Source organism: Erithacus rubecula (assembly GCF_903797595.1).
Source record: "Erithacus rubecula genome assembly, chromosome: 18".
Lineage (NCBI taxonomy): Eukaryota > Metazoa > Chordata > Aves > Passeriformes > Muscicapidae > Erithacus > Erithacus rubecula.
In genome coordinates this window covers 4,867,533-4,939,621 of record NC_136670.1, presented here as the reverse complement: position 1 = coordinate 4,939,621, position 72,089 = coordinate 4,867,533, and the positions used below count along the sequence as shown (strand labels likewise).

The window sequence follows — 72,089 nt, the reverse complement described above, 5'->3', positions numbered from 1 at the left end:
GAAAATGCTATGTATTACCAGACATATTTATTGGGCTTGATTAGGTATGACACATACATTTGCAATATGTTTCCTTCAGTCAGGTCATCCCTGGATGGACTAGGAAATAGCATTTAACACACATGAAATAGAGCAGATTCCTTTCCTGAACGATGACTACTTGATTCCCAAAGCTTGCCAACTTGTAAAGTAGCCCAGAAGGGCTATATATGAATTAAACCATCCTTCAGTAGCTACTGCACCATCTTATGCAGACCTTCTCTTTCAGGTAGCAAAATAGATTGTGACAACTGGAGAAAAGGACACCCATTTCACACATATTCAAATGGGGGAGGAAATTTCGTGATCAATGGGAGCACAAACCAACATCTCTATTCAAGCCAGCTAATACCAACTGCTTGCTGAAAGAAATCCCCATATTTCCCCTTTTTAAATGAGATGAAAAAAATACATGGGATTCTAAAAGATTTAGCACTCCCAGACTGGTAAACTGAATTGGAATTACAACACCCCCAAACTTGAATTTGTTCCTGAGAACTGGGAAACCCAGACAGCAAAACACCCAACCTGAACTGAGGTAAGAGCAAAGGTGGATTATCATAGAACTGCTCTTGCTAAAATGAAATTTGCTATAGTTAACCAGAAAGTGTTGGGATAAAAAAATATAGAACAATTTGGGCAAAGAAAAACTAGAGCCACCTGTTTAAAGTTAGCCTTTAACCTATTCCCTCTGCCTTCCCTTTTGCTTTCCCTCTCTCTTTCAAATTTTCCCAGTATCTCCTCTTTCCATAGAAGCAAATCTTCCCCAGGGAAAGTCAATTCTGGAGGCAATTTTCCAAAAACCATTTGGCAGAATTGGCCAGTGCTTCAACTGCAAACATGAAAAGGCATTTATTCCACTAACTCAAATGTAGTTTGGAAGAGACATTACTGAACTTGTTTTAGGAATATACTTTGACTGCATCAGTTTTATTGCTTCTTGTATAAATGTCAAACTCAATTTGCCTTAAAGCAGAAGAAAAGTACATGGTAATGTATATATTACATTAAAAAAAAAACCAAAACAACAAACTGGGGGAAAAAAGTGTTGTCTCCATGGTAAATTCAAGGCTATTCCATGTTAATTGTGCTCATCAGACACACACAGTATTTCACCAGTGGTGAGAAGAAGGAGTAGGTGTGATCCTGGTATTGAAGACAGTGTGTGTATTGAAGACAGTATTGTTGTAAGCTGGCCAGCTAATAAAGGATCCTTCATTTCTATTAATTCTTATATTTTGGTTGCCTAATTTTGTGACCTAAAAGTTTCTTGTTCATCCCTTAAAAGGGCTGTTTCTTGTTGTGTAAAGAACTTGTGCTAACCTGTCCTTTGTGCACCATCAGCAGCATTTAGGCTTGCACTGTTAGCACATCAGCTAACACACATCACATTTGAGATCCAGGACACCCAGCAGCAAAGGATTTTTTTCTTGGAAAGGGGGAAGAAAAGAGCAAGTCTTCCAAATTCCTATTTCAATCAGCACTCATTGCCAAATTTTCTAGCGAGAAGCGAATTGGCTATTTCAAAACACTTTGTCTCAGCAAAACTGTAGTTGGAATTTCTTGGGGGCTAAGGAAAAAAACACATCTTTAATCCAAGAGTTGTCCCCCTGCTGAATTTCAAAGACTTGCTGCAGACAGTGTGGGATACAGAGCTTCCAGGGGAAAAAAGAGTGGACTTTTTTCTATAGTAAACAAAAAATATTAAACCACCTAAATAATCTACTTTCTGCCCTTTTATTGTACCACCTAATTTGCAATCATTTTAGGTATTAGAATGAACTACATATTAGGTGCTGCCATTCTTAAAATATTAACAGGAAACACATTGGATTTTTGCAATGTTTTCACTTGCATTTTAAGGTCTGATCCTGCAAAACCGTAACTTCACACAAGGAGCTGCAGTGGCATCAGAGGCACTTCTTATCTGCATAAACTTAATGTCTTGCACAATTATTGGCAGGATCAGGACATAAGGCTGAAAATGCAATTACTTTGTGAGTTACAAAAAAGAAAATGCTCTTTGGAATGGTAGGTGAGATTCTCTGCTGGAGTAAATGATAAAGGATCCATTGAATGCAATGGAGTTATCCTGATTCACACCCGCTGTTATGGCCCATTAATTTTAGTGTATGAAAATGAATCTCTGCTCTAAATATACCAATTAGTAATAAGCTTTGAGAAGGGAGAAAAAGAATCAATTTAAATTAATTTTGTGTAATGCACATTTTCTGATGCTATTTTAGTTAAATTATTATTATGCATAATAATGGCAGGGCAGTAGGTGCTGTCACCTTAGGAATTTGCAGCTGTGATGGGTAGTATAAAAGTTAGTGATAGGGAAATTTCAGAAAAGCCCACCAATTGAATACAATTGTTATCATTATGATTTAGGTTAGGGTAGTGTGAACACATAAAAAGACATTGTACCAGCTCAAAACAGAGCAGAAAGGAAGGAGGGAAACTGAGGCAACAGAGCTTCCATGAATGACTGAGCTTGGAGTCAACCTCCTGCCTCCTGCCTGATGGCCAGGTGTGCTATTCAGCACACCAGGCTGATCCTCAGGAAGGTTGGTTTTTTTATTTTTTGAAGGGCATGTGCAAAAGTGAATATGTACTTTGGCACCCAGCCAGTTTCAGCATTCAAATTCCCTGGAGATAGGCTTGTGATGTGAGCAGGATCCTGTGTGAACACCCAGCTCTGCAGGCATTGAAACACCAGTTGGTGCATGGGGTGATTTGCATGCTCATTTTGCTTCTATTCAGCACTCATCCCACATGCATTTGTGCACAGAAGATCATACTCCTGCGCTGGAAAGTTAAGTGTTGTCTCTGTGCATTACCATTCAGAGTTGGTTTTTCATGAACAATAAAAGCCTTTTGGGATAAGTGGCTCTCAAAAGAGGATTCAAGACTGGTTTCCTCATATTCCAAGCAATCCTGCCATACTAATGAATAGTAGTCATAGCTGGATTACTCACTGTTACTCATAAGGGTTGAAATTAGAGGGGAAAAAAGTTTTGGTTCATGCAGTGGATTATTGAGGGGTGAAACTGATGTCTGAAAGTAACAGCTGGTTTAGAAAGTGATTTAAACCCCAGAGGACAAACACAGCAGTAACTATTAAACTTTATCACTGCTAGCTGCAGATGGGTAGAAGTGGGGAGGAAGTGCTGAGGGGATGAACACTCCCAGGTTGTCCTGTTCCTGCTGACTTTCCTCTGCCCATGCAAGCCAGCCCTGGGCACAGACCCACCATTTCACCCTGGTGCAGCTGAACAAGGAGCACAGGTTGGAGTTTGCCCCATCCCTGTGGTTATGACAGCCAAACCCCAGTGCCCACCACAGCAGTTCAGTAAATTACAAGCTCTAGGTGCTCAGATATTGAGGGGTGCTTTTGTAAGTAAGGCAATAAAAGCAAATCATAGGAGTGTATCAGCTCAGCATTCTCATGGAGCTTTTCCAGGCGCCTCTTTGGAAACCTGCTCTCATATATATCTGTGAGTGTATTCACTTTGCAGAGTTAAATCCATTTAGCACTTCCTGGGATGACATTAAAGTCATATTACAGCAACCAAGAGTTCATGGTCCAAAGCACAGTGATCTCCTTTGCCCAACCTGCTCAGACCCTCCAGGTATGGACCCTAAGATGTGGAAAACTTTTACTCCATCTGACCTTCAGCAGCTGTGAGATCAACAGCAGCAGTTCACAGAGGCAAGTCATCCTCAGGACAAAAGCTCCCTTCCTTCTCTCTCACCAGCTCCTGTTACTAGTTTCACCTTGTTCTGCAGTTATGAAGTTGTTTCTCAATGGCAGAGAAAAAAAAAAAAAAAAAACCCTCAACATTTCTTCCTCTAAGAAACCTATTGACAGGCAGATCCTGTGGATTCCTCCTAGTACAGCTATCTTTGAACTGAGGACTTCTTAGTGAAGTTGGAAAGTTTCCTGGGGTTTTACTGTTTTTTTCCTAAATTGATTGTGGAATTTTTAAACAAGGTTCATGCCTCTGATCTTTTTCTCAGCAGCTGCAGAATCTGTTTCTCCCCCCACAACTTGTTCCACAGAAACCAGGTATTGGAAAAATTAAAGGGGGAAGGACAGCAGCACCATTTGCAGAGCCAACTCAATTGAAGCAAGGATCATCCCTATTGCTTTGTGATCAAATATCTAAAAGAGCTTTGATGAAGTTTTGGGCTTATAATATTTGTAAATTAAGGATAACTGCAAAAGTTGAGTCTAGATTTTGATTTGAATATTGGATACTTCTACAGATCATTAATCTCCACTGTTTAGTTCAGGTCTCTGCTGTGCAATACAGATTTCTTGTTATTTCTTGTGCACAGACTTTATTTTTCCAAGCTTTCAACAAGAAAATGTCATTTGTAGCTTTCCCCTTTTCTTCAGTGTATTTTCCATGTGTTGTTCTACATGTTTTCATTCTAAGGATGCTGACCTCACTTGCACAACACTGTCTGATTTCAGTGAAGTATGACTGGGCCTGCCCTGGAATTTTTAATGTTGCTCTGTCTATAGTTACACACAGTGAAATTGTGTTGCTGTGAGTCTAAACTCTTTCCCAGGCTGGATAACACAGTCAAGTGTGGTCATAAGAATGAGAGAAACCTGTAGGGATTAAACAACTCCCAGAGGCAGAACGGGACATTTTTTTGAGTTATATTAAAGAAAGAGGGGTAAAATCATGCACAGGCATGCAATTTAATTTTGGGATGTGCTATATGGCATTTCTTGCTGAAAAAACTGACTGAAAAAGACCAGATGAAAAGTTTTTCTTAAGAAACCTCCATCTTTCTCAAAATCAGCAAAGTGATGACAATCTATGCAAAAGGGTAGCTGATGCAGAGTTTTAAACTCAGCTTGGCTGTCTTAGGACAGGCTGATAAAGCAAGGATCAGCATCCAAGTACTTAGGGAGCTTTTTACTCCAATCTTTTTGAGGGACGTCTGCACCAACCCAATCCCATTTATTTTACACTCAACCTTTCCAAATAATGTTGGAACCAGAAAGTTATTTATGTGACCTGCTTAATTGAAAGAGCATTTGCTGTCAGTGATCAAATAAACTGTTATTGATCTTCAGCATTGGAGGCTACTCACACGGAGCATTCTGGTACGTATTTTTCATTAAGTCACTTTTCAGGAAAAAAAAAAAAAAGATCAGAACGCAAGTGCAGCAAAAAAATATTCCTGTAGGGTACTGAGAGAAAAAAAAAAATCAAAGAGGTTTGAGAGTGACTCCAGAGAAAAGAAACTGCAAAGCACAAAATAGCAGCAGCACCAATGATCGCACAGAAATGTAAAGGCTCCAATGCACACAACATTCAATTCCAAAATTCCAATTCTTAGTTAAAAAAAACCTGTTTGAAGTCACAGGAGAATATCTTGCCCCTTTATTTGTGGAAAAACAAAAAAAGAAAAAAGAGATGAGTCACAGAACTGCAGGATGGGTAAGGCTGGAAGGGAGCACAGTGGGTCTTGAGGTCCAAAGTCTCTGCTCAAGCAGGGTCATCCCAGACTGTAAAAATCCAGGCTTTGTGTTCATGCCTTGGTGCTTTTACTTAGCAGTACAGATGTAGGATGTACCAGCCCTGAAATTCCAGCACTTGGAGCTTTTCCACCTTTCTGAATCTGGAAGTAGAGACTAAGGCACAAGTGGTGTTTTTTTACAGGAACCCTTCTGATCCAAAGGTGTTGTATAGCTGAAGAAATCCCTAAATGGTTAATTACTAGATGGCAAAAAGTTATCATTCCACACAGTGGAATAAAGTTTAAGATATGTTTCATTTGTGACTAGTTCTGTAACAAAGCTATTGCTTACATCATGTCTGAAAGAGAGGGAAATACTTGTCCTACTTTTACAGCTGAGACCAGAGGCTTCTGTTGTATTTTGTTTTACTTCTTACAACTTCTTCTGATTGTGTTTGGGAAAAAAAAAACCACTTAGAACTATGAAGGCATCAAAGTCAAAATTATCTTTCTCTCAAACTATGAAGGTATTCACAGCACTGGAGAGATGCTGGGCTAATTATTTCACCCGTCTTAGGCTGAATATTCACCAGGATGTAGATAAGATGTAATTTTGGTGGGGTGGGGTGTTCTATTTTTAAGCAAGCTTATTCAAACTTCATTTTTCAGCAGGATTTTTTCAGTCTGTCAGATCAACATACTTTGTATTCTTCTTGCTATGATATTAAAAAAAAGACTAAATCATAACTACACTCTCAACTACAACCATTTTACTGATAGAATTACACAGCTCTAAAATACAAGGCTTATAATGAAAACACTAACACAGTCTTGACTCTGCTCTAATATCACTGAACTTCCTTTGGGGGTGAAGCTTTGCCTCAGGAACCTTAATTATCTGATGTGGTCAATTACTTCAAGATAATGATGATTTTATCAGGTATTACTGCTCAAATATTTTACGATAGACAGGCTATTTAATTGCATTCCTGACCTACCAAAATGCTTACAGATGACTCAATTAAACACTAAGAAGGGCTAGGGGGAAGGGAGAGAGGGACAGCACTTAAAATCTTTGTTTATGGTTCATTTGGAGAATTTTGTTCTTCTTGAAAATCCATCCATCCACCCATCCATCCATCCATCCATCCATCCATCCATCCATCCATCCATCCATCCATCCACCCATCCATCCATCCATCCATCCATCCATCCATCCATCCATCCATCCATCCATCCATCCATCCATCCATGTTGCCTAGGCATTGCCTGGACATTAAGTTTGGATAAACAAGCTCAATATTAATGTACAAATAGCAAAGCATGTCCAGCCTCTTTACTGCTGAGAGATAAGGACTGAATCCTGAAAAATCCATATGGTGGATTGCAAAAGTCGTTTTAACCTCCCCAAGTACCCCAGAGCATGGTGAAATAAATTTTCCACTTTCAGGTAAAACAGACTTTTTAAGACAGTAAGAAAATGTCTTTATTGCAGCAGTCTCTGGGGACAGTTTCACTCCTGCAGATCCCTCAGCTGCCCAAGTGCAATTCACCCTGGAGTTGGCTGCTCCATTTTTCTCTCCCTCAGCCTTGGCATTCCTGGTGCTGGGCTGGCATTTGCCTGGGAGGTTGAGGTCACCCTGAGGACTGCTTTAATTGGCATCTCTGCTCCAGTGGCCCTAATGGGCTGTTTCCCAGGCACAGAGCTGCCCTGCCTTAGGAATGCTTTGGCTGCACAGCCTCTGCTTTGGGTCCAGCCTGCCCTGGATGCTCCTGGGGTGGCCAGACCTGAGCAGAGCAGGCAGCTCCTCCCAGTGCCCCCAGACAGGCAAAGAGGGGGATATTTCTCCTGCCAAGCAATCAATTTGCTGCTGGTGAAATAGGAACTCTGAGCAAGATTTTGAGGGTAGATTATTTTTCCCTGCTGCTTACAATAATGTTACTGTAAGATTTTCAGCAACTGTGTCAAGGACTCAGCCAAGATCCCTGAGAACAATGGCCAGGCTGCCCTTCCTTTCATGGCTGCTGGAATTCTGCTGCATTTCTCCACAAAGGTCCATTTTTCTTTCCATTCTGGAAATAATGTGTATTGTTGCACTATTGTTGGAAAAACTGGCAGCAAATTCTCCTGGGCAAGGAATGTGGTTATCCACTATTGCGTGAGGCTAACAGGAGGAGAGATGACATTTTATGGGGTTTTACTCAGAAAACTTTTCATGAGACTATTATTACCATTTTATGGGATTTCTCAACAGAATTTTCATGGGCAGTATTTTGATCACTTTCTGCTGTGTTTTCAGCCTCACTAATATTCTTTTCAGTCACATTCCAAAGCACAGCATCCACAAATATTCCCAAATATATCCTAAATTGCCCAGGAAGGAAACAATTTTTCTATTTGAAATTAGAAAAATAAAAAGATTCTGAAATGTCAAATTTTAGCAAACCCAACTTCTGCAGGAATTGGTTTGGATAAGTGAAAACAGTTCAGCTTGACTTTTAAAAATATTACTATCATTAGTTCTCATATCAAGATGAAAAGTCATATTGAAACTACTGTAATTCTTTCATTATGAAAAAGAATGGCAACAGTGAAAGAAGCAGAAAGAGGCAGCAAAAAAATCTTAAGCACCGTGTAATCCACCATAATTTTGTTCAGTATTATATAAGTAATTGCCATTTTTAGTGAGTTAAATGGAGCCTGTTGACATCCTTCTCCATATTCCCTGCACAAACCCAGACCCCTCACCAGTTTCTGTAAAACCAACCTCCCCCAGAACTTATTCCAAATACTGCAAATCAAATTTTTATGCCTGCAATGCTTGAGCTCCTTTTTACAGTACATACATATTTCAGACTTACCACTTAATACAATTATAGTTCATTTAGCCAGCAATTACAGTAATAGGAAGACTGGCAACCACTGTCATTCAGACTGGAAAATCAATGTTGCACAGAGGTACTTTTATTCATTCTATGGAGTGCCTCCTTCCTTAGATGCACATACTCTGGAATCACAAGGAAAGTTTCAGATCACTCTGGTTTTTATTTTTTTTTTTTAATTTATCCCTGTACTATCAGGTTTCCAGACAGAAATATAGTGAATGACATCCCAAGGCCCTCTATAACCTGATTTATTCCATGATTCTGTGAATTATTGGTTCTGTTCTTCCAGCAGATCCATTTTCTATTGCATTTCACCTGACAGAGGACCTTTGACAACCCATTTCTTAGCAGCAGCTCAAAATATGGTTGTCCAATGGCAGTGAAATAGATTCTTTGGAGTTTTTCTTAAACCTTTAATACAATGTTTGCTTTTAGTCCAGATTCCATAAACTTATGTCCAGGAAGGCATTTAAATAGGTGTTTCAGTTAATCCTTAATTTAACAGAGTTCTGAAGAATCCATGTAAACATATGGCTACAGTTAAGCATATGTGCACTAGACAGGAATGAAGTGCTGAATTACAGATGTAGTGCTTCCAAGAGAAAGCTAAGACTATAACCATGTCTCCTGAGTTTTAAATCCTCTCTCAGTCACTTAACCATGCTGCAGCAAGCCTACTTTGGACTGATGGCTTAAATAGCTGTTCTATTTGCATTTCATTATGTGAAAAATTAAGACTTGCAGAGGGCAAAAAGGATCTGTAATTTTACCTGGAATATTCAGTCCCAAGAAGGGTGGCTAGCAATGGAAGGTTTATCTTCATTGTTCAAAAAAGAAAACCCTTAAATCACTGCCACTACTGCAAGAAGTTGTTTCAGCAAGGAGAATAATGATATTTTTGCAGGTTGCCAAACTTTTGCTGTGGAAGAACCTCTTGGCAGCAGATCCACTTGATTGGATGAGCATTACTGAATTTCCTCGTTGGTCTGTTTGTCTCTGCATGGAGCCATCTTTTGATGGTGTTACATTATAGCCCCTTGTTCTTATGATAAATTATTTTAATCCATCATCAGAGCACACTCTTGCTCTAATGATGGATTAGTGCTATGCATCATCAGGGCAAGGAGCATTGATAATGTACCATACAAACCCCCACTGACAGTGCAAAAATCTGCCAAAAGAATTAGTGTGCACTGCACCAAACTGAGACCAGAGATAAAGATACCATTACATCCCACAGTAAAAATTCCATAACTGGGGTAAAGATGTCCAAAGATGTAGGAGTGTTGTGTGGGTTCAGTGTTCCTGCAGGGTGTCAGAGCAATTCACCCTGGTGTACAAGAATATGGAGAGCCTTGGATTCATGTAGGGGTGTATAGGAGTATAGAATCATAGAAACACAGGGTGGTTTGGGTTGGAGGCACCTTAAAGATCATCTGTTGGCAATTAGTTGTCATGGGTAGGGACACCTTCCACATTCCCAGATTGCTCCAACCTGGCCTTGGGCACTGCCAGGGATCCAGGGGCAGCCCCATCTTCTCTGGGCACCCTGTGCCAGGGGCTCCCCACCCTCACAGGGAAGGTTTCCTTTCTAATATCTGATCTAACCCTACTCACTTTCAGTTTAAAGCTTGTTCTGTCTCTACATGAGCTCATCCAAAGTCCTTCCTCCACTTCTCTCAGAGCATCTTTAGGTACTGAAAGTGCCATAAAGTCTCCCCAGAGCTTACTCTTCTTCAGGGTGAATTTCCCCAGCTCTCTCACCCTCTCCTGATAGGATAGGTGCTCCAGCTCATGGACCATCTTCATGGCTTCCTCTGGACTTGCTTCAACACCCTGCTCACATCCAGGGCTCCAGATAGCCTGAAACTTTGCTGCCTGCCTCACAAATCCTTGATCCTGAGCCCCTTTCTTGTAAAGCCATACCTTGTGCAAGGATGATTAACATCAAGAAAACATTGAACATCAAAGAATCCACACCAGAAATTGAGCAGACTATCACTCAGCTTCAGGTAAATCCATAATACAGAACATTAAACAGTATTGGCATCATCAGAGGCTAGGCTCAACTCATCCTGTAATTTCAGCAATAAAAGTGAATGAGACTATTGGCATCTGGGCTCTCCAGGGACTGCTCTGCACTGCACATCCAAAAGTGTCTGTAAGTGCCTGAAGATTGTTCTCAAACAGACAATTTCCCATGCTTTGAAAGTCAAACTACAGATCCCAAGAATAGGAGTGGAATTTGTGACCCCTACATATGAGGTTGGTCCTTTTGGATGCAGCCATCTGCTTCTTTCTGTCTAAACTGTCACATTTGCTCTTCATTCCAGCTCAGCTATGTCAATTTTGTCTACCCAGTTTTTCTAAGAAAGTGGAAGAAACTCTATAAACAGGCAGTGATGGGAGAAATCTTCTGTGCTTTGCCAGATTTGGAGACAGGATTACTGTTTTAGAAGGTTTTAGAAGGACTTTTGGCATGGAAAGGCATGTCCTGATGAACAGTACCACTAAACAAGTAGTTCTGCATTAAAGGTAATGATTTGCTGTGGTTTTGGAAGAAGAAAGGCTTTTTTCTCATTAATTACCTTTGGCACATGGATTAGCCTACCCATGGAGGTTACTGAAACAGGGAAGGGTGGGGATATGTGTGGTAAGAGCAGCTGTTGGGGCAAAACCCCTGTCCCCAAGCTGCTTGTCCCAAGCAGATATTGAGAATTTGGGACCACTGATTGCATTGAGAATTTTTCATCAGCTTTGCTGAACATTTCCTCAACTTACTGAATCATCACTGTGTGTTTATCCCATGTCACTTTTGGGCTGTGCAGACAATGATCCCAGGCAACTACCAGGATTGCAATTAATTATTCATGCAGTGCACTAATGGATAGTTGGTCTAGGAACTAAACTTCCTGATGCACATAATAATAACAACTTTTTTTTTTTCTTTTTTTTTTTTTTTTTTTTTTTTTTTTTTTTTTTTTAATGCATCCTCTGTAGAACAAGTCTGAGCACACTCCTGTCTGGCATTTCATCTGTAGTTAGTTCCTCAGTGCTGCCTTTGACCTGACACCTGGAGAGGATCCAGAGGGAGCTTTGACCAGAAGGGGAGTATGACATGAAGCCCTCTTGACTTCTGATTGGAACCCCTGTGCCAGCCATCCCAGGAATATGCTCCAACAGCTGTGATTTATTGCTGTGTTATCATGCCTGTCTGCCTCATTACAGACTTTGAATTTTATCAGGCAGCTTGTCCTCCAGTGTCTGGTAACCAATTACTGTGGTCTGCAAGGAAGCCTGAGGTACTTTGCCAAACACTACTAATAAACTGGGAAACAGCCTGAGCACAGCTTCAGGTTGCCTTAAGGAAATTCCAGGGAGCACTTTCCACTTTATTGTCTAGTTCACAGTATGAACTGGGAATTATCCTGAGGAGTCATTCTTTACACAGAGCTAAACTCCCCTTTAAAGATTGTGCCACACTGGATTACTGCACATGGACTTGCCTTCATCCAAAGGCTGCTGAGCTCAATGGGAGTCTTTCAAATGACAACAGTGAGAGCAGGACTCAGCCCACAGTCTAAAACCAGATACTTCAGAAGAAAATGGGGAAAAAAACAAACAAAAATAAATCCTTTATTCCTTTTTTTGATACTTTAGCTAAAGCTGGAAGGAAATATCAGAATGGCCAAGTGTCTGACTACAAGGGCAATATGAACCTTTTGCTGCACACTTGTGAAAAAAAAAAATAAAAATCTTAATGGGTAAAATAATCAATACTGCTTTTTTACAAGTCCTCTGCAACAAAGTGGATGTCATGTGAATCTGTAACATGTGCTTTGCTACACATATTTTAATATTTTCCTTTGAGGCTGGATTGCCCTAGTGATGCTAGAAGAAATGAGGTGACCATCCTGCAGAAGTGATCACCAGCCACCTATTCACTAACAGAAAAACTCTCTTAATCCTGCTTATTTCTCCATCACTCCAAAGGACTTCACCTGTGGTCTGGCAGCTTCAGATGTTGGTGTAAAAGGTGAGCAGAGTGGGAGCCCTGCTCTCTGAGAAGGCTGCTGGGAACTGCAGAATTCACATCCCCATGGACACACACACACACACACACAGAGTTTCTCCCTCTCTCTAATTTTTACTGCAGGGCAGTTTTTTAAAAAGTTTTTTTTTTTTTTTTTCCAGGTTGTAAAAGACCAATTCCATAAAGGAATGGCTTAGTGCTACAATGACATGATTTGTGGCTTCCAGGCTCCAAAGCTGTAATTTATTCAGACAATTAGCAGCAGCCCTGTACTCTTGACAAATTCTTCACTTGTGTGCAGCTACTACACAACAAGGTGCTTTTAAGAACTGTGCCTTATGGATTAAAAGACTCCCCCCTCCCTTTTCCTCCTTATTTGACAAGTTATTTTCACAGTCAATGGAAATTAATACAGCAGGTTAGAGAGGTGATATACAATAATCCAGCCAGCCAAGAAAGCATTGTCTGAAAAGAGCAAGTAGAGAGCCTACAGGAATGTTCAATACACAAAAGGGAACACTCCAGCACTTGCCTTTTGGTGAAGTTATTTCACTCTTTGCCTCACAAAATCCTCCAGTTACTGTACCAGATGTCACTGTGCTGCTGTTAATAAGTGTAAATGGCATTTAAGTGTGGGTTAGCTGTCCAAAAACACACATTGAGCACCTGCCCCAGCACTCAGGTGGCTTTGCCTGGCCCATAAAGCAGCCAGAGCATCAGCAGTGCCTGTGTAGAGCCCCCCACACTGCAAGGCTGAGACCCACAGAGGGGCAATATAAATCCACCCAGAGCCTCTCTCACACACAGGCTGCAAACCAGAGTTATAAAACCCAGCCCCAGCTCTAAATCCTGCCCTCCTCCAGCACTGCTGAAGGCCAGCCTGGCTGGGTGCAGGGGCTGGGTCAAGATCCCAGTCCTGTTCTAGCTGGGACCTTGTCATTTTTTCCTCCTTTTTTAAATCTCCTATATATATATATATATATATATATATTTTTTTTTTTTTTTCCCTGGGGATCTGTTAAAGCTACCACATTACTGGCAGGATGAGCAGTCTCTCCTCCAGCTCATTCTGATCCCAACACCTTCTCCAAAATGAGGACAAAACCAATCAAATCATGGTGGGCAGAAATTCTTTCTCTTCATTGCAGGGGAAAATCCTGAGATGATACTTGCACCAGTTTTTGGGTTATATTCTCTCACTCAGCTCACTCCAAAAGAGTTAAAAGATGTGCAGTGAGACCTCTGCAGAGGGCTCTTCCCAGCCTTCCTTGTGCTGTGGCACAGATGGGAAATGACATTAATGATCTATACTACCAATTTCACATTATGTTATATAAATGCCAACAACTTGGGGAAAAAAATGGGGGTTTGGCCAGACTGAAATTTGTTAGCATGAAATTTTGAGCAAAGTGCAAGATGATAACAGATTTTTTTCACTGACTGGGCAGAGAAAAGGAGGTTTAACAGGCCAAGTATTCATAATAACTGATTCATCTGCAGCTCAGTTGCTGGTGTGAATGGGTATCTTGGAAATACTTGGAAGGTCACAGGGATGTCCATAAAATCTGCAAGACTTGGCCCACTCTTGCTTTTGCTGTGAGTTGCAGAGCATTCAGTTCAGTAACAGCAGAGCTTCACTCCACAGCACAGGAAAATTCAAAGTATTTGGCCTCATGTGGCAAAACAAAGTGTTTGTTCAGTGGAACTAACCTAAGCAAATTCCTCTTAATTAATAAGTAGATGTATTTTCTTTCAACAAAAGCGAGATTGCTATTGAAATATAATGAAGATCTTTTTAAAGATCTTGTCTTGTTTAGGAATGGATTTTTTTTCACTACGCTTAAAAGGAAAAAGATACAATAGAGCAATGATTGAGTCAATAGATCTGTTAATTGTGAATTATTTGTAATGGTGAATAAAAATGCATTTTGGCAAATTGCATCAGTAAGTTAAAAGAATGAAAAAGGTAAAAGGAGAGACCTGTGGGGAGAAAAGCACATTGATTTGGTGCTTGCCCTGGCTTTAGGTCCTCCCAGGGATGTGTCTGTTCCTGGGCCTGGCTCTTGTGTAACTGTGTGTGGTTACACTGATTTTAGGGGAGTTGTGCTGACTGATACTGCTGCTGATACACCTGAGATGTTAACGAGGCTCACAAAGGAAAACCAAACCATTTTCCTTGCAAGGTTCATTTGTAAAGCCACCAGGATACAGGATTTCAAAGTGTTTGCTATTTATTTAGCAGCCCACTTAAACCAGCTCCTTTTTTCTTTTCTCTTTTATTTTCTGAAAGAACAAGTTTCCTCTCTCCTGTTCCATTGTCTCCTTTCTCAGCTACCACCTTGTTTTGTGTTAATTTCCCTAAACAGAGACATAAACACCATATCAGATTTTCTCTTTCTTGGCTGGGAGTCAGACGTGCTGTGCTGTGAGTGCTGCTGGAGTTGCAGAACCTGTCTCTGCCACAGGAGCTGCACTTTGCATTTAGAAAATGAGGCAGGAAAGACCTTCCTTTTAAATTTTTTTTTACCCCTTCATTAATCTTATACCTTAACCAGGATAAAAAAAAAAAAAAAATAAAAGGTAAAACTATTAAAGAAACCAAACCAAAGGGAAGGGAGGGATGGAATGAGCACTTCTCATTTCTTCTAGCTTGAAATATGTCTTTTATTCTCTCAGGTGAAAAAGCCACCAAAGACCAGGAATGTATGTTAGAGAGAAAAATCTTAGAAGACAGTAGTGAAAAAAGTCTTGAGAAGATCTATCCATTATCAGCCCAGCTTTCTGGTGGGACTGCCAAGAAGTGGAGTACAGTTTTTTCTTTTCAGGCACTGGCAGGACCCTCTGGGCAGCTTTTCCAGAAAATCAGGAAAGGGGATCTTATTCAGGAGTGTTTTTGGCATGCATTATTAAAGCAGAGAACATTCAATCCACCTCTGCTTACCCCTGCTCAGAGCCCCCCAAAAGGCAGGAGAGCCCCTACAGTGAGGACTGTTTATTTTCTGCTCAGCTGGAAAGCAAAGGTCCTATTACCATTACAGGGAGCTACAAGTATTCATCAAAGAAAGAAATGACCCATAAAGGCAGTTAAGTTAGTTTTATTCCTGCTGCATAAGTCAACTTCTTTTCTATATATAAAATGATGGGGCTAGAAAAGGATATTCATCAGGCAGTCCAATGATTTGATTGGCTGCACTCTCCCAAGTATTTTATAATTTGCAGTTATAAATAAAGATGTTTTTAATAATCAATTGGTATTTAAATAACATACAATAACTGTCTTATTAAATCCCACTTTTTAAAATGAATAAGCAGTTAGACATTAAAGACATGGGTACCAAACAGCCACAGGATTTCAGACCATTTTCTTTTTTATATACAAGCCATAAATATCACTATGGAATTAGCTGGTTAGCCAAGGCCCTGGATGAAGCCAGCAGAAGACCCCACTCTCTGATGTTGCCTTTAAGTGATCATATATTTTCTGGTACCATGATTTTTTAAACAATAACCACATGTTATTTTCTTTGGCCACCTCTTGCAGTTCAAAAGGGGCAGCCTCAGACTCCAGAGTTGAAGTTAAGTGATGTGTCCTCAAACCAGAGCCCCAAAAGCAAGGAGCATCTAATAGCAGCTTTGAGATGCTTGGTCTCAGCTGGGTCTGCAGCATTTCCAGCAGTGAAGTTCAGGCATTGCCTCAGGAAGGGGGAAAAAATTTCCTGTTCATTCAAAGAAGTCCTGCATACACAAAAGTGATTGGCTTTGTCTTTATTTGAAGAGGACACACATAAATACAAACACACTCTTTTCCTTTGATGTTGTTTTTATTTTTGATCTTAGAAAGAAAAATTGTGTGCCAATCTGTGTCCAGTCCTGGTGTTCTGCTGAGGATTTGTCTGAGCTGGGGCAGGGCAAGGCAAACCTACCCTGGTGTAGAGGATGGTTTGATCTGGGGGCACCTGGCCCTGGGTCTGCAGCACTTGAGTCCATCAGCACTGGTTTTCTCTCTCTGATACAGGGATGTCACCCACAGGGCTTTATTCCTGAAATACCCTGTTTTCCCCTGGATCCCTGCTGGAGACACACACCATCCTGCCCAGGATGTGGTGGGCTGCATGGGACACTCTTGGGATCCAGCTGCCAGCATCATGCTGGTGAAGTAACCTCTGTGTTCAGGTTGTCTCAGCCACCCCAACTCATAAACATCATCTACCTCCAGCCCCCCACACCCCTTCATGTGCACAGGAACAGGCTGAGGTGGGGTCTGGCATGGGCTCTGCAGGTGCAAACTGGGGGAAGAATCCAGCATGTCTGAGAGGAACCAGTTTGTAGTTTGACCTCTTCTTGGTTAGAGAAAAGCACAGAGTCAGTGTTGGGAATCAGAACATTACCCCACTCCCAAACTTCACTGCCTCTCCCTGCATCCAGCAGAGGATGGTGCAGGTCTTTCAGCACCTAAAGCCTCCATTTCAAGCTGGAGCTGAAGCTGGTTGGGAAGAGAGGCACTTTCTGCTGCTTGTGGAGGGGCAGGTGTGGCTGTGGTGGCTCTGGGGGCAGATCCCAGATGGGTCATCCCAGGAATGTTCCTGCCTTGCTCCCCTATCCTGCAGCCAGCCCTCACACCTTCTGCTCCAGCAGCTCACCTGGCCCTAGCCCTCTTCTTTCCTTTCTTTTAGTTTTGTTTTGGTTTGGTTTTTTTGGGTTTTATTTTTCTTTTCCTATTAAGCCCCTGCCTGAGCTGAGTCTAACTCCTTGGCACAGAGCCCCTCTGGAATTTATCACCACTGCTCACCAGGGCTCTGGTGTCCATGCTGGACCATGCTCTGCTCTGCCATCTCCCATGTCACCTGTGTCCCCAGCAGCCCAGCCCAGCAAACCTGCCCAGCTCCCAGCCACCTCCTCCTCCCTCTGGAGGACACAACCAGATCACACAGAAAGTTTACTGGCATTCTTGCTCCAATAACTTTTCCCATCACACTTTTTTTCCCCAGTTATTATTTTTTCAGCCCCCTCCCATCCCTTCCCCCCCCCCCCTTATTTTATTTTAGGCGCCTCTGAGAGTTCAACTGTCGCCTGAGGCTTCAAACTAATTTTCTCTTCAGAAATGATTGCAGAAAGCCGCATGCATAATAAATCCCGTTATTGCTCTTGTTATTAAAATAGGTTGTTAGGGATGTGGACTTGGAGGCCTTTTTGTCTGATGACAGCAGTTCTTCTTAGCTTGGTGCTTATGGCTTATTGACTAAGGCTGCCAGGTTCAAAAAAAAAAAAAAAAAAAAAAAGAAAGAATAAGAAACGAAATCAAAAAGAGAAGGAGCTGCAGCTGCTGTTTAATAGTGAGAAAGTTGGGATGATTGGAGGTGGTTCTTTTAATCATGTCCATGGGCCCTGTTTGAAAGACAGAATTTCCAGCAGCTCCAAGGCTGTACTGAGGGCCTACAGAGAGTGTCTGTGGTGAGCTCTTTTCTGGAGCAATGGTTAATTAATATTTCTTTGACATGATTTATTTGAATGATTAATTAATATCCTGTGACAGTCAGGACTGTAAACCCTCACCATGCTGGGCAACTAGCAGTGAGAATCAGAGCCTCCAATGAAGAGTCTGGAGGGATGAACAGTCTGTGGGACTTCAAGGGAAAATGAGAAGGACTGTTCTTCTTTTTCAGGTGAGGAGCTGACAAGCAAGACAGCAAAGTGACATGATGAAGGGCACCCAAAATCTCAGTGTCAGGGCTCACTGAAGAAACACTTGTAAGTTCCTGTGTGGTATATTGACCACCAGCTTGTGTTTCCTCACCTTGCTCCAAGAAACCACACATTTACCCAGCAAACCAGAGCAGAGCCCCTTTAAAAAAGAAATCTAGTCAAAGCAGCAAAACTCCTGTGAAAATAGATTCTAAAAACAATAAAATATTTTCAAGCAAGTTTGATAAAGGAAAGCACACTGCCCAATCATTAAATGGAAATATTTTCTGGCCACCACATGAAAATATGCTGCATAAATCACTGTTGCCCTGTGAAACAAAAACCTAATCAGAGATGAGGCTGTGCACTTAGCAAGTTTCTTACACATGGCAAGTGTGAGACAGGGTGTGTTCCCATCCAGGGAAACCAAACATGTCACATCCATAGGGGAGCCTGAGCCAGAACTGGCAGGATCTCATAGGGAAACCTCTTGCTGGAGGCACAGGCGAATGTACATCTTGAACAGGAGCATTTCCAGGCACTTCCAGACCTGGAGAACACAGTGCTTTGGTCTGAGACCTGCAAAACAGTGCATTGCCTGGGCTGTGTGCTCTGCAGCAGCCACTGGCATGGGGTGGACAGAGGGGACATATCCAACATCCTCCCTACTACTGAGTGCCCTGCTCCCAAAGGAGGACACTGCTTCACTGCCAGTACTGACTCTGGCATCTCCCCTTTAATCTAATATAGATGATGTTATGCAGCGTTTCACAATTAATTCAAATTTTATCATCAGAGATATGTGGGTGGTTTGAATATTTTTTTCGTGCTCAGGGTCAGGATAGCTTCTATGCAGTAGCACCCCCAAAACTGTGATACCATTCAGGAACTCCAGGCCTTGCTCCCAGTTTCAAGCACTGGGGGATATCCATTCAGTCAGGGCTCAACATCTGCAGCAGATAATTCCCCAGTCAGCACAGAGAGCAAGCTCAGGCACATGATGGGTACCAGCTCACGTGTCAGATTTATCCTTGGAATACCCAGATCAGGTCCTTTGGCTCTGAGATGTCACACTGCAAGCTCAGAGGAATGGGGATGTACCAACTCACTTCTGGTGCCAATGGGCAAAGATTTTGCTGGGGACTTCAGTAGAGCTGGGACTTGGCCTGTGCTTTTCAAGAACCATGCCATTGTTTAGGTTATGCTAAAAATAGGTGCCATCAACTAATGAGACAAGTGGATGTAACAACACAGACGATGGAAAAAAAGCTAAATTTAGGAAATGCTTTCTCCCAGAGGAGAAATATGGTCACTCAAACACTGTCAAGACTAGCTAAATTCAAAGACTCCTGTAGAAAATATAGAGTCCATTAGAGAAAATACAGCCCCAGTTGCATATTTAACAGGTTGAAAGCCCAAATTTGCAATTCTAGATCAATTAATTTAAGGTATCCATTTGAGTGTGGAAGCTGGCAGCAGATGTGAGTAAATGAAGTTGGACATTAATACTTGAAGCGCCCAAATTGAAAACAACGTGCTTGGCTTCAGTGAGGAGAAAGAAAATCATGCAGAGTTTCCTCGCCCATGTTCCATTTCTAGGTGGATTTTAAAGAATGCAATTCATGTCCCAGCAATACAGAAGCAATTACAGAAATGGAAAATGACCAAGTCATTCTCAGGTATTCACAGAAAATTGGCATCTCCTGAATATTGAATTGTACTGGGTTCCAGCTTTCTATAAATACAGAAGATCAATAATTATCAGGGAAATGCTTTGCTAACGTCTCAAAGCTGGCAGGACTGAAATAAGAAATGCCATTTACGTGCTGCAGCCTGAAAGAGAGAAATAGTCTTTCCTGTTCTCTTGATGAATACTCCACTTGGCCTCGTGATGAGGAATAATTATGGGCTGCTCCATTTGCACACTCAGAAAAGGAGAGAATGAACAAATGTTGGCTACAGCTGACTTGCTCTCTGTGAGGATCATGACAGAGTTCCCAGCCTTTAGGGCCTGCAGGGCTGCTCCACCACACACCTCCATGGGAGATGGTGTGCTAAGAGCAGCTGCTCCTGAGAACTGCTTGGAGAGTCTCTGAATAACAGAAATGTTTGTTGCTAACCATCCAAAGGTCTCGGGGCACTTTTCAATGCAGATAACATCACTAACCTTATTACATAGGGAAAGAACACACTGAAGCTTTTAGGAACAGGGTAGGATGTGAATTAGTGTTGATGCCTCTGGACTCTGAGCTCCAAACTCCTGCCTGTTTCCTTTCTTTGCTTCTTTCCTGCACCTTTCCCTCCTGGGAATAGTGCAAAGGCAGCTGTGTGCTCCAAGGACTGCAAGTTCCCCCTGCCCAAACTCCAGCATTTTAGAGTTTTTTTCACAGCAGCAGACTTTAGAGTTTGGGAGAATAAAGGCAGAGGGGAATAAATAAGATAGAAAACATATCATCATCATTACAAACATAAAAAGCTACAAATCTGTCACACTGCAGAAACTCTCACTTCATTGTTACTGTGATTTATTGGGGAGCTAATTTTAAACAAGTTTTCTTTTCCAAAACCACAACACAAAAACAAACTGAATAAGCAAGCCAGAGGACAGAAGCTAGTTGCTACCGGACAATTTAAGCAATAATCTCATTTGCTTTGTAGTATAAAAAGCAATAAAGGGCTGTTTACTGAGTGAATAAACACTGAATGAATCACAAAAAGCTCTTTATTGCGATTATACTCCAAGGCAGAGGAGATTATTGTTATTACACAAGAAGGCACAATGTGAAAATTTAACTCAATGCGCCAGATTTTCAGCCCGTTTCAGTGCTACAATTGTGTTCGGGGAGTACATTGTGTCTAATCTTAGCAGGCTGTTTTGACAATTCTGCATGCAAATCAGGTGGTGGGGTACAAATGCATTTAATTAACTATTTACAGCCAATTTATGCAAGCCTGGTGGCTGGACACGTGTTTTGCACAAGCAATGGCATGTGAACTGGTTGGGGAATCAGTTGCCCTGTGTGATGCTCTCAGCCCTGCTCAGGACCCATGGATGTTCTGCATGAGGAGCCTCCCACACCTTCAGCCCCAGGTGCACCATGCACCCTCCCCACGGGGCCACCCTGCACAGCTCCCATGTAAAACTGCTTTTGAGGAGTGGGCAAGGGGAGTACAAGCTGTAAGAGCTACACTGATGCACAGAACATATTCCCCTTCTTTTCCCATTCTGTATTTTTCATATATTTTCTTTATTTTTTTTTTCCTAGTCAGTAGTTTTGACTTGTAGTCCTGATAATGTGGCTGTGGTGAAAAAAAGTCAAGTTAATCCATACAGACTTTTTTTACCACCCTAATTTTCCCTACTACAGTCTCAGATCAGTAAAAATGGGAAGAATTCTGAAAATCTGAGCTGTGGGACAAGCCCTGGTGCAGTTGAGGTGTGCAGGGCCCAGGAGCCACCAGCCTTTGTGTGTGTGCCAGGTGTGTGTTCACAGCTCTGCCTTGTACACAGGCACTTTGCTCAGTCTCTTGATGTGTCCCCAAGTCTTCTGGGGCACTAATCTCCTCTCAGCTGACACAATGGACATAATTTCCTGCATATAATTACCTTTGGGTGATGGGGTTTGCTAATTCTGCACTGAGGTCCTTTGTGTCCTCATCTTCCAGAAGGATTTGGTGAGATGTGATCTTTCAGTGCTGCCTTGTCTTCCAGTGAATCCTGCAGCCTTGGCAAAGGCACTGGCATCTGCACTGGGCAGTGGCAGGAGAAGATGCTCCCAGCTACAGAAGGTGCTCTCAATTAGAGAAGTTTTCCTGCTGGGATTTTTCCAGATTGAAAACTTGTGTAGCTCATGCACAGAGCTGGATTATTAACAGTTGGTCACCAGCTACTTGTTGAGGGTGAAAAGTGAGTTAAACCCAATGATATGACAACTTAAAGCTTTATTCTCCTTTTACATGTCGTTGGGAATCATCTCCAGTGTGGCTTGGCTGGCTTGAGAACCAGTTAGATACATGAATTGGCCTTTTTTCCTCTTGGTTTCCACTTTTAAGGTGCTCTGGTGTTTATGACTGACTGTGACCACTTATGGGCATGGAAGAAAACCCAAGGAATGCAGGAGCCTTTCTGTTATGTATTCATTAAAATAAAAGAGAAAAAGTCCATAGCAAAAATAATATAGTTTGTTAGAGAGGAGACACAGTTAAAACATCAGGCTGGAACTCCCTTTCAAAATATGCTTTAAAAGGTTATTATGGATTTTTTGTCTGTTTTTAATTGCTCTTGGTTTTTGTTTCCCCCTCCTCTCTACCTCCAATTTGGAATGCTTCAGCCACACAAGGAGGGAATAGAAATAACATAATGTGATACTGGCAATCAGTCTCATCAGACAATAATAATCAAATCCAACTACTTGGATGCAGCAAAAAAAGCTTCATGATTTTTTTCAAGAATTGTGGGTCTGCTCTGATCTGATTTCTGAGCTATCGAGTAGAAAGGAACGAGCTAAACTCACAAGAGTAATTTGGAGAAAAAAATTCAGATTTGCTTTGGTGTTTGTCCACTTTATGGGGCAATTAAGTAGATCCCAGGAATTGTGTTTTATTTATTTTTAAATGAAATTTAAACAGCCTCCTGATGACACTCTTTGTGAAGCTCACATTGAACTGCTAACAACACAGGGAACAGGCACTGCAGAAACAGCCTTAGTGCTGATATTTGAAAATATGGCTTTTTGGGTCTATTTTAAGGCAAACCTCCATGTGGAAAAGAGGCATCAATTGAGACCTCTCAGGTAAAGAGGAGAAGTGTAGGAGGTTTTGCCATCAGCATTTCCTCACCTCACCTATTTTATAATAAGGAAAAAGCAAGGGCTGTAATTGCCAGCAAGAGCAAATGATGGTTAAAGTAAAATAATAACAAAAGGAAAAGGAAAATATAGAATATTATGGGAAGTGTACATGGAAAAATAACACCACAGACCCTAAAAATATCAATTGCCTGAGCTCAAAGCAATGGATTTATTTTTTAAATTGTTAAATAAACATGGGACAGGAACAGAGGGGGCTGTCATGGATGAGAATAGAAAGTATTTTGTTGCTGATAGTTTTAAATCTCCTTTGAAGGTTTATTTTGTGAAGGCCAAAGCTTTCAAGATCCTGAATTCAATTCCTTTGGGCTCCCAGCCTCTGTAAACACTTTCATGGACTACCAGTGCAGAGAGAGGAGCTCTGGCCCTGGAGAACAAAGCCTTCATGTTCAAGACACAATTTCTGTGAGTAAGATGTGGTTTTGGCTGTTCTGTTGAAACCACTTACACCTGGTTTGCTTCAGCAGTGCTGGGCAGGATATGGTAAAAGACCAGGAGTGTTGGGACCAAGCATACCAGATCCTGCTGCAGATACATTCCCTGCTGCAGGGAAACTCCCAGCAACAGTCCTGTCCCCTTTTTCATTCCCTTGACCACAATTCAACAATCTAAACAAGACATTAATTTTGAAGTGTACATATTTTTCTTCTCCCTGCTCTGATTGCCATTACCCTTCTGACCATGTCTAACTTAGCTCTAATTCTCCTTGGCAGCAGGGCTCCTGTGTTGTTAGTATTTGTTTTGTTGGATAACTCCTGGAATATTTTTTCCATTCAGACCAAGGGTTCTTTTCTGACAAAAGTCAGGGATGAACACTGGCCACCCTGTGTTTCCAGGTGATATGAAGGTGTGACAAACCTTCTGGGAAATTCATCACAAGGAGAGCCTTGCTTGTATGTACTGCCAGCAGGACATGAACATGGATAAAGGTGACGAGCAGGGGAGGAAGGATTTGCTTTTCTGAATAAAACCTTGTAAGGTTAAGTATGGAAAAAGCTAATATTCCCAGTAAATCTGTCTAAGGTTTTATGCTAGTACCTCCTGAGACAGGACTCTAGGAAAATCAGGCTTACAAATCCTCAAGAGTTCAATAAATCTCCTTTAATAGGCACAAACCAGTCTATTTTGAAGACCCAAAGAGAAGTAAGCCCTCCAAACCTGACTTATGTTTTCTTCTAGATTAAGCAAAAATGATAAGCCATATAAAACAGATTTTAAAAATCCATTAAGAGATCACACACCCTTGTCAGAGCCAGTGTAGCAGCACCACCTTCAAACTGCCTCTTCCCACCTTTTCCCCAGAGCAGAGAAGCTGCTTCACCTTTCAGTGCTGTGACCCAAACTGTCACAGCTACACAGAGACAGTGACAACTCGTTGAGGAGTGACTCTGGTTGGTGAGACAGGAGATCAGACTGCAGGACAATGATGGTTCTCCTGCCAAAATGAGCAGCACAAAGGTGTAGACCTGTCCATGGAGCTTCAAACTTCCAAGAAAAAATGGCAACAGCTGCCATTGAAGATGCCCAAGCTTATTCTGTGGTACACCTTCCTACTCAGCAGAACATGAGTGGATTGTTACTGCACTCATGCATTTCAAGGCTTTTGTCTTTTTAAGATTTTTAAAAAAATCTTTCCCTGGCACCAACATCTACATCATCTTAAATTCTGATTAATCTCAGGTAGCTGAAATTTGTTGAAGTTATATTTAAATGGACAAAGAGATGAGCTGAAATAGTGCCAGTATTTCCTGCTTTTCACTTTTTCTGACTTGCCCATCTCTCCAGGCCCCTCAGGTTAGGATTGTGTAACACCTGACATTTCATTATTGGTCTGTAGATGCTACACTAATACAAACAATCCCTAACAGTGTTTAAATGCTGACACCTGAAGTTCACTTGTTGAGAATTTTATAAGGAGAAAAGAAAAAAAGAGCTCACTTTATATGCAATTTTGCATGTCATAGGTTTGTTTTGCATTCCCAAATATCATTCCTCTCCCTCAATTAGTCACTTCCGTTGCATGAAATGACTGTCATCTTGTGAATGTTATAATTGCCTTTTGCAAGATCAAAAACAGGTATAGGACTAAAAAAAAAAACCCCAAAACCCAACCACCCAGTGGGGCAAATGCTGCAAATACAGCACAGAGAGCTTTGTTTAACTTCAGAGGTGATGGGAGTGAACTGGCTTGAAAGGAACAGACTGTGCTCCTTAGCAAACTGTTGTTGTAGAAAAATATTTAGGTCCTGCTTCTAGATTTAAATAGTAAAATCCTTACATCTCTAGGGTTTTATCACTAGTGATTTCAAAGGCCTTTGCAGCACAAGCAGAAGCTCTTCTGCTCCATCCTGAACAGCAGCCAGCCCTGGGGTGAAGCAGCAGGGCTATTTAAAAGTGATTTACAGCATGAGGTGAAGAGGAGCATTCAATGCAAATTAACTCACTGGATGATTTCTGATGGCTAACATGCCATTAGCCTTCCTCAGATCAAGCCAACATCTCAGGCTTCTCTGAAAACCACCATGATTTTCTTAATAAAAGAAAAATATAAAAGCTCAAAGGGCTTATCCAGGTGGAGCTGGGAGGGAGGAATTGAATTTAGTTCATGAGGTGCTCTCCAGGTGAAATTTCACTTACAAAAGAAAGCAGTTTTAAAAGAAATAACCTGTCTGGGTGGAACCTGGCAGAAGTGCCTAGACAGGGGACTTTCCCTGCTGCCCTGCACTAACTTGTTCCATTAATCCTTCTAATTTCATGTATTCATTTTTATACAGCTTAGCTTGTTCGCTGCATGCCAGTACAAATCATGTTTTCTCCCTCTCCCCTGAGCATTTTCCTGCCTCTGACAGGGCCTGGCTGCTGCTGCAGTAACTCATGAGCTCTGTCATGAGGCCACTGGGATGCAAATCTCTGCTTGTCCCCTTGGGGTGCCATCCATACTTTATTAAGAGTTTGCATCCCTCTTTATCCACTGAAGTGATGGACTAACTGCATTTTCCTTCCTCTCTAGTGGTCTCAGAGGACAATAAATAAATAGATATTCTCTAAAAACGTCTAGTAAAGAATGGCTGAAGGAGAATCAACCCATAATTTATCTAGGTTTTGCTAAAACTGAACTTTGATTTTAAAAATGTCTGTTTCAAGTGTCATTTCCCCCCTCACTTTTCTGAAGCCATGTCATAAAATAAGTTAGTGATACATAACTGAGATTTGTTTGCACTGAGTATCCAAATTGTCTCAAAATCCAGTGCATCCACACAACAGATTTTGCAAATATAATCTCTAAACTATATGCAGCTGGGGACCTGATTTGGATGTGATGAGTCCTCCCTTCTGTGGGGGATTCTTGGAGCAATGATTTAACTGAGGGCCAAGTTCTAGCAAACAAAACCTGAAGTTTCACCAAAGCTTCAAAATCAACAGCTTGAATTCACCCAGACCAGTGCTGACTCCCTTAGGTTGGCAATGATCAGTTTGTGCTTCATCTGAAGTAAATGGCAGGGAAATCCTCAGAGAAGCTTCTCATTATGTGAAAACCCAAACACACACTTTGCCATTCTTCTGAAAATAGAGAAAAGCATTTTTCTGAAGCTGCAGCAGCACCCTGAGTCCCTGGGACACGTGCTGCAGCTGGTCACCCACTGGTTTTCTCCAAAGCCCTCTCAGTATTGTGAGGATAAAGGTCAGATGCTCTCTGAAAGAGCAGCTCCTCCATATTCTATGTTTCCCCTGCCTAAACACAGGGCCCCATGCACTATATATGGCACATCTTACAAACCCTTCATCAAGTGCAGAATTATTCATTTCCTCGTGGGCTTTTCAATAGGCTCATCAGGACAGCATCCAAATGCTTCTCAAATACCCACGGATGTTTCCTCAGAGCAATCTGATGAGGCTGGGAAAAGATGAGGAGTTCCTGGAGGAGGAGAGCTAGGATGAGCCACTGAGGTCCTGAAGGATGAAGAGAGGGTAAATCAAGGTGAGATAAGGCAGACACATTGTTTTCAGAGCTGTTACTGGCACTTCTTAGCTCAAGGCTCTGTTCCAACACCCCAGGCAGTGAGGGCTCAGCACCCCAGTGACACAGAGCACTGCAAACCCCTTAAACCTGCACCAAATGAGCTCCAAGGCAGAGGCTGGTCCAGGAGTGCACCCTGCTCCTCCCCTGGCAGAGCTGCATCCCACTGTGCTGTTCACAGCTTTATTCACCCACAGCTTTGTGACCTTACCAAGGACAGGAGCCTGGGCTCCCGTGGCTTTGTCCTCCCTGTCCTCTTGGAAATGCTTTTTGCTGCATCCCTGTCTCTGGGCACTGATGGGACGTGGCTTTGTCCACTCTGAACTTCTCTACCATTGGCTCTCTTTATTCTGGTGGAAGATACTCTTTCCCAGATTTGGCTGTAATTGTTCTCCATCCCCCAGTTTCCTTAACAGTATTCCTGGGACCATAATCCTGGGTCCATATTCCTGGGTCCATATTCCTAGAGAAGCTGCTATTTCTATAAAACAAGTCACTGTCTTCATCAAAAGAATTCACTCTTTGTCAGTCTCACCTTGCTTCACTCCCTCTCCATCTTTCAAGTCTTATGAATGGATGATTTATGAATAAGAAAGGTTTGTTTAGCAAGTTAAACTCCAAGATGACTTTAAACAGAAGGCTATGAATAAACAGAAGACATGGCACAGACATTTAGCATTGCAGTTGGATCACTCTCTGATTGCCTTGTCTTTGTCTGGAATTCAGGAGGTCTTGCCCTGCACATCAGAGTGCACATGGAACCTTGGGGAGATAAATGCAAATTCTCAGCTTGAAATCTGGTGTTTCATGATCCTCTGCCACATGCCCATGGGGGTGAGGGCTGTCCCATTTCCTCACATCATATTTTAAGCAAATGTCTCCTTCCTATCTTCAATCTTCTGGCTTTGTAGTTCTTGTTTTCAGCACCCCATCTCATAGACACCCAAAGTGACACACAGCATGTTTCACAGCCCAATTAGACTCATTTAATTTCCTGCTGAATTTCATGGGTACAGTGACCACAGACTTGTGCTCCACACTACTCAGGACTCCAGTGCTGTGCCCATCAGGGACTCTTGTTCCAGATTTCCCAGCTGATAAGGAGAAGAGTTGTCAATAGTTCAGTGCTTCTTCCACACCTGCAGGCTGCACATGCTGCACCTGCCAGCACCTTTCCCCTGGGCTGGATTCTGGCACTTCATGGCCTCATGAAGCTCCTTTGCTCCTTTTGTAGATGGAGCCTGGAGCAGGAATATTTTCTGTGCATCTTTTCCACTTCCTGCAGAATCCCTTTTTGAGATTGCAAGTGAACCCCCTCTATACCAACTCTTATTTGTACATGAGCACACATCAGACACAACACCTTGAAACTTTTGATTAGCCTCTTCCTAATTACCTTTACCACAGCACCCATGCACCAGTAAAGTAGGAGCAACAATGGATGTAAATATACTACAGAAGGTTCAACTTTTACCATTGTAACTTTTATCTCAGTTTCTCCAGGCAATATTCTCTTTGAAGAGTAAAATGCTCTCTTCTCAGTCTCACTTCTGGTATTCTTATTTAAAACAGAGAAGTCTCACTTTTCTCTTAATTAACAGTAGTTTCCTCAATCACCTTCTCATCTTCATAATAGGATGCAGAGCTTCAGTTCTGGACAGGTTTAAAGCAACCTCCCCAGGATCCCAAAAAGCCACAGTTCTTTTGAAAAAAATCAGGAGAACCTGAGACATTAAAGAACAAGTCTGACAACAGTTTGATGATGGAGCCAATCCTGCCTAGAGTCACAAAGATCTAGGTGACATCTTAAAGCCTCTTGCACCCCATTATATTATAAATTTTATTTTATCCAATTAAAGATGATCAGAGAACATATTTTCCATTGGCATTTCCCAGCTTTTGAGCATTTGCAATCTTAAGAATGTTCTTTTAAGGGGAAATTCTTGCACATATGGGCACCTTTAATGCAATAAAGAGCAGATAAAGTTGTTTGAGCACTGTCCTACAATCATTCCATCTGTGACAGGTTTGTATGAGATGCAGAAGGGGAATCACTCAGTCTCTGGACACTGAGGAACCCCATGGGCCAGCAACTGCACCCCACCAGCCACACATGTGCCTCGGCAGTGAGGCAGTTAACAAAACATTTTTGTTCATGTGAAAATACAAAGCAGCTGCTTAGTTCTACACTTGGCAGAAGACAGCAGCCCCCTCTGCACTCCTTGTCTTCTGCTGCTCTTGGATCATTGCAGACCTAACCAGCTGTTGCATTCCTCATGCCAGTTGCACCAGTTTGAGAAAGCAAGGGCAGGGAAAGCTGAATGGCTGTGCAAAAAGGAGTGAGAATAATATACTGCTGAACCAGAAAGGACAATATTTATATAATAAACATTTTCAGGAACATAATGATTCCTTTGTCGTCCAAAATGTTGGAATGGTTAATTGTGCACACCAGAAGTGCACCTAATCCACACACAGTTCCTGTGCTCCCAAAGTGCTGTGCACTGCAGACCTGCCATCTGCACTGCCCTCCGCACACCAGTCCTGCAAAACAGGGTGGGCAAATGCACAAACCCTGCTGAGAATAAAGTTGTGTGCATGAAATGCCTCATTTTTTGTCTGTGAATTTGCAACTTGGGTGATTTTGTTTCCAAGTTTTGAAATAACACACTAAACAGAGCACTGAGGGTTTATTGCAAGAAAGTTCATGGCAGTTCTGTGCTGGAGGGTGCTCAGGTCTGAACTGCACTTTGGCCTTGAGATATGGTGGACACAGCCACAGGTATCAGCTGCAGCCTGACATCCTGAGTCAGAGGCTGTCTGCTACTTCAGATGGGATTTGACTTTACTGAGCTCTGTTTCTGACTCAAATTTAGAGCAAAAATCTATGTGAGTCAAAACAGGCTTAGTGTGGAAACTTTTCTGATACTCAGTCTCTAGGAGTTCATTTCTTATGTTTGATTTCTTGGATCTCCAGCTTGTAGCAACGTTTGCCAGTAGTGCAGGTCCTCGGTGGCCACCACATGGATTCCCAAGCTTTTTTTTTTTTTTTTAATGCAAACTAAAAATCTTTAAAACAGGGGAAATACAGCCAAATGTAAAACCAACATTAAATGGCATCCAAGCAAATGGTACTTGGAAGAGGAGGGAAAAGACTTGAAATTTCTGAATCACTTCTCTCAACAGATTTTTGTTTTAGAAGGAATTATCTGAAACCTTTTCCTTTTGCCATAATAAATTTAAATTATACATACCATAATGATATCAGGTCAATAGAGACATCTAAAGATTTAGAACATTGCTATTTCATAATTGGACTATTTCCTATCTAAAGAAAAACGATTCCATTTTCAAATTATAAAGTCACTATCCAATAAGAAATACAGCTTTCTTTATGAAAATGTTGAAAAGTCTTCTTTCAGTAATTCCTTTCAAAATTCCTGAGTTTTCATAAAAGCCAGCCTTTCTCAGAGAATTGGGTAGATTTTCACTGATGTAGCAATCATGTATTAATCCAAAGTCCTTGAGCAACAGCAAAATGCTTTATTAAAATAATGAAAAATCTTTTTCTTTCCTGCACAGCTCAGGAGGTGAGCTCAGTGAACACAATGAAGTATGGTTGCCTACTCTGGTTAATTTGTTATAATGCACAGAGGTTGGAAACTTGACTTGCCTTCCAAACAGCTTTCCTAGCACCTTCCTTCCCCATCCAGCCCAGGACACAGAGTGACCTCAGCAGAAATATTCCTGCAGGATTCCTGCAGCAGGACTGGCTGGGATGCTGGGGGTGCCCCACTAGGGCAGGATTAGAAAACTGCAGGGAGTGCTGGGTGCTGAGTGATGCTCACCTGAGAGCTTTTGCAGGGTGTTGGATAGTGGCTTGTCAGGTCAGGCATCCCATGTCCAAAAGAACCCTTTTTCCTTCATGTTGGAGTGAAATGTCCTTGTTAGCCAGTGGTGTGTGAGCTTTGTGTTAATGGCATTACTAACTGAGTTATCAATGCAATGATAGTGCCAGGCTGCTCATTAATCACTTGCAAGGTGCTGTTGGTATTCAGGTCTGCCTGTGACTGCAGAGATTTGGGTGTCCCCCTAACAAATTGGGCCAGGGGAGATTTAGATTGGATATTAAGGTTGTCAAGCACTGGGAAAGGCTGCCCAAGGCAGTAAGCATCCCTGAAGAATTTAAAAGATGTGTGGAAATACCACATGGGGACATGGTTTAGTGGTGGCCTTAGCAGTGCTGGGGCAAGTTGGACTTGATGATCTTTGAGCTCTTCTCCAGCCTAAATGATTCTTCTGTTCTGTGAATGGCCCTGCACTCACCAGAAGTGGGGTCACTTCAGCAAGAGCTGTTCTGAAAGTCATTCCTCCTACACAGCTTTTCAATATTACCTTTAAAAGAAATGTTCTCATTGGTGAGAGCCACACATCAAGTCCTTAAACTTGGTTGTGCTTCCTGAAATAGAGGAAATAACCAAGAATCCCTGCTCAGTCAAGGCAGATCTCTTTAAAATCCTTGTTTTACAGTTTGCATGAACACCAGGAGAGCACAGAATCCTTTGCTGTTTTTTTACAGTGCTGGTTTTTCTGTGTAAGTAACCTGCACTTTTACTGGGACTGGAACACAGCTCTTCTTTATCCAGGGCTAGTGGTTATTCCAGAATCTATTCCTCTTTGACACTAGAAACCTCTCCCTTTATTCCAAAAAATTTGTTTCAAGGAACTGACATTTTCTAACCAAAAGCCTTTAAATGACAAAATTCCTGAACAGCTGTAATTACACCCTATGGCTCAGTCTGAGGGATAATATTGTTATCCTCTGTGAAACAGCCATCCAGCATCCCATTAAGTGTCCCTAATCCCCAGGAGCCTGGAGGGAGGAGCAGTGGTGAGAAGCACAGACATTTTGGGGGCTGTTAGGTGAATCCACTCTGCTTCTTTGGCTACCCTGGACAAATTAAACCCTATGCAACCTGAACAAAGCTGGGTGGAAAAATTTTACAAAAGCAGCTGTGCACACAGAGACAGACAAAGGATGTCCCCACCTGCCCAGCCCCAGATGAAGGCAGGTGAGCATCATCCTCCTGCTGAAGGAGCAGCTCCTGGGGCTCAGGCTCCATCCCAAAGGGGGGATGAGAGGGGCCGTGCGCGGGCAGCAATTCCTGGGCACCAGGAATCACCAGCTTTGGAGCTAACGTCCTAATGAGGATAATTATTATTATTACATGCACATATATACACATAAAACCCCCAGATCCACTGAGGTTTCTTCAGACTGTCCCAGAAAGAAAACATTTTCATTGTGTGGGCTGTGATTGGGAACACATGGACCCCACTCTGGTACTAATTACAGGGGAGCAGAGCCCAGTGCAGAGGTTTCTTTAATTCCTTGGGTTTGGAGCCTCAGCAGTTGAATTACCTGAGGAGGCTGGAAGCTCTCTGGGGCACCATCAGTCATGCAGAGTTTGGGTTAGGCCAGGGTGGGTAATATATACATGCTGGCAGCATTGTGCAGCCACCCAACTGGGGAAAGAGGAATTTCTCTTAATTAATGGCATGATGTATGACACGCTAGCAGCACAAAGTCTGTAATAAACCCCGATGCCTCCTTTTGCAGTTCACACCAGATGAAAGCTCTCCAGGATACCTGCAGGAATGGGGCATTCAGAAATGCTGGCAGAGCAGCTTGTGGTGAGGGAGCTTTAATAGCTGCACATGGAGCTTTTGATTCCAGAGTCGATTTTAGGCAAAGCTGCCTTGGAGCAAAGGAAGCAAGTTTCACTTTCAACCTTGCCCAAGGCTGCTACCCAGAGATGAAGATACCAGTGAAGATGACTGAAATTTTAATTTAATTAACTGCAAATCCCAATAGGGCGAGGGAGGTTTGGTTCAGAGCATGTTTAGGTGAATCTGAGTTAAAGTATTGCCTTTCCAAATTCCAGTTCCAGTTTTTGTTTGGCACAGGACTGAGACACAGGCTTGATGTAAAGCTCAGATTCACTCAGATTTGCCCAAAGTATCAGGGTACCCAGATTTTCAAAATACATGTTTACATTTAGAATAAATTTGGCCTTTTCCCACACTAAAAGCTGTTTATTTAAACCTCTCATTTTGGTCATGTCTTTTCCATCTTATATTTCTTAGACTGCTAGGTCAAAAAGTGAATAAATAGGTCAAGTGTTTCATAGAAAATGGAATACAGAGGCAATGTGGCTAGGTCTTGGACTCCAGAGCTCTAAATTAAGCATATTAGCAAAGACTGCTATGAATTACTATTTATTCTTATGCTCTTTGATGGTCTTTGCCTCCTTGAAGACCAGTTTTTGGTTTCAACCAAGAAAGGGTAAGAAATGTAAACGTCCCAGCCCTTGGCTACTGTGGAGATCCCTCAGCTGAGATTCTGGAAGCACAAAAACCTCAGAAGGAGACAGATGGGGACAATAAAAACAAAATATGAAGAAAGGAATAAAATGAGGGCCCATCAAATTCTGCAGAAAAAACTGACCCCTATGGCTCAGAGACGGAACACAGACCACAGGCTGCAGATGTGACAGGAAATTTCAAACTCACCTAATCACAAGAACAACTTCAAAAAGCATTTCAGGAATCTTCTGGAAGAAACTCACAGCATCCTGTGTCACATTTAGAAAGGGATAATGGAGGTGTTTGACCTGAGAACAGGACCAGGGTGCTGTGTGACACTGGAACTGACCAGCTCCAGATCCATGAGATCTGTGCAGGGCAGCCTGTGAGGAAACACCCACAGAGCAAACCCAGAACATTGGCCTTGTCTCTGCATCACACATCACTCACCACAGTCCCTTGGCCTTTCTCTCATGGCTCTGCATCAAGGTGAGAAACAACAAAATTCTCCAATGAGTAAAAAAATTGCATTCCCCAGAAAGGAAAGGAAAGAGGAAAGATCTTTCTCCAAACCTGCTGCTTCATTCCAATACAAAACTTTTTTATCTTCCTTTTTCCCTTCTTTTCTTTTCTTTTCTTTTCTTTTCTTTTCTTTTCTTTTCTTTTCTTTTCTTTTCTTTTCTTTTCTTTTCTTTTCTTTTCTTTTCTTTTCTTTTCTTTTCTTTTCTTTTTTTTCTTTTCTTTTCCTCTTCTCTTCTCTTCTCTTCTCTTCTCTTCTCTTCTCTTCTCTTCTCTTCTCTTCTCTTCTCTTCTCTTCTCTTCTCTTCTCTTCTCTTCTCTTCTCTTCTCTTCTCTTCTCTTCTCTTCTCTTCTCTTCTCTTCTCTTCTCTTCTCTTCTCTTCTCTTCTCTTCTCTTCTCTTCTCTTCTCTTCTCTTTTCTCTTCCTCTTTTTTATTTTTTTATAAGAGAGAACAATTTAGTGTGGCAAATAAAAGCCCAGCTAATTTTTAAATCAGCATGTAGCCAACTCAGCCACCCAGTAGCTCTGTCCTTGGGCAATATTATTGAAGCACACACAATCTATACTAAAGTGATCAGCTTCCCTCAGGCCTGCCAAGGGGATGCGTTAGGCGAGCCCAAAATATGACAGAAGGAAATTTATGTGCAACTTTTACACATAATATCTCATTATGACTCTCCCCAATCTTTCAATTTTAAAAATAAACGGCCTTTGTAATGATTTTACCAGGAGCATGTTGGAAAGGAGATTGAAAAAGAGAAAGGAAAGTGGCTTTGGCCACAGTTATTTCTTTTGCTCTTCTTCTCTCGGGTTTTTCTTTAATTTTCCTGAAGATGTTTCCACTCAATTTAGGAAGAAATGGAATTTCCCCCTCCCTGCCATCACTCTTTTTCTGTTTTGCCCACGTTTCCAAAGAATGGAATGGCTGACATAATGAAGCCTATGTCAATAGCAAAGTCATTTTGACCAGTTGGTAAATAATGAAAGTTTCCACTTAACGTGCAAGGCAGCTCACCCTGGGGACGAGGGCTTGGTCCCCTCCCAGGCCAGCAAAATGTCATTCCTTGCACGGCACACACAGCTGGGAGCTGTGCCTGCAGCAAGGGAAGCCAGAGTCCAGCTGAGCCCAGAGCCAGCTGCTGCTTTGCCATGGAGAACACACACTTTTGGACACTGCAGTGCTGATTGCACAACTGTGTCAGCTGGTGCTGGCAGGGTCAAGCCCAACATGGGATGGAAAAAAGCTAGAATAAATAAATATGCACAAATGAGAGGGGGGAAAGCCCCAGTGATGATTGATCTGCCACACAGAATTGCCAGAGCTGAGCTCCAGGACTCAGTTTGGTAAAGAAAGGGCAATTCTGTAACTTCTCCCCTGAGATGCCAATCCTGCCATGATTTTCTACTCTTTGATTGTGGACACCAGCAGGAATGATGCTGCTCATATACACAAACCCCAGCTGGAGCATCCAGGAGAGGGACATACACCTGAAGTGAGAATCAGTTCTAAGCATTTTCAGGAACAGCCTCCTCTGAATAGGGAAACAAGCAAAGCCAAACTCTCACACTTCTGCTGGTAGCAGAGTGGGATGTTCCCAGAGTGGGAAGCAGAATCACTGCCAATGTACACTGACTGGGGGGGGAGAGAGTTCCTGCTGTGGCTGATGGGCAAGGGACCATTGTCAGGCAGAGAAAACTGGAGCAAATGTGAAAATATCCCAATCTGTACAGAAAAAGCTTTCACTGCCATACAGGACTGTACTGTATCTTTGCATTCCAAATGTCTTCTGAGGAGACAACAGTCCTTATGCCTGTTGCCCTGATTCTTCTCTTCCCCTATCTGGGTCCTGCTTTTAACCATATTTTCTTCATTCATTCATACATGGCTTATTTATGTGACTGCACGCTGCTTGGTTGTTATTTTTGATGCACTTGTGAGACCAGTAGTAAAGTTATAAGAACCAAAGATCTGTAAATATCTTCTGGAGGGCTCACTATTCTCCCCATCAATCCCACACCCCTCTGGTGTGTCCAGCACTGATAGCCCATCAATATCTGCCCTCCTGGAGTCTGTGGGTGATCCCTTCCCTCAGGTAGCTTTCAGCCACATCTTTGCTCTCAGGGATGAGCTGTGAATTATTTGTGTAGTTCTTGACAAACTACAAGAAATATTGAGATTGGGTACTGAAGAAAATAAGAAGAATGTATATAAATATACATATGTTTTATATATTTATATATGTGTGTGTGTATATATAGTAAATGACTATGACAAGAGTAACATCAGAAAACACAGACAGTGGAAGAAAAGATATCTATTTTGGCAAGAAGACTGTGTGTTTTCATAGTATTTATGATTGCTTAGTTCTACATTTGAAGAGTTCATTCAGTGTAGGCAGGAAATTTTTGCTTTGTTTACTCTCTTCAAGACAAAAAAGACAGAAGTCAAAAGGCTGATCCTCAGTAGCTTATTCCATGTTTCCTAGTACAAAACACCTGGAGGTAACCAAGATCTCCTCCAGGTCATGCAGCTCTTTTAACCATCCCACCACAGACTGAAAAAAATGTAAATCATAAAAAGAGTCTTCCAACAGAGGGATAAAAATGGACATACTGTGTTTAGATATTTAAAAGCAATTAATCAGTTAATGGTGGTTAAAAGAAGCATCACTGCAATATTTGTTTTGTGAGGCAACAGCTACCTGAACTTTGGTACCAATACTATTAGTGGCATAAAATGTCAACAGGTGACTAGAATTTAGGAGAGAGTGGCAGAAAATCAGAAGCCTGGGAGTTCCTATGGGCATAATGCAGCCAATGAATTCTCTGGGCCTCATTTTTCCCCACTGTAAAAACAGGTACAATCCATTGGGTTGGTGAGAATTCATTTTTTCCTTAGATGAATTTGAATTTGGCATCTAGCATGGACACACAAGATATGGGAAGAATGGAAGAATCATGGAATGGTTTGGGTTGGACAGGACCTTAGAGACCTTTTCATTCCAACCCCTCCAGACAGGGAAACCTTCCACTAGACCAGGCTGCTCCATCCAGCCTGCCCTAGGAACCTTCAGGGCTGGGGATTTCAGACTGAGCTCATTTGGACACCCCTGACAGGCTGTGCATGAAATGTCTGGCAGTAAAAAACTTGGACACTGAGCATCCAGAGGGGAATGCTGCAAGTCCACTGACTGCTGTAGAAATGTGGAATCATGGAGTGGTTTAAATTGGAAAAGACCAGTAAGATCAGTGAGTCCACATTTGTGTTATACCATAATTGCTCAGCTTGTAAATCAAACAGCAAAACAATTAGCATGTCACTGTGCTTCACACACCTGAACATTCCCCACTTCACTGAATCCTTTATATGGAAAAAAATGCCTCTTATTTTAAACAGATTTAAAACAAATTTGCTTCAGATCTTTCCACACTTACCACATCTCCAGGTATTACCTGGCAATGCTACTGCTCTCACTGAGCAATCTGAGGCTAAAACCCTTGAAGTGAAGGCACCACTGGATTCTTTGGAAGTACAAGGCATTGGACACATCCCAAATCCATTTTTCCATTTGTAGAATGCAGAGTATTTTCTATTCAGTTGTTATAACTGGATCCACCACTACAGAATTTGGGTGTATCTTTGCCATATTTTCTACGTGGGGTATGAACACGTATTGCTTTCCAAACACATTTATTTCCAAAAGGCCAGACTGAACTAGAAGGCTCAGAATTTAAGAATATTAAAATTGACAAGAGGCTGGGAATGAGGACAGCAGAGTACACTGCAGTGGGGTTATTCCAGCCTCAGGTGCTCTTTTGGAGACCTCCTGTCCCAGGCCAATGTCACAATTTTGCTCCCAGCAGGGTGACCACAGAGGAGAGGAGCTGGTCTGGCCATTTGGTCACAGCTACCTAAGGCAGCCAAGAAGTTCAGTGACTGCCTGTGGTTTCAAATCCCAGAACCCATAAAGCACAAATGCAGGTTTCAAATGTGAGGCTATGACCTCTCCACTCACCAATAAAACATGCCCAAAGTCATAATAAACAAAACATTACAATTCAGGGTGGCAAGGCATAAACCAGTCATATGTATTTTCTTTCTGGTCACTTAAGCAAATCTTTGCCTTTACCAAAAACTACCTCAGTGAACTAAGTTAGCAAAACAATCCTGATTACAACATAGGTTAGAAAAAATAAGTCAAATAAACTTAACCTAGAGTTTCTCATGGGATGTTTTATGTTCTTGTTGTTGCAGAGTGGAATATGGGCCAGGATAAACATGGAAGGGACACAAGTGTGATAATATAATAACACCTTTTATTAGCTCAAAGACAAAAAAAAAAGAATAACAGAATTTTAGATGAATCAAAGATGTTTTTTCTTCACTTTCAAGATGCAGAAAGGAAAAAACACAGCTTGTATATTCCTGACAATGCTCATCTTGTCAGTAGTATGAACCCACACTGTTGGTTTTCATGTCTCTGGATAGGCAGAGAGGGAGGGGGAAGGGGAGAAGAAGAGTGGCTTTGTAGGAATTGAAGGAACCGACATCTGGTTATACAACAATACAAATTTCCAGGTCATACTTAACAGCACGAATAATAAACTGCATAGAGTTGCTGGCTACTTTCAGAGTGACACTGTGGTAACCTTGTTAAGCTGTTTTCCCTGGGCTGCTGATGGAGCCCCAGTCAATCACAGTCAGGGCAGAAACAGAGGCAGAATTTCAGCAAATCGTTTTGCAGGAGATAAAGATGGGATCTCCTGTGTATCTGGGGATCTTTATACAGGGGACAAGATTCAGAGCTGCTGGATGGAAAAGAACCCAAACCAAACAAACCCAAAAAAAAACCCCAAATAAAACAAACAGCACTCAGGAGGAGATAAACTCACAGATAAAACAGATGTGCTGGCAGTCTGCTATCTGCTGCCTCTTATCAGAGTTGGTGCAGTGGATTAATGATTTCTTTTCTGTCCTCTTACATCTTCCTCAGCCCCTGCCATCAGTTATTATAACATCCTTACTTTGCTGCTCAGATTGACAAAAGGGGAATAAACTTTACCCTGCAGGTGCTTTCAGGAGAAAATATCTTTTCCCCAGGAACTGAGTACTAGATTTAGTGAGTAATAACTACTCTTCCCAACAGTTCAAGACACTGTAGTAGCAGACATATTTTGTCTAGATATTTCAGATATGCCCACCTATGTCCTAAACAAAACTGGTCTCCTGTGAATACATATTTTTAAATGTAGGAAGTATTTTAGGGCAGTAAACTAGGAATTGCATTAAAGGGAAATTCCCTATCATGTTGATTTTAAAGGATTACATTTTGACATCTTTGGTTCAGACAGACCAAGAAGCTTAAAATGTATTTATCACACAAGAACCAGATTAAATCCATTTTACTGTTTCTAAGTAGATCTCAAACTTCCTTAGCAATAATGGCATTTTTTTCAATTGACTAAAATAAGAGAGGGATTAATAGGATTTAGGATGGCTGGAAAGAAGAAGCAGTCCCTAAAGGAAATTTCAGAATACAGGCAAGGGAGATGGAAAGAGGGGACTTTCCTAACAGGTTTCTTGTGAATACCTTCCTACCTTCATTTGGTGCAAAACTACAAATCTCTTATTTCCCTAACTGTTAGTATACAAATATAAAATACATACATAGTTATTATTTATTACACATGTTTATGGATGCAGAGATGGAAAGAGGGAAAGCAGGAGGAGCCTAATGCAGGGAGGGTAATAACTCCTCATAACTTAGGGGGCAGCCAGAGAAAGGCTGAAGGAACAGAAGTTATCAATTAGTCAGCTCTGTCAGGAGCCAAGGATGGGTTCAGTGTTTGAGAAAGGGTTGGGGGGGACACTGGCCCCATGCAGGGATTGCAGTGGCTGATGGAGAAGCCACAGGCCTTGCTTTGGGCTGCAGCACTGGCTTTTGGCCCCATGTCTCTGCTGAGCAGCTTTTCATGGAATATGACACTGCATTTTTAAATTTTTCTCCAACAGCATAACTCTGAAATAGAGAGACACAGTAAAAGAAAGAGAACAAAAACCTGTATGTATACCAGGAGCAGTTTCTGCATTTTCCACAGAAGAAGGAACCTCTGGACAAAGTGAAAGGGCTGGGAATGTCTCCATGGGCTCAGCTCAGCCACCCTGCCCAGCTCCAGCCCTCCAGGGAAAACCTTGATGGGTTTAAAAACAGAGAACATGTTCCATCTCCAGGGATTGCCTGGAAGCCTGGACTGCAGCACAGGAGTTACCCATTTCCAAAGACCTCAGGCAGGGTAATTTTGCTGGTGCTGGGTGTGTCCTGGCTGATTCAGAGATCCTCAGTACCAGGGAGAGTGCCCAGAGATGGGCAGATAGAGGCCACTGTGAGCTGAAACCTGCAAGCACTGGGGGGAAAACAGTGCTGGCCATCAGCTCACTCCCACCCCCTTGCCCCACTAGCTCTGTAAAAATAGCAGAGGGAACCAAATGGCAGAAAAACATGCCTTTATTCCCTTAAAATTGCTTTTCTGCAGTTTTCCTGCTCTTCCACCAACTGAGCTACTTACTGTTTGCTGCAGTAGTAAGCTGAATAAAAATTAATTCTGTTTAGGGCTGTTTTAATGGATTATACAGCTTTTAGTTAACAATTACTCTGCCACTAAGGCTAACATCATTAAATGCTCTCTTTTGTGGGAGAGAACAAATGGGCACTCTGAGAATGCCAGGTTGCAAAGCACCTCTGATATCCAGTTAACACCTGGGCAATTTCACAGGACACAGTCCATAGGCTGTGCTGTTTTGTATTTCTTTGCCACAGGAAACTGTGGAGGGTGAATGTTTTTTGGAAGCAAAAACATCAGCTTTACCTAAGTGCACTGTACCTTTATCCAGGCCTGAACTCTTTGCAATAAGCATAATGAAAACAGTTTCTTGGTTTTTTGAGGTTTTTTTTGCCAATTTTGGAAGGGCAAGGGTGTAAGAGGGGCCAAATGGGTGGCTGCAGTTTACCTGTCCATACATGGCTGCTTAGACAACAGCTGAAATTGGCCTTGATACAGGAAATGCAAAAGAAAGCAAAAAGCATGAGTGAACTACAGCATTATTTATTGTAGCAGCTTTGGGTCATTCCACAGGTCACATATTTGCTTTATGGGATTAGCAGTGAACACATGTGTGCATCACACACACAGAGCAAATTCTTGTCTCTTTTGGTCTGACTTTTTGGCTAGGTGGCAAGAAAACACCATTTTTCCTTTACCATAGTGAAACACTGACAGAAAGCTTCACCCCAGCACCTGCCAGCCTCACCCCAAATCTCCTTCCAGCTCTCCTTCAGTCATGCACAGGTGTCCCCTTCTTGTCCCAGTATGGTCCCATTAGCCTGAGCCACTGCTTCAGCCTCCCCTCCAAGCCATTCATGTCTGTGGAGTGGGCAGCTGGCTTCCACTCACAGTCCTGGTTTTGTGGAAATCAGACAAATCTCCCATTTCTGGAAGGAGTAGCTGCCCTAAATCTCCATCACCGGTGCGGCTCTTTAAGAGCACAGTAATTCTCCACCAAATTGAATTTTCCCTGACAATTGGCAGCACATCAGAGACAATTCACAGGCATATTTTTTCCCCTTTCCTAACAGGAAATAGGGCTTGTGTTACATTTACAGTGACCTGGAGCTCCGGGGGCAGACTAATATCTCACCTAAACAAACAGACAGTATTTCTTCCCCCATACAGGCAGATGGGCTGAGAGAGAAAGCTGACTTGGCTCTGGCCTCCCCAGCTCCCAGCAGAAATGTGGGAGGCACCAACAACGTGCAAACCTGTGAACACCAACACCAGGATCCCTGACACAGCACAGGATGGTGGCTCAGGAAGTTTGGAGCTGCTTTTGCACTTGGTCTTTGGGGTTTTTTAATTGGAATTATCATTGTCTCTCTCTCCTCAGGGGGGGTCTCTCTGATGGTGTGGACTGGGGGTTCATTGCTCAATTCATGGACTCAAACAGCCTCCTCTGCTAAACCTCTCCACCTCCCTGCAGTCTGCAGCATTTCCCCAGGAGGTTCCCACTCGCCTTTGTGGGGACAGGGAGATAATTCTGGGCTTTATTTGTGGTGGATTTGAAAAAGCAAACTCCAAACTGTGTGAAACGACTCTGGGGGACAGTAACTTACAACAGATGTCACGATTGTTCAGTGTCTGACTGATGAGAGAGCTCTCAGAAATAATAAATGCCTACATGTGCTTGCAACACAAATAGAATTCAGATACTATTTTTCTTGGATTTCCCTGCCCTGACACACTACATGTCTGCTTTGCCCTGAAGTGATAGCCTGTTCATCCCTTGCAAAAATCAGAGAAACAAACCCAAACTTGATGGGGAAATCTCCTGATTGCAAAACTCCACACCATAAGTGCCTTGCACCAAGCGTGCACAGGAAAAGCAGAAGTGAGAAGAAGTTTCACACCCATTAACTCCAAATGCCAAAGGCAGCAGAAAATCCTGCATGTTTCAACTGCTCACCTATCCCAGAAATGGGATTCACCTCCCTGCTGCCCAAAACCCCACTCAGCTTAGCAGGAGCTGCTGTTCTGGAAGAGACAGGCTTTGCTTCAGATCCTCAGCAGCCACCAGTGTGCACAGGATCAGGTCTCACAAAGTTCCTATGCCTTTAGGATAACTAAGGAAAGTTTAGAGCTGAAGGCAACAGGACTCCCAGATATCAAATACTTGTTACTTTGCAAAATACCTGGGAGAAATGAAAACTTTGCAGCTCCTCCTCTGCATGTCTGACCCCTGTGGCAAAGAGGGAGTCACAGCAAGGTGAAGGGACCACGACAACTCGGGGTGAGCACCCATGTGAGGGATCAACTCTGGCAACATCCTCCTGAGCCTTGGCCCATCCAACAGGATCCCTGTCTGAATCCAGTGCAGGAAAAAACACACTTCAGGCTGCTGAGAACCAGACAAAGTCTGCCTTTCTAGACAAAACCAGAACAGTGGCAGGAGGAGTGAAATCCAAAGTGGGATAAATGTCTGTAGCAGAAAATATTCTCTGAGGGAGCAGCAGAGAGGCAGTGTCAGGAGCGATGCTGCTGGAATGGCTGGCTTTGAGCTGTCCTGTTGGCTTTTCAGTGAAACCACAAGTCTGTTCATGTCAGGCACAGACCTCTCTCTCCCTGGTTATTTCCAGGAATCGGCCATGGGCAGTTGACAATTAGAAGAGCAGTGTGAGAGCTGTGGCTGGCCAGTCCCCGCAGCTCTGAGGTTCTTGGTTCATTTTTTTTGCAAGAGAAACAGCTGTTGACCTTCAGTTTTCTGTGTCACTCATGGCCACAGCCATTTTATACCCTTGGATAGAGGTATTTTAGGATGACCATGTCTATTTACACCAGCAGTTACAACATAACCCCTACAAATCTTACCTTGTTAGGTGGACAAGCAATGTGCCAGCCAGCCATCCCTCCTGCTTGTGTGGATACTGTCAAATCATCCCCTTCTCTACTTCTGCTAGACCAGGGCTGAATTTGGGAAAGCAACTGAATTTTAACTCCCTGAATCTATTTTGGGGCCCCCAAAAACCTCCTGCTGAAGCTCGGTGAAACCCTATGCCAGCCTCAAACGAGTGAGAATTTTCTGTGACTGCATCCTGTGGTTTCAGCTGGTTTTGCAATTAAGTTTGTGTCCTAGTTTCATTCTGAATTTCAGCTGATGCCATGCTCAACTCAGATAAATCAGAACCTTAAAATGAAGCTCAGCCCTGTGTGAGCCTCTTTGAACTAACTGCTGCCCTACACTTTCCTGTTGTTGTTGTTCTCTTTTTCTCTTTCCCACCTCACTCCCAGTCAAGTCAAAGTCCCCCACTAGTTACTCCCCTTTCCTTTATGGCACAAGGAGTCTCTCAGGGAGTTTGGAGGTGGTTACTGGGCCTTTCCTTGCAAATACACACTCATCAGTGGCTTTGCTTTCTGCCCTCGTGCATTGCTGGAAATACAAATGCAAGCAGCTCTGCTTTCTGTGGATGAGCATGTGCTGATGGGCTTTGAATACTGGGCTCAGTGTGCCTCAAAAACCCATCTGGTGTGCACACAGGAGAGCTCAGCAGACATGGCAGTGTTTGTGTGGCCTGACAAGCATTTTTTTGCCTTGTTAATAGCCCAGAGCATGAAAAAGTAGGAAAGATAAACAAGCATTAAAATGAAGAAGAGTGGTCAAGTGGCTCAGGTCTTTCAAGGGCTCAATGGCTTCATGTCCTTCCAGGAGTCTGAAGCTGAGAAGCTGAAATCTGGAATTTCATCTAAAGCTGAGAAATGAGAGGTCAGGGAGAGAAGGCCACTTGTATGTGCTGAAGGTTTGGAGATGCAGTCGTGTGCTCTTGGTTTTGCAGCAGAACTTGTCGCTTCCATCTGTGTAAACAAGGAACAGGAAAGTTAAAATTACAGGGGAAATACAGGGGAGGGAAAGAGGGCTGAGCAGGCTTCAGCTACACAGCAAAGAAAAACTGCTGGGATTTCAGCTTCAGCTCAGTTGTGTCTTCATTTTCCAATACAAATCATGGAAAAAAGAGTAAAATGCTCCAAAAAAGGGAGAAAAGTACCTGTACCAGCCAGGCCAGCCACATGACCTGTGAGAACTCAATTTGATTTTTATGTGATGGGAAGTGTGCCTAGGACTCTAAATAATGCTGTGTTGTCTGGAATATTACACAGTCCCAGATAGATGGGGTCCTGAGTTGAAAACTCTGCAGGAGTCCCATGCAAATAAATAAATAGATACAAAAAATTCATCAGAATTCAGATATTTATAGAGGTTTTGTTATTAGGTACATTAAAATAATCCCCAACAGACAATGAAGTTCTTAGCTGTGTTACCTTTGTGAAATTAGTGATCTTTTAAGTATAACCTCTGTATAAATGCATAAATTTTTTGTCTGCTTTACCCTGATCTGCCTGCCCTGCCCAATATTCTCCAGCATTCTCTTTGTTTCCCATACCATTTTAGAGGTTCTCTCATATATTCTTTCAGGTGCAACTAATCTGGTGACTAAGACACTGAATTTGTTGTAATCAGAAATGTTACACAAAGAGTTAATAATGACATTTTTAAAAATTTCATTATTAAGCATTAAAAAAATGCTTATTTTTTAAATAAAGCAATTTTTGAGAAGTGAGATCATTAAATCCCATGAAATCAGTGTGAATCTCAGGATGTGGCCAGATTGCAGAGAATCTTGCACTGCAATTCTTGCACTCTGGGCACTGTGGTGCAGATCTCTGCAGGATGTCACTGCAGATCCCTCCTGGCCTGGGTTTCCTTAGGTAAAAACTGGGTGTGAGGGATGCAGGGAGAGCTCTGCTCCACAAGAACTCCCACCCAAGAGCTGCAGGGGTTCATTTCTCACCCAGGGCCACTGCTGCAGGCTGCCACAATGGAGTTTGGCCAAGAAGAATGAACGTAAAATATCAATTTACAGAACTTTTTTAACTGTATAAAGGAAATATTAATGATGGACAAATAGAAAATGAATGTAGTGACTAGAATAGAATGATTGAAAAAGCCTTAGAGACTCTTAGGAGCAGCTGGCATTGGCTCAGGCTGTGTATTCATTGAGATACCAGAAATCTTTCACAAAAAAAAAAAAAAAAAAGAAAAGAAATCAATCTGTGGAAAAGCTGGTAAAGTTTCCTTCTCTTGGCTTCCAGTGTGGGCCCATAATATGGTTTGAATTTTTTTTTAAGCTGTCAGATAATAACAGATGCACAAAACTTTCCCTGTGACCCTCTCCCTGTCATATACAGCCCCCAAATCAGATCCAAACCAGATAGTGTGGGCAAAACAATGGAAGCAGATAGCATCTGGTGCTGTAAACTAAACACAAAAGAAAGGAAGAAGAAGAAAAATCACACACCAAGTGCTTAAGGAACTGTCTCCTTCCCTCTTCCATTTTTTTTGTTGCTGTTTTTGTTTTTGGGTTTTTTTGGTAACTTGATAGAAATTCAAATCTCAAAGCAGATATTTGGGGTGGAGAGCCAGGGCAGGAGAGGAGGAAGGAGATAATTTGCACTTTCCTAAGAGCAGGTCTGCTGACTTTTCACAGAGGTAATTTGTGGAGAGGAGCTGGGCAATGGCTCCTCTGGACAAGCCTGCACTCCCTAAAATAAAGAGGAATACCCAATACCATCCAGGAACTTTGATTCCACACTTCAGCAGGGTTGTCTTCTATATTTACTGTTCAATATCAACAGCACTTCTTATTTTTCTGCTTTAAAATTGTCAAGCAGTGAGTCTCAGAGTTAAAAAAAAAAAAAAGTGATTTCTATGATCCATTTTGTGCAGGCAGTAATATAAAAGGTGAAGCAATGTATTACTGATGTCATTCTTGCTGGCATATTATTAACAGTATTCAGGAATCCACTGGATTCCTCTATCACATCCCAGTACATCTCTGTAGAATATACATAAATTGTGAAAGTACTTGATACCAACCTCAGGTATTTTTTGTCTTATCTTTTTTTTCTGTGTATCAAAAAAATATCAAACCAAAACAAAACAAAGAAACCCCCCCCCCCCCAAACCCCCCCCAAAAAGCAGATTCAATGAAAACACAAAGGCAGCTCTTGAAAAATCAGAAGTCAAAATGAGATTAAATGTTTCACACCACACAAATACACGAGATTTGTCCTGCCAGCTTAATTATGTGAGGAACCAGCCCTATGCTCTACCCTTTTTATCCCTCTTAGCTGTGTAAACTACTCAAAACTGGAGGGCACATGTCACTTACACTGACATGCAAATCATTACTGCTTTGTCTGCCAGGAAATTTGTGTAAACCAATGCTGAGTTCAGGTTCATTATATTGACATTTTTACCAACAAGTAAATGGAAAGGTTATATTGTTGACATACCAGATGTTATGCAAACTGCTTTTCAAACCATGGTTGCCATACATCTCTATAAATAAATAAATTAGACACTTACAAATGGTGTGTGAATCAATATATGGTAAATCACCAATTTATATACACATAGCAAAAACTACTGTGTGTAAACCCCATATTTCACACAATGTCAAAACCTCCTTTTCCACCCAGTACTTTTCATTTCCCTGAAAATAGCTGTCATCTATGTAAATGTTTTCCCTCAAGACCAACTGTTCTTCATGGTAAGAACAGTACATGGAAACCTGGGTGCCTGAATTAGCACATGGTGCTATCAATGAAAATTAAGAATCCAAGTGAGAGCTGGGCTACAACACAGCTTTAAGGTTTGGAGTTTATGTAGCTAAAAGAGTAGATTTGCATGTGCTAATTTCAGGAATACTCATTTTTTAAATATGGATTTGCTCCAGTTTGGATTTAGCCTCGGGGTATTTTGACCACCTCCTTCTGCAATTTTTCCTCCCTTGACTCAACAAAAATGAGCAAAATGCTGTTTGTCCAATGAGATAATCATTTGAGACTGCTCTCCCTTCTTGGTGATGCAAATCAGCACTGACCTTGGAAATCCAGCCTCTGTGAAGCACATGAGGTTCACAACAAAATCACAAGTGCTGATACTGTGATTTTGAAATAGTGCTTCACTCCCTCTATTTCAGGATTAAAATTAAGAGGGGCTGCCCCCAGCTTGGCTTACAAAGGACTTCAGGTACCTCAGGCTCTACTACTGCAGCAGAGAAAAAGGAGTTTGGTCCTTGTTTGTTTTGTTCTCCCAGTGCAATCACTATTTCTCTAGAAGTCCCCTGCAGTGCCCACGATTTCTTGCCGTGCCCATTTTCCAAAATATGAATTTATTGTGGTGTAAATCAGGACAAAACAGATTGATATCCTAAATCTCCAGCTGCAGAGAAAGGAGATTTCTTGGAATGACGGTGCTGCCTTCTGCCAGTTGCCTCATCTCCTGATCAAAGAAATGTCATAACAAATCAGCTTTTATGTAAGACCTCATATACATTCAACATACAGACACAGAATGGTCTCAGTGCACTCCAAAAGGCTCCTCCAAGCTGGAAGAAGCCTTGATCAGTGCAGACCCTTCCCAACCAGCTGTGACACAGGACTGTGTCTTTCCCACTTTATAATTCTTTGCTGAGTGCTCATACTGAAATTGTTTCATAACCACATGAATTTGGAGTTTTCATTTCGCCCTTGGAAGAAATGTAGAGCCTGGCACACTGACAAGTATAACAGTGTGTAAAAGCACAATTAACTTATGCTCCCACCCCATTTTTTTACATTTCTAAGGAAGCCCTGAGATTTCAGAGTGATTGTTTTCACTTCAGAGCCAGCAGCACACGATCACTTCATCAGCAGTGCCGTGCAAAGCCGGCACCTTCTGCCACTGGCACGAGCCCCCAGCCCAGCAAAAAGCTAAATGCAGAACTACAGATATCCTGTAAAGCTGGGTGAGAGAGCCCCCAGCACATCCTGCTCCTTCCCCAGCAACAGCTCCCAAACCAGGGAAATGGTAATTAAAAAAGGCCAAGCACCAATTAAATACACTGCTAACAGACAGGCATCACAATCCTTGTTTTTTCCTTAGTACAACCAACTTTTTAATTTTAAAAGATGGATTTGTCTATGCATAAACAAGTAGCACCTTAGAGACTAAAGAACAAACAAAGTTTTTCAGTATATTTAAGTCAGTTTATGCCCAAAGATGCTAAAGTTATCTGCTTGCCAAGTATTTTGAGATCCTGAATTCTCAACTCACCATGATGGAACACAGACAGAAAAAACCAAAATGGTTTCGGTCACTCCATGCCAAGATCCCAACACTACAAATGTTTATGAACTTTGTTATGTACCTGCTTTCTAAAGACAGCTTGGGAGAGCAGAGTAATTGTCAATGTTTTCTCTCTGACGATGGCATGCTGTGTGATGAGACAGAGCAGTCTGTGAAAGTGGAACTTACTGAGACAAGAAACTTTTTAATTATTTTGAGGCTGTTGAATGAGCAAGGCTGAAGTTCCCTGTGCTGAACATGGATGCTGTATCAAACCATTGCTCTGAGTTTGGCCCCCTGATGACTTCAGCTTCTGCCTCTTGCATCCCCAAGGTCTCAATGCAGAACATCTCACTTGCATTTCATCTTCTTCATTCTCCCAAAACTCTTTGCTGGTTTTACAACAGGTCTTAGCAATTGTCTATTTTCCTTTAATCAACCTGGTATTGACTTATCTTTGGCAGCTACATGTAGATATCTCACTAGTAAGTGATGCTAACACAGATCAGAGAAGCTTTCAGATTTAATCACCCTCATAATCACCCTAAAATTCTCGAGTGAAAAAACCCCCAAACCAAACTTCCACAGTTCATCTGTCTTAAATTCTCTTAGAGTTTGCTTTAGATATCCACCAGACTTGTCACTTCTAAGGGAAAACACTTTCAAACCACTATCAAGCTGACTGTCACTTCAGAACCACCATCCCTGGATCACAAACAGAGCGAGGCTCAGCCAGGTCTCACATTTCCAGCAGCATTTGAGAGCACTGCACGTGCTCTGCCTTTACCACCAGCCCCATCCAGACATTCTGCCAGGCACAATCATCTCTGGCTGGCCTGGCAACCTGCAAGCTCTCCCAGGCACATGGTCTGCAGAGCCTGGCTCTCACAAGAGGAACAGCCAGCTGCAGCAATGGATAAAATTGCACCTAAAAGCAGAACAAAACACTACGAGGTTGAACCTCTGTGATCCCTCTTTCACAAGCCTGTGCCCAGATCTGTGCAGGGTTTTAAAACTTGGTTTAAATACATGGATAAATCAATTAAAGTACTCTGCCACTCCCAAAAGTTGCAAGGGTCACAAATTAAGAGCAAACACACATATATTCATGGGAAAGGCAAAGGGGACTGGGTAGTTTTATACTGTGATGCTTTGCTCTGTGGATTCTGATTATTTTCTTTTAAATTGGTTGTTCATTTTTTAATGGAGTTCTAATGAAACACCCTTAAGCTCTGCAATGGTTTGCATCTCTGGTTAGCAAGCCAAATACCAGTGTGTTTTGTTTCACAAGTAGCATTAGAGATAAGAGAGGGTAAGATCGTGCCCTGGTTTTACAAGGCTGTAAGAGGCACTTAGGGGCCATACAGTCTCCTGCTTGGCTGCCTAAAGCCTACTCTGGTCATTAAATAATGTGAAAGGCTTATAATAACAGCTGGTGACTAATCTATTCCCTTTGTACAAATGTTTTACATTTGTCACTATAACCACTGCAGAGAGGCAGCTCTGCTCTCCTGAAGGCTGAATCTTGCCCAGATTTTTTTTTATTTACTCAAAACTGCACCCTTACAAGTCACCACTTGCCAAATATTATCACATCATGATGAGAGCTTGCATTCTGTAGCAGGAATAATCAAAAGATTGTAGTCACAGGATTTTTATGATACGTAGGTAAGATAAAAGATTAAGCAGGAAAAAGGTGTAGGAAAGGTGTTAAAGAAATTCTTTCTTAAAACTACTTGATACCACTTTTTCCAAGAGAAGTTTTCCTCAATCTGCAAATGGAATAGAACCCGTCAGTTCTGTGTGAAATGAAAAAAAAATAAAAAATAAAAAACCCAGTAGAGCACCGGGAGTTGAGATGCACCACAGATGCACCACAGCTAAAATTCTCTATTGTGCAAGTCACAACTGAGGTCTGTCAGACATTGACTCTCTGCTTTGCAGACACACAGGTTCATTTTTTTCCCATATTTCATGGTTTTAACAGATCACATATGAATTGCACAAGAGAATCACACACACCAAATATGCCTCTCTGTTGGTTCCGTGCCTCTTCACTCTTACTAAAGAAATAATGTTGCATTCTTGGACATCCCAGGACATCTGTGGGTCACCCTAGGTGAATGGCAAATTATTTCACTGAATGATTTCTGCAGATGAGTTTGTGACTTACACAGTGAGGTACAGCCTGACTGTGAGTGTGAACCTGGGCTTGACCCTGATTTCCTGGAGAAGGACCAGCAGCCTCCTTGTTCCAAAGAAATTTTAATTGCTCACCTTCCACTCCTGTGGTCATTTATATCTTTTCTACTGGCCTGCTTCCAAGTAAAGTCCTGGGCATTAACCTGGCTTCCAACATTTCAACTGCACTTCTCAGGAATGTCAGCCACACACTGCCCCATGTAATCCAGAACACACAGATTCCCTTTTTTCCCTCACACCCTTTGCCTTCTTGGCAGCACTATGGACACTTTCATATTATAACTGCTTAAAAAGTTAAAAATTCCAAGTAATGGAGATGATGACACTTTTCTTCTATTTGCACAAGTCAGTTTAAGACCAAAGAATTTTACAGCCCTTGCCTTGAGTGAAGCCATGCCCTGTCTTTGTATACTCAGGAAGGGAGAGCAGACAAGATTGATCCTAGAGCTGCTCAAAGTGTTAAAGCAAGAGATTTCACCAAAATCTCATTTCTCTTCAACCAAAATATTCCTCAGCTCTGTGTAAGTTGCTGCAAAATCTAGATGTTTAAAATGCCCTTCTCAAACTAGAAAACATTTAAATGTTTAGTTTTCAAGTTTTCAGAAGGAAATACCTGCATTTTTCATTAACATTGATTTTTTTTTTTTAATTTCAAGCTTAAAAAAAATTAAACTAACAAAAATTAAATTCAATTTCCCATTCAACCCCAGAAGGAACTGACAGATTTTCAGTTCACACACTTTTTAAAGACAGGTTTTTTTGAATGCACTCAAAAGTTCTTCACAAATATTTTGCTGCATGTTTTCAGAATTGTCAGAACACAAAAACAGCCATGGCTGCAGCAGTGGGTTCCATGGCTGTGAAGGACACAGACTCACATGGCCTCCAACAGCTGTATTCCATCTAATTCTCCTACTGCAGCTTTACTTTCCTATTGGTTTGGCAACTCTGAAAGTCCAGAATATCTTGTGGATAACATTAGGCACGAGAACATAGGTAAAATTTAGTCTGCCTGGAAACAGCAGTGAATTCATGGACATTTTCCATCTCCTGCTGATCTTCCAGGAATGGTGCCACTCTAGCCTCCCTCCTTCTCCTACCTCTGTGTGGAACTCTGTTCCAATTGCACATTTGTGCTCTGCAAATGCATAAATTCACCACAGTGGAGCCAAGGAATAAAGCAGGACTGGCATCAGGTGGAGGGAAGGAGAATCTTGCCAAGGGAAAAGAAACCTGGGAGTGATGAGTCAACCAAATTCTCAGAAAGTGAGCGCTGAGATGGGATGGGATGGGATGCTCTGGTGACAAAAGGAGATGTGACTCATGGGCAAGTCACATGAAACACAAACGTGTTGCCCAATGCTCCCTGCCATGTGCAGGGGTGGCTAAGTCCTCACAGAGGTGTCACCAGGAGGAAACTGCTGGTTGTGTGTGGTCACCTCTTCCCTGAAATCCAGAATCAGAGACTGAAAGAGGAACTAAACAACATTCTGCAAAATCTGTGCTTTTTCATAAACCTTTCCTAATGTTGCACTCTTTGCATCAAGCTCAGCTGTGGAGCTTTCTTTTGTGACTTACACTCAATGTCTATTATCATCATCAATTGGTCCCAAATCAAGAGCTCCTCTGCAATGAATCTCTGACTGTTGGAACAATGAATGCCAAACCACTCTCTGTCCAAGAAGCTTCATATCTAAATGTAGACAAGGGAGAGACAGAGACAAACAAACAAGAAATGAAAGAGATCTAAAAGAGAACAACTGTGATAAGCAGGAGTCCCAGCACATTGTGTTCCCTGGCACTGCCAGCTCCCTTTGTAGGCATCATGGCAGGGGAAAACTATTCTCTTGGTCCAAAAATAACCTATATTTTGAATGTTTTGTTATAAATCTGGTTTGATCAGACATGGGATCTCTGGAATGAGAATAAACATAGGCTATCTTGCCAGACATATAACTCATTGAGTGGCTATCTTTGAGCTGTTTTTCCCAAACAGTTTTATAATCTACACACACACAAATTTAATTGAATGCTTTACATAAAATGGCATTCATTCTGTGCCTTAGCCTCATCATGAAAGAACGTTTTCTGGATAATTGAGACCTTTTAATTAAAAAAAAAAATTTTATGACTTGTAGTGGACATGATCTTTTAGCAGTTTCTGGCATGTGAGGTTACAGGGATCAGGCCTGTGCTGCACCTCCTGTGTTAGGAAGCAAAGATCTTTCTTATATGAAAATAGGTTGAATAAAAGAAGTCAGCAAAGAAGCACAGATGACACCATCAAAAATTACTGTTAAGATAACCCAGCCTAAACTAATGTTGGTGGAAATACTCTAAGTAACATCAGCAGAGGCAAGTCCTAAGTTTAACCCAGACAATTTTATATAACATAAGTGTTGGCATGTTGTATTTATGCAGAATTTTTTAATTCTTTGAGGTATTCATATGCAAGGTCCAGTTGAAGTGAAGGGTCTGTCTCTACCTGAATCACTCCTAGAACTCAATGTGACTTGGTCTGTTCCCACACACAGGAAGCACCCACAGCCCAGCCACAGAGGAAGAGGTAAATTTAATCTATTCAGTGCCTTTCTCATCCCAGGAAAGAGTGGAATTACAGGGGAGGAAATGAGGCCAGCCTCAGCTCAGCCTGCTGGCAAGAGTGTCCCAGGCTGTGTGGGGTAGGAGATGGGAAAGCAAAAAGGACTCCTGAGGTTAAACAGCCACCAGCAAATTACTGGCCTCCCTCAGACTGGAGGAAGCAGAGAGGAGAGGGATGTGAAGGGACACTGAAATTCCTGCTGGAATTAGCAAAAGGGTGGTGCAGTTTAGATGTTACCTATTGCACTGGGCAAAACCCGTGGGCACATACAGGAACAGGATGGGATTTCTGGGCTGTCCTGTGCAGGGCCAGGAGCTGGGCATTGATGATCCTTAAGTGTGCCTTCCAGCTCAGGGGATTTTATGATTCTATAATTTATGATAAGTGCAGAGAAACCCAAAGACATATCTTATAACTTAGGTGTGCAGATAGATACAGATCTGAGAACCTCCACCTGCCACTGCAGTGAGCAGAGGCTGTTTTCAAAAAGGACAGTGGCTCCCACCCACAATGGAGCCTCTAGCACCAAAACCAGTATTGGAGTTTTCAGTTTAATTCTCTATAAACTGCAGCTCAGGACACCAAATGATTTTGCTCTATGTAGCTTGTCCAAATCAGGCTCTGAAAAGCAGTGAATTAAAGCATTTACCATCAAATAATAAGTTTAGAGCTTTAGAGTTTATTTCAATGAACTGCCAATAGCACTGATGAGGCCTCAATTAGGCAGAATTTTGCTGTACCACCAGCATTGCCCAAAGCAGGATGCAAAAGGACTGTCTGACCACTGCATCCCTGGGGACCTCCAGGGAAATGAGATGTATCTCACAAGCCTCTCAATCAGCAGAAATTGGAAGAAAAACAAATAAAACAGTTGGTGGTCCCAACTGTGTTTCTTGTGGGCAGTCACCCATGTTGCAAAAGCTTTCCTTGTGATGGGCACTAATTGAGCTCCCCTGTGAGAGATCTTAGTCAAAATGTCAGCAGTGAAATTATAACAGAGTAGAGGTCAGGGTGACAAAAGCATTTAGGTGCCTTGCCCCAAATAAGAAGCCAGTGGGAATGCTGGTCCCTGTGTAGGAAAAGCCACCTGGACTCACCTGATCCACAGTTAATCAAATCAGGTAATCAATGAATTGATGTTTTCTACAAAGCAGGAAGGGAGGCACCTGCAAAATCAGATCAGGGCTTCTGTGGGACACACAGCTTCCCTGAAGGTGCCCATTTCAAACATCATTAGAAACAAATATCAGCACTAAAACATCAGAAAACTGCCCAGTGTGAGGAGTCCTGAACCTTGGCCTGTGCAAGTACATCAGTGCAGAGCAGCCCTGATTGCAGGAGCTCTCTCAGCTCATCCCACTCCCTAAAATACAAGTGTCTGGCTTAAGATTCCTCATGCTCCCTGTTGGGAAGCCCATCTCCATTGACCCAGACAGACCTTTCACCAAAATTTGAGCCTCTGAGTGTCTTCAATCAGAGCTTCCTCTTTTCTCTCCTCTACATGGTTTGTGAATGAACCTCAGAGCTGTTGCCATGCTGGAGAGGAAGGTCTTGAATTTTGGATCTGAGATCTTTATTTCTGAATCATTAGTGAGTTGTCACAGTTATGGGAAGGTGCCAGGCTGAGAGAGGGACACACCCTCTCTGCCCTGAAATCTATGGAGAAGTATTCAGAGCAGTGTGAAAAAGCAGTTCCGAAACTGCACATTTTCAAAGAAACCAGATGAAACAGGCAGGCAGTGATTCTCAAACCCAAATGTTAGTTCTGTAATCAGAAAGCAGGTCACTAAGTGTTTCCCATGAACAATGTATTTGTGGTTATACAAACTGTATCAGCACAGTTCCTAATTCAGAGTAGTCACTGCTAGTAAGCTCAGTACATACATATGTTTTTTTCAGTTACATATGTTTGTAATTGCATATCTAATCTTGTTTTCAATAATTAACATATAGCTTTGTTTATAGAATTGAGATTTTTAGAAAAAAAATGTTGTAGGAAATACAATTTCTTCATGCTTATCCTCTGAGGCCCACGTGTACCTAAGAACAGATCCTGAATATTCTTCTCATTACAGAGATACTCTCAAAACCTTAATTTTAAGGAGTTCCCAATCAGAACCTTGATTTTGAGGGATCATGGGGAGGTGTCAGAAGGTTCTCATGAAATGCTACATACCTGGTGGCAAGAAAGGGGTGTTTGATGTGATGTGGACCAGCCCTTTAAGTCAGCTTTTCCTCCCTGAGACATAGTCCTAGGTTTTATTCTTCTGTGTTCCCTGTAGGAATAATGTAGGGTAGCAAATCTTCAGGCAAGAAAATTTACAAGTGAGCTATGTCACACAATGTCAGAGGACAGATTCTGGAGGGTACAAAGAAACAGAAAACAGACTCAAATGAAATATTAACAGTCAGATTAGACGTGACAAAACTGGTAATATGGAATTTTATGGAAATCGGTTTAATATTTCTAAGAAGGTATCTGGTTAGTATCTGGTGGGAATGATTTTCTAGTGTGATATTTCAGCACTCAGAAATGCCAAATGTTTAAAAAGTCACCAATGGTGGTGTTTCATTGGAAAATGTTGACTTTTTTTCACTTGAACATCACTGATTCTTGGAGAATATTTTATTCTACAAAAGCTTTCCAAGAAACAGCCAGCTCTACATACTACACTCAAAAGGAGACTAGAAGGGGAAGAGCAGAGCAAATGGGGTTTAGGATAACAGGAGCAATTGATGCTGAGGGGAAACTGCTCTGATCTGAAACGTAATGTCCAACCCTGTCTCCTTTTTCACTTCAGCTCAGAGCGAGTGTCAGATCCCAATGTAAACTTTCCCATCTGTGTTATTCTATTAACTGAAAGGGAAAGGGATTAGCATGTGTACTTGTCACATCTTTTGACCTGTTGCACACTGAGACCCAAGGTAATGTTAAAGCAAACAGCATTCTTCTCCCTCTGCCAGGGTAAGCAGGGCACGGGGGTGGCGTTTTGTGAGAAGAAAAGAAAGCCAGACCACGTAGAACAAAGTATGTACCCTGTGCAAAAATAAATCCTGGACGTTGAAGATTTCCAAAGGGTATACCTTAAACAGGGTGAGAGAGAGAGAGAGAAAACATTTGAGAGGAAAGTTCTCTTCCCTGCCAAGCAGCAGATGGAGGGCCTTCCCACAGAAATAGCTGCAGAAGACAGATCACTGACAGAAACCTCTGCCAAGAGAAGGGGTCCCACTCACTGTGCTGCTAAAAGCTCAGTGGAAGGACAGAATTCTCTGATTAAAGCTCATTCTCCAGAGAAGGGGGGTTGGAGTGTGGCACAGTGCTCTTTAACAGAGTGGCCCACCCCAAAAAGGAGAGGCTTTGGAAGGATTGTTTGGAGCTTCATTCCTTCCCTTCATACAGATCCTGCTTTTCCTTCACTGTGAGTTTATAGAGCACATGTGCACACACACAGACAAGCCTAATGGCAACAATAATCTGCTTTGCCTCTCCCTTCCTCTGCATTTTATTTCCACAAGGTCTTTGCAGTGACTGGGACAAGATGAAGTGTTGGATCTGACACTGATAGAGAATCCATTTGGGGATAGAGGGTTTAATGAAGCTGGGCACCAAAAATCTCTTTTTCAAATGTTTCAGTTAACTTGGCACTAAATTATTCATAGAAGAAGAAATTGAGGGCTTTCTACTCCTTCTGCTTTTTTTCCTGGATGTTTCTGATTCCTTTGTAAAAGTCCATAGGAGTGCATGCACTTTGTGAAAGAAGAAAACAAACTTGTCATCTCCAGGACAAACCAGTCAGTTCAGCACTGAGAAAAAAGGCAATTAACTGTATTGCTAGCACAGAGAGCCAAAGGAATGGGACAGGATGGCCTGGGTACAGTGTATAGGAAAGAGACTCTTCCAAGCAGGCCTAGCAGGTATTCCCTGATATTCCCAACATTTGGGCAAGAGCCATTATATTACTGTTATGGCCAAGACTTGAGCATCTGATGTCAACAGTGTAGAAAATTAATACAAAATATTAGCCACAACTAAGGCCCAGTTGCACTTTTGGATGGTTTTTTCTGCTTACACTGCAAGAACAACATCAACAAATTAAATTGAGTCCAGCAGCAGACTATCAAGATAGCAAAACACATGAGGAAAGGATGAGGGAGGTGAATTTGCTCAGCCTGAAAAATCTAAAAGTTAAAGAAAGGACTTTAACTGGTGCCTGCTACTACTGATAAATGGCTACACAGGAGACTGAGCCCAACTTTTCCCAGATACAGCGAAAGGATGAAAGGCGATGATAACAAGTTGCAAAAAGACAAATTCCTACTTCATTAAAAATAAATTGAAAGGAGGACAGTTAAGTTCTGGAACAGGTTGCACAAAAAGATGGTAAAACACCTAACCTTGCAGATTTTTAAAACTTGACAGAACATGGCCCTGAGAAACCTTAGCTACCTTTGAAGCTGGCCCTCTTACAAGCAGGGGCAAGATGATCTACAAATGCCAGTTTCAATCTGAACTAGTCCCTGATTCTGAGAGTACCAATTATAATTTCTGCATTGATGTAGACAATAACCTCCTGAAATCCTGATCTCTTACCTCAACCCAAATGTCCTCCTCCAAATGAAAACTTTTTCTTTCACTTCTACAAACCAGAAAAGCTTTGCTGGAAATAGAATCTGCACCACTGGCCCTTTGTGCCTTCATGGCAGGGTCACCATCATCATCACCATCTATGACAAAGAGGTCTCCAGAAAACAGTGCAGCAATACTGGCAAAAAATTCCCTTGGAACACAGTGCATTTCTTCTCTCTGTCAGAGCCAAAATGGTAGGAGTCTGTAGAAAAGACTACAAAGGGTGACACACAAATTTCCTGCAGTGACAATAAGAGGTATCAAAATAAATTTATCAGGGAGAGACAAAAAGAGGAATATCCTAATTTTCCCTTGATCATTTTAACAGGAAATATTTCCCCCAAATATTAGGCAAAGCTGGGTTAGAGCTGTAGAGAAACTCAAGGGAAATGAGGCATGGAGTGTGGGGAACAGCATTGAGCTTGTCCTGTGTTGTGGGGCACCAAATGAGATCCCAGACACTGCATGGGATTCCTCACCATGAATAATGGTGTTCCCAGAGCAGGTATTAGCCCCTCTCTGAACAGATTCCTGCACCACAGGGTGTTAAAATGATGTAACCATTTCAGTGCTGAGATTGGAAATGTTTACAGGGGGCAATTTTTGTCTACACAAAGAAGGCATTTTTTGGAAGCCATGTGGCCTGGGTTTTTTCTGCAAGATAAAAGAGATAAGAGCCCTCACACTTCACCAGAATTAGAGTTATTCCTTTTCATGAGTGGAAGGACTGACAGGACAGGGCAGTGTAATCCCAAATTTCCTCATACAACAAAATTACCTCCTCATTTTCTTCTCAGTTCCTGAATCATCTTTATGGACTTGTCTTAGAGCAGTACATAAACTGCTCCTTGCACAGGCTAAGGCTCCACATGCTGTGCAAGAACAGGATGCAGCCTTGACACCACTTCCATGGTGCCATCCTTCCAGTGCTATTTGTACAAATTTATAGCCTGATGCCTCTAAAATGACATTTCCTAAGTTCATTGTAAATGCACTGGCTGAGAGAATAATTCCAAACACAGAGTCTTGACAACATCTGTGCAGAAGTTTGTGGATTTATTCATCTCTGATATTAGATATTAAGAGGTCTAATTACCCAAAGTCAGATGTGAAGGTGCCTGGGTTCTAGGCTTGATACTCACACAGATTGTTCTTTTTAATCAAGTAATTGCCTTTTTTATAGCTGTGTCTGATAATGTACATGTAAACATGCATGCACATAAATGCAGAAACACACACACACATGTTTTTGTACTGCATCCTCTAGATAAAGAGGAGTAGGGAAAAACACATCAGGGCCCTGAATTTGAAGTCTCCTGAAACAGACAGACTAACATGCTTTCTCTAGGATTATTCAACCTGTGTACCAAGTCAGTGGCTTTAAAAAGACCCCCAAACTTTCAACAAATCTTACTAGGACTACTCAGCAGATTTCCACTCTAGTTCTGTACCACAAAAATGACCTGCCTAATGCATTTAAAGTCTTAATTAAAATATTATTATTATTTTTTTATATTAGTTCAAGTATGTATAGCCCATTTGGTTGTCCTGACACCAGAATGCCAGTATTGCATCCCAGGTGCTGAAAGGATGCACCTGTGCACACACAGACAGGCACACACCCCCCAAACCCTGCCATGCTCTCTGTGCAAGGAACACCTGAGGATTTGTCCTTGTTTAGTAGCAGCAGAGTAAAAGGAAGACATGGTGTGGGATATTTTAATGCCTTAAGCATTTCTATTTACTTGTTTAAATGATGCTTCAGTTTTATGAATCTGGATTGTTCAATGCCTACTTTGTCATTCTCTATTTAATTTAACCATAATTTACATCTTCAAATTCTCAATTCTTATAATCTGATTTATGTCATAGCTGGTGGGGTCTGAGATCTGTACAGAATGGTGACAGTTCTGGTAAGAATATTTTCAATTTTTTATTCTTTAGAACAGGTGAAAAAAGTGATTGCAAAGATAGAGACCATTCTTTACAGGGAGGAATTCAGATCAAGTGTCTCTCTAAAATAATAAGTGATGGTGAATGGTACTGGTAGGATCCCATGGCTTAGAAAACTTAAACTGTGAAGGGCAGCAAACTGCAAATCATCCCCTGGTTGCAGTGGAGTTGGGTTTTTACACTGAGTATTCTGAAGAGCAATATATCCTCTGATTGCCTAAGTGATAGCAGTATCTGTTTATATGTATCTTCCCTAATTTCACTCATCACCCCAGCCTTTGGTACCTCTAAACTCAGTGCAGAATGTTCTGCCACCACCCTCCCTGCAATCAGTGCTGTCCACACAGCTGATATAAATGGCAAATAAAAAGCAACTGTACCAATGAAAAAATAATTTCAGATTTGTCTGTCTACCTTACATGGATATGGGTATGAATAATACAAAATAAAAGTAGAGTTCATTCAGAATCAGTCTGAGGTCTGAGTTTTGAACCATGGTACATCATGGTCTAGAAGCACATTGCTATCACTTTACTTATTCCTTCCCACTAACAAAGTTCATCTACACCAACACAAGGTCCACAGAGAAATCTCTAAAAAAAATTAAAAAAAAAAAAAGCGACTCTCAAATTCCCATGTAAACTGAGTTTAAGAGTGGAAAATTTCTTTTACCTATTCTTTGGGTGGTACAAAAATCTAAAATTCCTATAGCCCTGCTTCCTTGGGCCAAGTCAAACAAGGATATTGTCCTTTTAATGTCTTAAAGGCTCTGTTTTCTTGTAATGCCAAATGCAATATTTTTTTGAAAACACTACACCAGAAGTTTCCCAGCTGAGAAAACAGGCTGGTGAAAAATGGTTTCAGAAAACGAAATAAACCATGCAAAAGCTGTTCAGGGTGTGTGTATGAAATGAACATCTGGATTTGGCTTGTTAAACTGCCTCTTTTTTTTACCTCTCCCCCCCTTTTTCTTTTTCTCACAGCTGTTCGAAAGAGTCCTAAGGGCAAAGAGACAGGTCAAGGGACTGGGTTACACCTTTTTTTCTTTTCCTTTTTTTTTCTCCAAACCTCTTTGCACCTACGCAAGGAATCCAGGCCACATGTGTGTTTAATAAGTAGACACAAACACAAGAGAGAGAAAAAATATATCTCAATTCCTGTTGGTTCTTAGGAGAGACACTGAAGGAAAAATAAACTCCGGATTTCAAATTTTCTCTCTCAAAAAAAAGAAACCTTATGGTTCCAATAAAATATTTCTTTAAAAACCCAATGGATTTTCTTTTTTTTTTTTTTTTTTTTTAATCATGGTCTTTGCAGAATATATTGTTTATATATCTTTTTATATTATTTAATATATCTTTCTCTGTTCCTTTGGAGAGGAATAACAATGGGTTAATCCCTTACCTGCTGGAGCAAGAGAAAATTATGAAATGCCAAAGGCCTGGGTTCACTGAACTGAGTCTTCCTATAGCACAAAATAGATACATACACTTATATTGAATATTCTTATTTAATTTCAGGCTGCAACTTTCCCAGTCGAGCAATGAAACACAGAACAAAAGGAACTGAAAGTGATCTGGAGGTGATCTGTACACATCCACACTCCACAGAATGGGAGAACATTTGGCAGGGACCCATCAGGATCCTCAAGTCCAGCTCCTGGCCCTGCACATTGACCCCAGCAATCCCACCCTGTGCCTGAGAGCAGTGAACAAACACTTCCAGAACTCAAACAGGGCAGTGCTGTGACACTGCCCTGGGGAGCCTGTTCCAGTGCCCAACCACCCTCTGGGTGAAAATTGCATTCCTGATATCCAACAAAAACCTCCCCTAACTCAGCTTTTCAGCTGAGACAGAAGTATTGCACTCGTGGGTTGATCTATATAAATACCCACCTCCTGCTGCCCAGAGGTTTTGCACACACAGGTGGAAGAGTTTATGACCCTTGTAGCAAACCTGAACCATGAATATTTACTCCACTTCCTTTTACTGTTGCCCCTCTGGATTCTGCTTGGGGTTGATTACAATATTGCAGTCCAGTAAGTACAAAAATAAGCCCCCAGATCCTTAAGTCTGTTTGAGGAATCTTACTTTGGATAGAAAATTGATGCTGAAAATTAAATACCTGACTAAAAACCCTTTGCAAAACACAAGTGCTGGTGCCAGGAAAAAAATCTACATTACTTAATGTTAATGCTATAAATGAGACAAGGCAGTGATATTTCCTGGAAAAAGCCTTTGCACAGTAGCCTACATGGAAAAGCCAGTGCTTGTCAATAGGGGCTGCATGTACAGAGCAGATGAAACACACAGTGACAGTGTTGAGCTTTGGAGGCCCTTCCACAGAGGAGAGGGCAATGCCTTTTGTTGGTGTGATGACCCTGGATTTGAACTACATAAATACAACCAAAAAATGAACAGCAAATAAACAGTACATAGAAAAAAGATCCCATTTCAACCCCAGTGCTGGCTTGCTTGTCAATCCTGGGTCTGCATGGGATCCATGAAAAGAAGATAAATCTAAATCTGAAATAGAAACCTACCAATGGGATTTTTACAAGGGTGTGTGGCTTCAGACTGAAAGGGAATGGGTTTAGATTAGATAAAAGGAAGAAATTGTTCCCTGTGAGGGTGGCCCTGGCACAGGGTGCTCAGAGCAGCTGTGGCTGCCCTTGGATCCCTGGCAGTGCCCAAGGCCAGGCTGGACAATGGGCTTGAAACAACCTGGGACAGTGGAAGGTGTCCCTGCCTATGGCAGGGGGTGGAACAAGGTGACTTTTAAGGTCTCTTCCAACCCAAAACATTTTGATTCTATGATGGCTCCGTGATTCTTGCATTAAGCTGGTCCAATAATTGTTTTAGGCCACACTGGTCAGCAAGAAATTAATTTGCCCATATATTCCAAGTTCATATCTGCTTCAGTAGGGCTCAACGACAGCATTGCCTCAAAATCCAGCTGAAAGTAAAGTGAATTCCCCTTCTTTTCTCTCCTACTGTTTTTGGGTGTTTTTCATAAAAGACCGTGAGAAGAGCATGGCAGTGAATATTATTTATGGAGCACCTAATAAAAATGCTGTGGGGAAATAATTACTGGAAACATCTGACTGTGTGACTGTAAATGCCTGGGCCCCAGCACACTGATTTAATGGACCAGTGCTCTAGTCTGTTATGCCTTGTGCTACTGACTGCAAGCCCCCTGCCCTCCTATTAAACTCCTCACATTGCTGGTAGATCAGGACTGGATTCTGCAAGGTTTGTGGCAATTTTCCAGAGAGGGATAATGTGAGCAGGGGTGACTCTGTGTTCACAGAGAGGCCTGGAGCCAGCCCTGGGAGAGAAAAAGTGCTTCGTGGAGAAATCACAGTGAAAACCTGGAGAGTTTGTGGTTCTGGGACTGAATAATGTTTCCATAATTAATAATCCAGACACCAGGTGCTTTAGGTATTTCTGAAAGACACTGCTTAGATGTTAACTCTTCCTCTTTTTATTTTTTTCCAATCCATTCATCATGCACAAGCCACCAAAGATTTTCATTTTTGGCTGTTATTTTCTCTTCAATATCCCTTTATGACCTCCTGAACCCAGTGGTACAAAGCCATGCACCCTCCCTGCACAGAGGGCACTTCTTACTCAGAAATACTTCCATCCCCTCCACTGCTTCACAGATAGATGCAAAAATGTTAAAATTCACAAAACACCTTGTAAGTGATATGAAAAACACAAGGATTTGAAGTTCCTGCTTTCATTTGCAAAAACAGTCCTGAAGAAAGACCGTAGGGCTATCATTTCACTGCTGCTGCTGACTTGCTAAATGAAGAGGAGAAAGTAAAAGGCAGCTCACTGCCACACTGACAGCAAGAACAAAATCACATCCACTTCTTCTGAACCCAGCAGTTAGCACGTTTTTAGGGGTTTTTTTTTCCCCTTTCTTTTTTTCTTTTTTTGATGGTTTTAATGTAATATTTAAGTTGGAGCTAAAACAGACCATGGAACATTAAATCACTACCAAATGCAAATTTACCTATATATCTGAACTCCATTTTCTCCTACATTTACAAAGCAAAATTCTACCATTTGAACTGCAAGCTCCTATTGCATTTAATGGGAGGCAGCAAACTCCAGACATTACTTGGAATATACATGCACTTATCTTGTTACAGGTCTCCCTCACAGAACTAAAAGAGAGCTTTAGTACCCGACAGTATCTTCTGGGGTCATACCCAATGAATAGTGTTTTTTGAAAGGATTATTTCAAAGGAACTCTGAAAAAGAATCTAATGACTTGCAAGCTACAGGATTGCAGCATGGGAGGAAGTAGATAATGGAATATGACAGCAATGCATTTTTCATAAACCCAGTGATTTCTATCATAACGAGAAGCCCATCTATAATTTGGAGAACTCCCCCCAGAAGGAGAGCTGAGCTGCTGCAGAAAGTGCACTGGAGTACAAAATGAAACAATAATGATGATGATGTTACTGATGAGTCCCACAGCTCTGTCTTCCCTTCTGTCTCGCTGAGGTTCAGGCAAGAGGAGCTGTTCAATCCCCCTCTGCCTAAGCAGGGAAGCTCAGAGCACACATCAGAGACCTCGTGATGGATGTGAAGCCCCAGAGAAGAGGCTGCTCTTTATCTGCTCAAAGTTAAGACCTGCATCTGCTCTCAATTAGCAGGCAATTAGGGGAGTTGAAAACAAACCTGTTTACATTGGCTATGAAGTCTAAAATAATTTGTGAGATGTCAGGGCAGGATATTAAGATGTTAATGATCTTGTTTCTGTACTTTGTTGAGTGCACTGTAGTATCACACCTTCCTTCTGCAGCTCCATGTACAGCACCAGGCTGCTGACTTGTGGGAGGGAGAGAAACCCACAGAGCCTGGCTGGGATGGGAGGAGAAGTTGTGATATGGGATACCTGAGGACAAGGGCATCTTTGAAAAAAAAAATTAAGGGGTGGATGTTCATTTGTAATTGTGAGATAATGCCATGTCATGGATTACAGCCTTCAGAGGTTTCCACCACAATTCCCATTGTAAAGGCCCAGGCTGGAACCTCCTGTGAGTGTCAGAAACAGTGACTGAAAAAACCCCAAAAAGGCTGTTTGCAACTCTTTGCTGGGTTTATTGCCCACCCAGGCAGGTGACTGTGGCACAGGGAGGTTGGTTGCCCCACTGAGACACCTAAGGACGACTGTGACCTCTGATCTTCAACCTAACATCCTGCTTATTTCTGTGTCACTCCCTTACAGATACCTATTTACACCATTAACTCTTGCAGAAGAAAGTTTTCACCACTGGCATCTCATTTCAGCAGCATCACCAGGGGGAGGTTGCTTAATGTTATAATTACACAATAAGAGTGAAGCTTCTTGGCTTCACTCGGGTCATTTCTGGGCAGCCACATGAGAAAAGGCTCACACAAACATTTATTCTCCTTGGGCAGAAGATGAAGAGCAGCATCAGCGTCCTTTGTTTCTGAAATCACAGAATTTGTTTCCATCAGCACAATACAATACAAGAACAGTGGAATTGATGAGGAAAGTGCAGAAACACCTGCCTGGAATGTGCATTTTGTACCTTATTTAATACAATCAGTACATTCTTACTGGCTGCCCACATTAATTCTGTGAAACTTGCAGGGGGGCTTATTGCCATATTGACCTTACATGACACAGTCATCCCATCTATCTTTGAGTCACAAAAAAAAAAATAAATTAATTCTAGTAAATAATCCACTCCAACTTGACAAAATTAAAGTTCTACTGTTCCCACTAATGAACCCTGTTATGGTAATTATTTATGTCATGTAAACAGAGCTCTGAGTTCACCCTGCCCTCAACAATTCAAAAAGCCAGAGAACAAAAAGTGCACCACAGGTGCCACTGTGCCCTCTTGTGTTCTCCTTTGGGCCATCTCCTCTCTTGTCCTCTTGGCTTTTTTCACCACACACTCTAATAAGAGCCAGGTGTTCAAGCCCCCAGGCTACAAAATAGCTTTAATTACAGTATTAATAGCATTCTGCTAAATCAGAAAAAAAAAAAAAAAATCCCAAATAGGTCAGTATTTGTGGTTATATTTTTCAATGTCCTGGTAGTTGTTTTCTTTCCAATTTTATGTTTCTTACTAGCATTTATAATGCCTAAGAGACATTCCAGAGGCCAAAATAGAGGTGATCTGATCTTCACATGATATTCCTAACTTTCCACAAAAAGAAATAGCAGGAGGAGATCAGATCTGCATTACACCAGCCCCAGAGGTACACCCTTGAGTCTTGACCTCCTTAGATGAAAAGCAGAAGAACTCAGTATTATTAGTATTTGTTGTTATTATCTTAATTGCAACTATTATTAAGCAGCCCACAAAATATATTAATGTAAATAACACAGACATTTGAAACACGAATTCAAGCACAAAGAAAAGACACCTCCTATTTACCAAATATTAAACTAAATTTCTTTAATACTTTCCATTAATAACTCTTGCAGATGCATACTGGATGAGTCAGTCAATACTAAAGGTTAGGATGAATGTGGACTCTATGGGAATGCCAGCTGAGCTCCTTGGTGGATACTTGTTGAAAAGATTAAAAAAGGGGAGTTTTGTTAAAAGAAAAAAATATTATATTAATGTAGATTCTGTCATTAACATTCAGATCAAGCCAGTTCACTTCCAAAGTTGAAAAATTCAAACTGTTGCTGGTTGATTTGCTGGTGTAGGGAGCCTCTCCTGCAGCAGGGGGAGAGGCATAAGCTAACAGTTCTGTTGCATGAAGGCTTGGAAAGACAATTCTGTTCTTCAGGGTGCTGGAAAGAAAACTTTTCCAGAACTTTCCCAGAAGGAGAATCATGGCCAGGGGCTCTCTCCTGGCTGTGCTATCCTCATGCAGCCCCACCATGGGTGCCAGGCAGTGATCCCTCCTCCACAGCTTCATCCCAGGCAAGCAAACCAACATCTCAACATCCACCTGCCAAATCCTGTCCCTTCTGCTGCTTCCACCCCTCCCAGAACAGCAAAACCTGGGCAGGCACCAAACCCTGTGTAAGCAGCCTGGCTTAGTGGGAGCTGTCCCTGCCATGGCAGGGGGTGGCAGGAGATGCTCTTTGACATCCCTTCCAACCCAAAGCTTTCCATGATCCTGGGATTCATGCAATGAGCTCAACACTTTCACTCCCACCACTATTGACTCCTCAGTACCAGGAGTAGTAAAACATGTTTTTGTCAGTAAACTCCAGCTGTGACTCAGTCCCTGACACACAGGGTGCAGTCACTGTGTGTACAGTAACATGGTGCCATATTTAGAGTTTCTGACCATAACCACACTTGCAAAAAACTGCATTAGATCAGCAGCCAGTTTCCCGGACTCCCACTCCTTGTTTCTGACTTCAGGAATTCAGATTATTTGTCTTGCACCAAATAAAGTTGCTTAGGAGATAAAATAGTAAGAAGAAAAAACAGAGGGGCCTAACAATTAGCTTTAATCTGTTCTGTCTTTAATAGATATGCTTATAGAGGAAAACAGCAGATAGTAAAGACAAAAAAAAATTGCAGCAAATTGAAATCTAACATGAAAACAAACCTTTTCCCTGGATTTTTATTTTTAAACTTTGAATGTTACCCTTAGCAGCACATAAGTAATTTGCAGAAGTGTTGTCCAATCCTCATTAACTATATTTATCCTCTTAAGACTGCCTATAAACATAAGCATAGGCAGAGTAGAAGACCCACAGAGGAAGGTGTCTGAGTTTGCACCGTGGCTACTGCTGCTTTCTGCACTCAGCTCTCAGGAGAGAATGCTGCAGCTGTCTCAGTTCAAATTTTTTTTCCCATAAAGAGCAGGTTTGCTACAGTGTAGAGACTCTCTTACCTAGTTTTCTTTTTGTTGGTTTATTTTGGGGTTTTTTGGTGTGGTTTTTTTTTTTTTGTTGTTGTTGTTTTTTGGTTTTTGGTTTTTTGGGGTTTCTTGTTTTGTTTTGTTTTTGTTCTTTTTAAATAACTTCAGGTATCGCTGGTAGAATGAGGAAAGTCGAGAGACTCAATCACACAGGATGTTTTGGGATTAGAGAGGATCAGAAGCTCATGCTTTCTTTGCAAGAGAGAGTGTTTAACAGTGAGACCAGATGAGATCAAAGATACCTGTCCTGGGAAAAGCAAGGCAGATAAACATCATCACTCAGAGAAGGTGATGAGTGCTGGGAGAGGGCACCCGGGACATATCAGATAACTCTGACCTAGGTCCCAAAACATCTCCTGTCTGCAAGGAAAGGGAGGCCTATACAGGTGTATTTATTATTTTGTCTACACTTGTTTCTTTCCCATGCTATTTCAGAGAGAATCACCTGCAGCACATAGCTGCTCCCAGGGAATTGCAGGGATAAAGGGATAACACCTGCAGGGTTGGGAGCCTAAGAAAAAATCATGGGCTTCAAGTCCAAAAGGTCACGGCTGGTCCTGTGGCTTCAGGGCAGCTGCACTGCAGAGCTTCACTGCCAGGCACCCAGGGAGAGAATGTCCCAGCAGATGAGACCTGGCACACAGGCCAGGGCAAGTCCAGGGTCTGGAGAGCTGCCCTGGAGGGCAGGAAATGAAGCATTGCCAATGTCCACTCACCTGCTCACTGTCATGGGCAGAGGGGACAGCACTGACACACCCCAACCAGTGCAGGGCTGAGTGACCCTGCATGCAGAGACTAACTCAATCCACTCAAGGGCAAAACTGGGTTAGAAAACTGCTCAGCAGCTTCTTTTCTTTATTTTTTAGTCATTCTTTTAATGAGTATACACAGCTTCTGGGATGATGGGGTTTTGTTCTGGGTTTTGGATATTTTTTTATTTTTATAGAAATAATCACAGAACGGTTTGTGTTGGAAGGGACCTTAAAGATTGCCTTGTTCCAAGCCCTTGCCATATTCATGCCTGTAGATCAGGTTGCTCTATCCAGCCTGGCCTTGGACACTCTCAGGGATGGGGCAGCCACAGCTTCTCTGGGCAACCTCTGCCAGGGCTTCAGCACCTTTACATGGGAGAACTGTTTCCTAATATCTGATCTAAATCTCTCCTTCCAAGTTTAAACCATTGCTCCTTGAATACGAAAAGTGCAGGTAAAAATGGTCATAAAAGAAAAATAGCTTTTGATCTGTCTGGATTTGTTTAAGTGCGAGTTTTGAAGAACCCTCTTCTATCAACAGCACTAATAGATCCTACTGACCTAATTCCTCTGGTTCCATTTCCAGGGCAGGGACACAGCTGTGTCCAGCTATCCAACTGGGACTGAAACAAGAAAAACACCAGAACTGTGACAATTAAGACACATAGCAATATTGCTATTTTACAGCAGGTCCTGGAAATCCTTTAGGTGGGCTCTCTCTCCTTTCCATCCTCCTCTCCACTGCAAACAGCCCAGAACAGCTCTGGGTCACCTGCCAGCTCTCTGGGGGCTGGCAGCTCCAGGAGAGGGGGCTGGCTGGCTCTGCTCTGTGTTTATTTTCTGGGAAGTCAGGCCTGGTCAAGTGGAATGAATCTTGTGTTCATTTTAAGAAAGTTTATATTTGACTCTGGTAGGGCGGGGGAGGAGGTGAATGATAGGAAGAGGAGGGAAGGAGCAGAGACCTTGTGGGGCTGCCCCCACACCACCACAGGCAGCCCACGGCCAAGGTAGGGAGAAAATGAAGCAAAGCACCAAAATCAAACGTGCTTGTTGTTTTTTTCTTTCTTCAAAGCTGAGACATGACTCTAAAGCTAAATCCAGCTCTCGCTCCACAACTGACCTTGTAGCTCATGAAAAAATGTAAACTAAATCCCCTACTTTTAAAAATCATCTTCTTAACTGTGGAAAAAAGCCACTTCCTAAAGTTGCAGCCCAACCTGACTCATCCTACAGCAACAATCTCTTTTTGCTACCCACACCTTGTGGGACTCAAGTCTCATCTACCATTGCTGCCTGCAAGATGAAGCAAGGGGATGCTTTTTTTTTTTTTTTTCATGCAGTTCTTAGAGCAATTTTGCTGGGACAAGGCACAGAGTGGAAGTGGAGAAAGGAACTGAAGCAGCCTGGACTTTCACATGAGTTTTGCACAGTAGCATGAAGAACTTCTAAATTTTCTAGGCTGTATCCTCAAAGCAGGAGAGCAGAAAGAATTGATGCAAATCTGTGGCTTTGCATCTTTTGCAGGGCATCATTCCCTGCCCAGAACTGTGTGGAGGGAGTGTCAGCAATCCTGCTTTGGCTGCTTGCAGGGGAAGCAGTAAATGGAGATGCTCTGTGCAGACTCTGTGTTCCCCATGCGGTGTAAACGAAAACCAGTTCCTGCAATTCTCTGCAATAATATAGAAAGTTTGCTGGCTCCTTCTCCCATCTGTCTCCTGTGGGTATAGACTCCTGGCCTCTGAGGAAACCAAGAATGACATACTCCTAGATTTATAATCACAGGGATTTATAAAATTCAGTGTTGTTGTTAGGTGCCTTGAAGTGGGAAAATAAATAAATAAATAAATAAACTACATGGGCGTCGCCACTGGGAAAAAAAGAAAAAAAATCTGATCTCAATCAACCAACCACATTTACTACTCTGCATCCATGGCCAGGCTCTCTGCACAAACCACCCCTGTCAGCTCTTCATTCTTTCCAATGCTTCTTAGAGCATCCATCTTCTTCAACACAACATCCCTGATTTCAAAAGCCAGACACAAATTAATTCTGGGAATCCTACGGTGTGGAGACATTAAAGCCCATTTAGAGGTTTCTGTGGAAGGCTCTCTCCGTGCCTATTTCAGGCAGCTCAGCCCCAGCGTGGCTGGCTGGAGCCAGCCTGGGGGAGCAGGAGGTCACAGCTCTGCAGACTGCAGGGACACTCCAGCCTCTGAGGGGATGTCTCTCTGAAAGGCAGATCTCTGTTGTAGGGAACTAAATTAAATATTCCTTGTATTTTCTTTTTAACTCCTTCATTCTAAGTCAAGGCATTAAATCTCACAAGTTTCATTTGCAGAGACCAGCTGCCTTCACGATTTCTGCTACAGCTCTCCATGGCTAAGACAAAGAAATGTAGTGAAAAAAGGAGGGGGAGTTCACAAGTTTCATGTTCAGAAGAAGTGTGTCTAACACATCTCCGGGGGTCTGAAGAAAGAAAGAGGCTTCCTGTAGATTTGGAAAGTTAAATTACCCCTCAGGGTGAGGTGTTAAGAAGCATCTCTCCGTCCAACAGGTAAATATTTATTATTCAGTGTCTCACTGGCTCTCTGTTTGAATGGCTGTGTTAAGATGAGCAAATGGCTGAGGACAAGGACAGGGACCTGTCCCCTGGCTCACCTGGCCTGCAGCTGGGAGGGTCCCTGGGTCACACATCAGCTGCACCACAGTCATCCAGTTGCACTTTAGCTGCTGGCACAGAGCATTACAGCACATTTTCTTCTCTCTAGCTCATAAAAATCATGTATTTTGTCAATAACCCCACCTATTTTTATATTAATTTTATGGGGACTTTTTTTTTTCCGGGTATTGTCAAACCTTGCTTCAGACAATCCGTGGGTAAAATAAACATTTCCTGAAGATACATTTCCTTCCTTTGTGCTTCAGAAGAGGAAGAACACCTTGTCCTAAGCGGATATGGTGAAAGGTTTGGGTTGTTTCAGTGAACTGACCATCACTGGGAGCTAAGCTCATGCCTTCATTTGTGACCTACCTGCTATTTTTAAGAGCAGACAAGACCACTCAGTGTCATGTCCACTTTTTAAGACTGGTGTGGTCAATACTCAGCTATTGCCTTGAAACTCCCTGGATCAACAACCACATCTGCAGTGGAAACCCATCCTCAGCCCAAATCAAAACCAAATCAAAGGAACAAATCAAAACCTCAGCCCTGCTGATTGCCCCAGCATTGGGCTGTGTTTGAACCAGCCACTGCTGCTAGGATTATATTGGTTTACATCCCTTCAGAAACTACAAACTGAAGTCAAAGTGGTCAATTGGTACTCAGGAAAATAACTGGTGATAAAAAGTGTTATAGTTGACATCCTCCTCACACCAACAGCCAGATTGTGGAGAAAGGTGGCAAAACTCCCCAGATATTCAGGTGCTGTGATGAACAAGAAACAAAGCCTAT

At 42.1% G+C, this 72,089-nt stretch overlaps 1 long non-coding RNA gene across 1 annotated transcript; it reads right to left on the bottom strand.

Moving 5' to 3' along the window:
* Positions 1-43,986: 43,986 nt before the first annotated feature.
* On the bottom strand, positions 43,987-71,406 carry LOC306809705. Its single transcript, XR_013776296.1, has 4 exons — positions 71,297-71,406; positions 69,200-69,261; positions 55,593-55,775; positions 43,987-44,297 (listed from the first exon to the last, which is right to left on the bottom strand). It is a non-coding gene; the product is annotated as an uncharacterized lncRNA (long non-coding RNA).
* Between the last annotated feature and the right edge of the window lie 683 nt (positions 71,407-72,089).